Source organism: Aegilops tauschii, chromosome 5 (assembly GCF_002575655.3).
Source record: "Aegilops tauschii subsp. strangulata cultivar AL8/78 chromosome 5, Aet v6.0, whole genome shotgun sequence".
In the NCBI taxonomy this organism is placed as follows: domain Eukaryota; kingdom Viridiplantae; phylum Streptophyta; class Magnoliopsida; order Poales; family Poaceae; genus Aegilops; species Aegilops tauschii.
The window spans coordinates 381,276,696-381,348,784 of record NC_053039.3 but is presented as its reverse complement, the minus strand read 5'-3'; the positions used below and the strand labels follow the sequence as shown (position 1 = coordinate 381,348,784).

Genomic DNA, 72,089 nt, shown 5'->3' with positions numbered 1-72,089 from the left:
GTCCCCATCCCGGCCGACGCCGACGCCGAGACTCTGGAGGCACGCCGCCTCGCCCTCATCACGGAGGGAAAGAAGATAGCCTCCATTAGACGCCTCACCGAGGCTCACCAGCGCGAAGTCGACCGCGCCGCCTTTGGTACGCCGCCTCATGGCGGGCCGAGCCGAGCCGGCCTCGTCAAGAAGCGCGGCGCGGCCATCGCCAGCATGCTGGGAGCGGACCGCCCAGTCTACGCCACCCCTCTCGAGAATCTGCGAGCCGCTCAGGGGGCTGCAGAAGAGCTGAATGGGCTGGGGGCTAATGAGCTCCCCTACATGACAAGGCGCGTCCAGCAGCTGATCGACGCGGCCGCAGAACGGCATGAAGCCGGCGCCCGCGCTGAGAGTCCTCCCCCATGCCGAGAACACGCCGCGACATCCCGGTCGCCGACTGCGAGCGGTGCCCGCGCAAGGAAAGACAAGGAGCCGACTGCTAGCCGCAGCCGGACTCGAATCACCATCGAGCGTGACGCAGAAGGCCGCCCTCGAGCGGTGGAGCGTCAAGGCAATCCGCCTCCTCCCCTGCCTCGTGGAGAGAGATATCCCACCCCGCCGCCTGTCACGCACCCGACTCTCGGTGGCCGACTAGGCCACTGCGAAGGAGTCGGCGAGAACGACGCCCGCCACCGGATCGACCGCCTAGCGCGATCCCTGGCGCTAGAAAAAGAAGACGATGTCGGCCTGCCCTGCTTTGGCCCCCGCATCCACGATGAGCCCTTCCCCAAAGGGTTCTCGGTCCCCAGAGACACGCCCAAGTACAACGGCTCAGTGAAGCCGGAAGATTGGCTCATCGACTACTCTACCGCTGTCAGCATAGCGAACGGCAACAGGCGCGTAGCCGTGAAGTACGTCCCTCTTATGCTTCAAGGCACGACACGCACCTGGCTGAATAACCTCAAGCCCTACAGCGTCAACAATTGGCTGGACTTCACGGAAGTCTTCGTCCGCAACTTCACCAGCACGTATAAGCGGCCTCCAAAGCCCCGCCAGCTCTCCTTGTGCGTCCAAGGGCCCAGCGAATCGACTCGCGACTACCTCACGCGGTGGGCCGAGCTCCGCAACTCCTGCGAGGGGGTGCACGAGGTTCAAGCCATCGAATACTTCACCGCCGGGTGCCAAGAGGGCACCCTCCTCAAGCACCGACTCCTCTGCGACGAGCCGGCTACCCTCGACGAGCTGCTGGTCATAGCAGACAAGTACGCCACGGCCGACTCCTCGATGAAGACCGAGCTCCGAGTGGACGCCTCTGGGAAGGTGCTCGCTCCGGCTCCCAAGACGCCGGCTGGTGACTCCAACCGACGCCCCTACCAGAACGACCACAAGCGCAAGGCCCCTATGCCGCCTTCCACCAGTCGGCGGGTGGCCACTGTCGAAGACGAGCAGCCCGAAGAGCGGCCCACTCCCAAGAAGAAGGGCGGTAGGCCGGCTTGGCAGCCGGCCTTCTCCTACGAGCAGACTCTTGATGCACCCTGCAAGTTTCACAGCGGCGCAAAGCCGTCCAACCACACGACCCGGAAGTGTCACTGGCTCACGCGGATCTCCAAGGGCGAGGGGCTGGTGCCGCCTCCAGCCCCCCAGCAGCCGGCTGCTCGACCAGCAGTCGGAGCCATTCAAGATGAGTTCCCAGATGAGCACGCCGCCTACGTCGTCTTCACGAGCCAGGTCGAAGACAAGCGCAGCCGGCGCCGACAGCACCAAGAGGTCAACGCGGTCGCCTCCAGCAACCCTGAGTTCATGCATTGGTCTGAAAGGCCTATCAGCTGGAGCCGGGCCGACCACCCAGAGGTGATGCCGTCTCCTGGCTCCTACGCATTGGTGTTGGACGTCACCCTCGCGACGGAGAGGCGAGCTGCCCGATTCTCCCGTGTGCTAATTGATGGCGGAAGCAGTATCAACATATTGTACCGCGACACCATGGAGAAGTTGAACCTCAAGGCCAAGCAGCTCATGCCAAGCCGGACCGTCTTCCATGGCATCGTACCCGGCATGTCCTGTTCCCCAATCGGCAAGATTAAGATGGATGTTCTCTTCGGAGACAAGGATCACTTTCGCCGAGAAGCGATCTGGTTTGAGGTAGTGGACCTAGAGAGCCCTTACCACGCCTTGCTTGGCCGACCTGCCCTGGCCAAGTTCATGGATGTGCCCCACTACGCCTACCTCAAGATGAAGATGCCGAGCTCGAAGGGGATCATCACTGTAACCGGCGACTATAAGAAGTCCATCGAGTGCGCTGCAGCCAGCAGCCGGCTGGCCGAGTCCCTCGTGGTTGCGGAAGAGAAGAAGATGCTGGAGCGAGTTGTGGCCATGGCCGGCAAGCAGCCGGCCCTGTCCCCCAACCCCAAGGAATATGATGTGCATGGCTCCTTCCAGCCGGCCAAGGAGACGAAGAAGATACCTCTGGACCCGGAGAACTCAGAGAGGTTTGCTGTCATTGGAGCAAACCTGGACAGTAAATAGGAAGGCAAGCTCGTCAACTTCCTCCGTGAGAATCGAGACATCTTTGCATGGTCCCCAAAGGACATGCCGGGTGTTCCGAAGGATTTCGCCGAGCACAAGCTACACGTCCGAGCGGACGCGAAGCCAGTCAAGCAGCCTCTCCGCTGACTGTCAGAGGAGAAGAGAAGAATCGTAGGAGAAGAGATAGCCCGGCTCCTTGCCGCCGGCTTTATTATGGAAGTGTTTTTCCCAGAGTGGCTTGCCAACCCAGTCTTGGTGTTGAAGAAGAACAACAAATGGCATATGTGTATAGACTACACTAGCCTCAACAAAGCCTGCCCCAAAGATCCGTTTGCCCTACCACGGATTGATCAAGTGATAGACTCCACAGCCGGATGCGAGCTGTTGAGTTTCTTGGATGCCTACTCAAGATACCACCAGATCAAGTTGGACCCAGCTGACCGCCTGAAGACCGCCTTCATCACACCCTTCAGAGCTTTCTGTTACCTGACTATGACATTCGGCCTGAGGAATGCCGGTGCCACTTTTCAGTGTTGCATGCAGAAATGCCTCCTCAAGCAACTCGGCAGAAATGCCCACGTCTACGTAGACGATATTGTGGTGAAGACGAAGAAGCGCGGTACCCTGCTGGAAGACCTCAAAGAAACATTTGCCAACTTGTGCCGATTCCAGATCAAGCTCAACCCCGAGAAATGTGTGTTCGGAGTACCAGCCGGCCAGCTTCTAGGCTTTTTGGTCTCCGAACGCCGCATTGAGTGCAACCATGTGAAGATCAAGGCCATTGAGAGAATGGAGATTCCCACCAAGTTGCGAGACGTGCAGAAGTTCACCGGGTGCCTGGCCTCCCTAAACCGCTTCATCAGTCGGCTAGGAGAAAAGGCTCTCCCCCTGTACCGACTCATGAAGAAGTCCACTCACTTCGAGTGGAACAACCAAGCAGACCAAGCCTTCCATGAGTTGAAGAAGATGCTGACCACTCCACCTGTCCTGGCGGCGCCGACTGAGAAGGAGCCCATGCTCCTCTACATTGCCGCGACTAGCCGAGTGGTCAGCACAGTCATCGTGGTCCAGCGCCCAGAAGAAGGCCGAGCCCAGTTAGCCCAGAGGCCGGTATATTATTTAAGCGAAGTACTGTCCACCTCAAAGCAAAACTACCCGCACTACCAGAAGATGTGCTATGGAGTGTACTTCTCCGCCAAGAAGCTGAAGCCCTACTTTATAGAGCATCCCATCATGGTCGTACGCACCGCCCCGCTTGCCGAGATCATAGGCAGCCGGGATGCATCCGGCCGGGTGGCTAAATGGGCCATTGCGCTGGCGCCTTACACAATCTTCTACCAGCCCCGCACCGCCATCAAGTCTCAAGCATTGGCCGACTTCCTTGTCGACTGGGCCGAGACCCAGTACCTACCGCCGGCTCCCGACTCCACTCATTGGCGGATGCACTTCGACGGGTCCAAGATGCGCACTGGCTTGGGAGCCGGCATCGTCCTCACCTCTCCCAAAGGTGACAAGCTCAAATACACGCTGCAAATCCATTTTGCCGCCTCCAACAATGTGGCTGAGTACGAGGCGCTCATACACGGGCTTCGGCTAGCCAAAGAGCTCGGCATACGCCGGATCCTGTGTTACGGCGACTCAGACTTGGTGGTCCAGCAATCATCTGGCGACTGGGATGCCAAGGATGCAAACATGGCGAGCTATCGATTCCTCGTCCAGCAGATCAGTGGATACTTTGAAGGGTGCGAGTTCCTTCACGTGCCACGGGCCAACAACGACCAAGCAGATGCCCTGCCACGGATCGACTCCACCCGCAGGCTATACCAACCGGTGTCTCTCCCCAGCGCCTCCTCAAGCCGTCTATCAAGCCGTCTCCAGAATCGGACTCTATCTTCGTACCGCCCGCCCCTGATGCAGCCGGATCTGACTGGAGGAACCCAGCAGGCGGCTCGGGGACCTCGACAAGCGGCCCGGGGACTGCCGTAGTCGCACCCGGCTCGGGGACTTCAGAACCCGGCCCGGGGACTGCAGCAGTCGGCTCGGGGACTGCAGCGACACAAGAAGCGGTGGCCGACTCCAACTCTCCACCACCCAACCCACCCACCCGGGTCACAGTGGCCGTACTGACAGTAGAAGAAGTCACAGCTCCATCATGGGCCCAGCCCATCCTCAACTTCCTAGTCAACATAGAGCTACCGACTGATGAGATCTCGGCAAGACTAGTGCAACGCCGAGCCGGAGCATATGCAATAATAAATAGAGAACTTGTCAAGCGTAGCGTCACTGGAGTCTTCCAGCGCTGTGTCGAGCCAGAGAAGGGCATAGCAATCCTCAAGGATATCCACCAAGGCGAATGCGGCCACCACGCAGCCTCAAGATCACTTGTCGCCAAAGCTTTCCGCCATGGTTTCTTCTGGCCGACTGCTTTGGAAGATGCCAAAGAATTAGTCAAATGCTGCAAGGGATGCCAAGTCTTCAATTCTAAGCAACACCTGCCGGCTTCTGCACTCAAGACCATCCCCCCACCTGGCCCTTTGCCGTTTGGGGGCTGGACATGGTGGGCCCATTCAAGACAGCCCGCGGCGGCATGACACATCTACTTGTTGCCGTGGAAAAATTTACCAAGTGGATCGAAGCGAAGCCGATCAAGAAGCTGAACGGGCCAACTGCCGTGACATTCATCGCCGACATCACTACTCGGTATGGTGTGCCACACAGCATCATCGCCGACAAAGGCACAAATTTTGCCAAGGGAGCACTGGCACGTTTCTGCGCGACACAGGGCATCCGACTGGACTTAGCGTCCGTTGCCGACCCGCAGTCAAACGGCCAGGTCGAGCGAGCAAACGGCCTCATCCTCTCCGGCATCAAGCCCCGACTGGTCGTACCACTGGAGCGTTCGGCCGGCTGCTGGCTCGATGAGCTGCCGGCTGTCCTCTGGAGTCTGCGTACTACCCCAAACAAGTCAACCGGCTTCACTCTGTTCTTCCTTATATATGGTGCCGAGGCCGTCATCCCAACTGACATCGAGTTTGACTCGCCTCGGGTCACCATGTACACGGAGGCGGAGGAAAAGGAAGCACAAGAAGACGGCGTCGACCTGCTGGAAGAAGGCCGGCTGTTAGCACTCATCCGGTCCGCCATCTACCAGCAGGGTTTGCGCCGTTACCACAACCGGAAGGTCAAGCCAAGATCCTTCCAAGAGAGCGACCTTGTGCTCCGGTTGATCCAGCGAACAGCCGGCCAGCACAAGCTCTCGGCCCCTTGGGAAGGCCCTTTCATCGTCAGCAAGGCACTAGGCAATGACTCCTACTACCTGATCGACGCACAGAAGCTAAGAGCACGCAAGAGGGATGATTCCGGCAAGGAGTCGGAACGACCATGGAACGCAAACCTCCTGAGAAGATTTTACAGTTGAAAGCAGTATGTATCATGCTACCTTTTTTGTATTAAGTACGAGACAAACGGGCCCCCCGAGGCGCACTCGGGGACTGCCCTCCTTTATCTATGAATGACGAGTGTCGTATTCATGAATGTATTATTACATTTGATTTTCTATCTGGCACCGGGTTCGACTAGTCGGCCCGGGGACTGGCCGCCTTAAGTTATATTAAAAGTTCTACCTGAAGTCAGACAAGTAGTGTGCCAGCACCCTAGCCCTCTCTTGTTGAAAGTCGCAGCTCGAAGAACCGACTGTCCGACTAGCAAGAGCCAAAGGCAAAAAGGATGCCCACACGAAAAACGGCTAAGGACTAACGAACTTATATAACGCAAGCCGGCCTCCAGCCACGCCTACCGACTGACCAAACAGCCGGCTGGCCGGCTTCCGAGTCACTTCGCTACAATCCAACAAAGCTAGAGTACTTGCCCTCCCAACCGGCCAAGCACTTCTTCAGCCACAGACTACAGAGCAGTTGTCCGGCTGGGAAGGCGGCAACCAAGGGAGGGCGGCAAAGGAAACAGCCGAAGGATAAAAAGCAAAGAACAAGGGAAAGCCAAACGCATGCATAATTATATTTACACATAAAGCCTTCAACAGGTCGACAGTCAATATAGTTCGAATACACCCCCAGTGGGTGGAATTGTGCAAACTTAACAAAATACTGTTTCAAGAGTAATAAAACAGGAAAGTAGAGGCAGCAAATTAGACTAAGGGCGCAGCAGGGGAGCCAAGCTGGTCGGTGGAGATGGCGGCGCCGGCTGGAGGAGTGGCCGGCTGGCGAGTCTCGGCTTGATCATCGCCAGCTGCAGGCGGTGCGCCCGCGCGTGCCTTGTTGCTGGAGGCACGGTCAAGCTGAGGCTGACCGGCCGCTCCACCATCTGGCGTGGCATCTTCACCCTCCTCCTCCTCCTCGCCCTCGTCGCTAGAGTCGATCTCCTCCGCCGAGTCCTTGCCGTCTGCCGGGTTCAGCCCGAACCACTCCTCCGGCTGGGCAACGCCGTTGTCGTCCACCTCAGGAGTGAAGGCGCTGGTGTCGGTGTAGTCGGCGATCGCCGAGGCTCGCCGGATGATAGCCGGCCGCACAGGCTCCAGCTCCGTGTCGGCCTCCTGCCGCCAGGTGGCCAGCTGGTCCAAACTCAGCTTGGGATACCAGGCCTTGACGAACTCCAGCGCTCGCCTGGCGCTGGACCGAGCCGCAGAAGCCTTCCAGGCCTCGAAGCGGCCGGCCGCCACCTCCAGCCAGTCGGCAGTCCGACTGGGGGTGCGGGGAATCACCTCACCAGGCCAGAGAGCGGCCAACACCTGCGCCCCAACACGCTGAAGCCGGCGGAGCATGCGGTGAGCCGGCTGGAGGCGGGCTTGAATCGCCAAGAGCTGTTCTCCAGCGACCGGCGAGCGTTCGGCGCGATCTTGGCGCCAGCCTGCCTTTGTGACGCGCCCCCACGGAAGAAACCAAGATCAAAAAAGCAAAAACAGGAAGACTAACCCGAATGGCCGCTCGCGTCGTAAGGAACTCGTCATTGTATTTCCTCAGCGCCGCAGCCTGGGACTGAAGCCGGTTCCGGACTTCCTGCGCCGCCATGTTCACCACGGCCGTCCCTCCACCCGGCGTCCACCCCAAGCTGGCGCTGGCCGCCTCCACGTCCCGAGCCGACGAGCCGGAGCCCGCGGCCTTCTGCGGGTCCGAAGTGGCCTTCCCCGTGCGCTAGCGCGATGGCGACTGGACCACCAGGTCCTTCCTCGCAGCCGGCTCGCCCCTAGTCGGTTGCGCCGGCGGCACATTACGCCGGCTGCCTTGGGCTGCCCCAGTCGGCGAGGCCGGTGCCGCCTCCCTCTCCGGGACGACGACGTCGTCCTCCCTCTCCAACCTTGGCAGGTCGCTGTCGGCTTCCTCCGGCGGGGGCTCCGGGACCTCGGGCGCCGCGACACGCAGAGGGGTGACAAGCAAGGCCCCCTCCGCTATCGCCGCGGCCGCAGCCTCCGCTTGGGCCTTGGCCGCCGCGTCAGCACGCGCCTTCGCCAACTCCTCCTCCTCCTGTGCCGCCTTGGCGGCAGCCGCCCTCTGCTCCTCCGCCTCCCGCTCCTCCCGCGCCTCCCGCGCATTTCACTCCGTCGCCGCCTGAAGCTCGGCGCGGGGGTCCACACGGCAGGTGTGTTGGGGAACGTAGTAATTTCAAAAAAAATTCTACGCACACGCAAGATCATGGTGATGCATAGCAACGAGAGGGGAGAGTGTTGTCCACGTACCCTCATAGACCGAAAGCGAAAGCGTTAATACAACGCGGTTGATGTAGTCATACGTCTTCACGATCCGACCGATCAAGTACCGAACGCACGGCACCTCCGAGTTCAGCACACGTTCAGCTCGATGACGTCCCCCGAACTCCGATCCAGCCGAGTGTTGAGGGAGAGTTTCGTCAGCACGACGGCGTGGTGATGATGATGATGTTCTACCGACGCAGGGCTTCGCCTAAGCACCGCTACGATATTATCGAGGTGTAATATGGTGGAGGGGGGCACCGCACACGGCTAAAAGATCGTAGATCAATTGTGTGTCAAGAGGTGCCCCCCTGCCCCTGTATATAAAGGAGCAAGGGGGAGGCCGCCGGCCTAGGAGCTAGAGGCGTGCCAGGAGGAGTCCTACTCCTACTCCTACCGGGAGTAGGACTCCCCCCTTTTCCATGTTGGACTAGGAGTGGAAGGGGGAAGAGGTGGAGGGGAGGAAGGAAGGGGGGGCGCCGGTCCCCTCTCCTTGTCCTATTCGGACTGGGGAGGAAGGGGCGCGTGGCCCTGCCCTGGCCTCCTCTCCTCTCTTCCACCTAGGCCCAATAAGGCCCATTAAGTTACCAGGGGGTTCCGGTAACCTCCTGGTACTCCGGAAAAATCCCGATTTCACCCGGAACACTTCTGATGTCCAAACATAGGCTTCCAATATATTAATCTTTATGTCTCGACCATTTCGAGACTCCTCGTCATGTCCGTGATCACATCCGGGACTCCGAACAACCTTCGGTACATCAAAACATATAAACTCCTAATATAACTGTCATCGTAACGTTAAGCGTGCGGAACCTACGGGTTCGAGAACTATGTAGACATGACTGAGACACCTCTCTGGTCAATAACCAATAGCGGAACCTGGATGCTCATATTGGTTCCTACATATTCTACGAAGATCTTTATCAGTCAGACCGCATAACAACATACGTTGTTCCCTTTGTCAACGGTATGTTACTTGCCCGAGATTCGATCGTCGGTATCTCGATACCTAGTTCAATCTCGTTACCGGCAAGTCTCTTTACTCGTTCCGTAATACATCATCCCGCAACTAACTCATTAGTTACAATGCTTGCAAGGTTTATAGTGATGTGCATTACCGAGTGGGCCCAGAGATACCTCTCCGACAATCGGAGTGACAAATCCTAATCTCGAAATACGCCAACCCAACATGTACCTTTGGAGACACCTGTAGAGCACCTTTATAATCACCCAGTTACGTTGTGACGTTTGGTAGCACACAAAGTGTTCCTCCGGTAAACGGGAGTTGCATAATCTCATAGTCATAGGAACATGTATAAGTCATGAAGAAAGCAATAGCAACAAACTAAACGATCGAGTGCTAAGCTAACGGAATGGGTCAAGTCAATCACGTCATTCTCCTAATGAAGTGATCCCGTTAATCAAATGACAACTCATGTCTATGGCTAGGAAACATAACCATCTTTGATTGACGAGCTAGTCAAGTAGAGGCATACTAGTGACACTCTGTTTGTCTATGTATTCACACATGTATTATGTTTCCGGTTAATACAATTCTAGCATGAATAATAAACATTTATCATGATATAAGGAAATAAATAATAACTTTAATATTGCCTCTAGGGCATATTTCCTTCAGTCTCCCACTTGCACTAGAGTCAATAATCTAGATTACATAGTAATGATTCTTACACCCATGGAGTCTTGGTGCTGATCATGTTTTGCTTGTGGAAGAGGCTTAGTCAACGGGTCTGCAACATTCAGATCTGTATGTATCTTGCAAATTTCTATGTCTCCCACCTGGACTAAATCCCGGATGGAATTGAAGCGTCTTTTGATGTGCGTGGTTCTCTTGTGAAATCTGGATTCCTTTGCTAAGGCAATTGCACCAGTATTGTCACAAAAGATTTTCATTGGTCCCGATGCACTAGGTATGACACCTAGATCAGATATGAACTCCTTCATCCAGACTCCATCATTTGTTGCTTCCGAAGCAGCTATGTACTCCGCTTCACACGTAGATCCCGCCACGACACTTTGCTTAGAACTGCACCAACTGACAGCTCCACCATTCAATGTAATCACGTATCCGGTTTGCAATTTAGAATCGTCCGGATCAGTGTCAAAGCTTGCATCAACGTAACCATTTACGATGAGCTCTTTGTCACCTCCATAAACGAGAAACATATACTTAGTCCTTTTCAGGTATTTTAGGATGTTCTTGACCGCTGTCCAGTGATCCACTCCTGGATTACTTTGGTACCTCCCTGCTAAACTTATAGCAAGGCACACATCAGGTCTGGTACACAACATTGCATACATGATAGAGCCTATGGCTGAAGCATAGGGAACATCTTTCATCTTCTCTCTATCTTTTGCAGTGGTCGGGCATTGAGTCTTACTCAATCTCACACCTTGTAGTACAGGCAGGAACCCTTTATTTGCTTGATTCATTTTGAACTTCTTCAAAACTTTGTCAAGGTATGTGCTTTGTGAAAGTCCAATTAAGTGTCTTGATCTATCTCTATAGATCTTGATGCCCAATATATATGCAGCTTCACCGAGGTCTTTCATTGAAAAACTCTTATTCAAGTATCCCTTTATGCTATCCAGAAATTCTATATCATTTCCAATCAGTAATATGTCATCCACATATAATATCAGAAATGCTACTGAGCTCCCACTCACTTTCTTGTAAATACAGGCTTCTCCAAAAGTCTGTATAAAACCAAATGCTTTGATCACACTATCAAAGCGTTTATTCCAACTCCGAGAGGCTTGCACCAGTCCATAAATGGATCGCTGGAGCTTGCACACTTTGTTAGCTCCCTTTGGATCGACAAAACCTTCCGGTTGCATCATATACAACTCTTCTTCCAGAAATCCATTCAGGAATCCATTTTTGACATCCATTTGCCAAATTTCATAATCATAAAATGCGGCAATTGCTAACATGATTCGGACAGACTTAAGCATCGCTACGGGTGAGAAGGTCTCATCGTAGTCAATCCCTTGAACTTGTCGAAAACCTTTCGCAACAAGTCGAGCTTTATAGACAGTAACATTACCGTCAGCGTCAGTCTTCTTCTTAAAGATCCATTTATTTTCAATGGCTTGCCGATCATCGGGCAAGTCAACCAAAGTCCATACTTTTTTCTCATACATGGATCCCATCTCGGATTTCATGGCCTCAAGCCATTTTGCGGAATCTGGGCTCACCATTGCTTCTTCATAGTTCGTAGGTTCGTCATGGTCTAGTAACATAACCTCCAGAATAGGATTACCGTACCACTCTGGTGCGGATCTTGATCTGGTTGACCTACGAGGTTCAGTAATAACTTGATCTGAAGTTTCATGATCATTATTATTAACTTCCCCACTAATTGGTGTAGGTGTCGCAGAAACTGATTTCTGTGATGATCTACTTTCCAATAAGGGAGCAGGTATAGTTACCTCATCAAGTTCTACTTTCCTCCCACTCACTTCTTTCGAGAGAAACTCCTTCTCTAGAAAGGATCCATTCTTAGCAACGAATGCCTTGCCTTCGGATCTGTGATAGAAGGTGTACCCAACAGTCTCCTTTGGGTAACCTATGAAGACACATTTCTCCGATTTAGGTTCGAGCTTATCAGGTTGAAGTTTCTTCACATAAGCATCGCAACCCCAAACTTTAAGAAACGACAACTTTGGTTTCTTGCCAAACCATAGTTCATAAGGCGTCGTCTCAACGGATTTCGATGGTGCCCTATTTAGAGTGAATGCAGCCGTCTCTAAAGCATAACCCCAAAACGATAGCGGTAAATCAGTAAGAGACATCATAGATCGCACCATATCTAGTAAAGTACGATTGCGACGTTTGGACACACCAATACGCTGTGGTGTTCCGGGTGGCGTGAGTTGCGAAACTATTCCGCATTGTTTCAAATGAAGACCAAACTCATAACTCAAATATTCTCCTCCACGATCAGATCGTAGAAATTTTATTTTCTTGTTACGATGATTTTCCACTTCACTCTGAAATTCTTTGAACTTTTCAAATGTTTCAGACTTATGTTTCATTAAGTAGATATACCCATATCTGCTCAAATCATCTGTGAAGGTGAGAAAATAACGATATCCGCCACGAGCCTCAATATTCATCGAAACACATACATCTGTATGTATGATTTCCAATAAATCTGTTGCTCTCTCCATAGTTCCGGAGAACTGTGTTTTAGTCATCTTGCCCATGAGGCACGGTTCGCAAGTACCAAGTGATTCATAATCAAGTGATTCCAAAAGTCTATCAGTATGGAGTTTCTTCATGCGCTTTACACCGATATGACCTAAACGGCAGTGCCACAAATAAGTTGCACTATCATTATCAACTCTGCATCTTTTGGCTTCAATATTATGAATATGTGTATCACTACTATCGAGATTCAACAAGAATAGACCACTCTTCAAGGGTGCATGACCATAAAAGATATTACTCATATAAATAGAACAACCATTATTCTCTGATTTAAATGAATAACCGTCTCGCATTAAACAAGATCCAGATATAATGTTCATGCTCAACGCTGGCACCAAATAACAATTATTTAGGTCTAATACTAATCCCGAAGGTAGATGTAGAGGTAGCGTGCCGACCGCGATCACATCGACTTTGGAACCATTTCCCACGCGCATCGTCACCTCGTCCTTAGCCAATCTTCGCTTAATCCGTAGCCCCTGTTTCGAGTTGCAAATATTAGCAACAGAACCAGTATCAAATACCCAGGTGCTACTACGAGCATTAGTAAGGTACACATCAATAACATGTATATCACATATACCTTTGTTAACCTTGCCATCCTTCTTATCCGCCAAATACTTGGGGCAGTTCCGCTTCCAGTGACCAGTCTGCTTGCAGTAGAAGCACTCAGTTTCAGGCTTAGGTCCAGACTTGGGTTTCTTCTCCTGAACAGCAACTTGCTTGCTGTTCTTCGTTAAGTTCCCCTTCTTCTTCCCTTTGCCCTTTTTCTTGAAACTAGTGGTCTTATTGACCATCAACACTTGATGCTCCTTTTTGATTTCTACCTCCGCTGCCTTTAGCATTGCGAAGAGCTCGGGAATTGTCTTATTCATTCCTTGCATGTTATAGTTCATCACAAAGCTCTTGTAGCTTGGTGGCAGTGATTGAAGAATTCTATCAATGACGCTATCATCCGGAAGATTAACTCCCAGTTGAATCAAGTGATTATTATACCCAGACATTTTGAGTATATGCTCACTGACAGAACTATTCTCTTCCATCTTGCAGCTGTAGAACTTATTGGAGACTTCATATCTCTCAATCCGGGCATTTGCTTGAAATATTAACTTCAACTCCTGGAACATCTCATATGCTCCATGACGTTCAAAACGTCGTTGAAGACCTCGGTTCTAAGCCGTAAAGCATGGCACACTGAACTATCGAGTAGTCATCAGCTTTGCTCTGCCAGGCGTTCATAACTTCTAGCGTTGCTCTTGCAACAGGCCTGGCACCCAGCGGTGCTTCCAGGACGTAATTCTTCTGTGCAGCAATGAGGATAATCCTCAAGTTACGGACCCAGTCCGTGTAATTGCTACCATCATCTTTCAACTTTGCTTTCTCAAGGAACGGATTAAAATTCAACGGAACAACAGCACGGGCCATCTATCTACAATTAACATAGACAAGCAAGATACTATCAGGTACTAAGTTCATGATAAATTTAAGTTCTATTAATCATATTACTTAAGAACTCCCACTTAGATAGACATCCCTCTAATCATCTACGTGATTACGTGATCCAAATCAACTAAACCATGTCCGATCATCACGTGAGATGGAGTAGTTTCAATGGTGAACATCACTATGTTGATCATATCTACTATATGATTCACGCTCGACCTTTCGGTCTCCGTGTTCCGAGGCCATATCTGCATATGCTAGGCTCGTCAAGTTTAACCTGAGTATTCCGCGTGTGCAACTGTTTTGCACCCGTTGTATTTGAACGTAGAGCCTATCACACCTGATCATCACGTGGTGTCTCAGCACGAAGAACTTTCGCAACGATGCATACTCAGGGAGAACACTTGTATCTTGAAATTTTAGTGAGAGATCATCTTCTAATGCTACCATCAATCAAAGCAAGATAAGATGCATAAAAGATAAACATCACATGCAATCAATATAAGTGATATGATATGGCCATCATCATCTTGTGCTTGTGATCTCCATCTCCGAAGCACCGTCATGATCACCATCGTCACCGGCGCGACACCTTGATCTCCATCATAGCATCGTTTTTGTCTCGCCAACTATTGCTTTTACGACTATCGCTACCGCTTAGTGATAAAGTAAAACAATTACATGGCGATTGCATTTCATACAATAAAGCGACAACCATATGGCTCCTGCCAGTTGCCGATAACTTGGTTACAAAACATGATCATCTCATACAATAAAATATAGCATCATGTCTTGACCATATCACATCACAACATGCCCTGCAAAAACAAGTTAGACGTCCTCTACTTTGTTGTTGCAAGTTTTACGTGGCTGCTATGGGCTTAGCAAGAACCGTTCTTACCTACGCATCAAAACCACAACGATAGTTTGTCAAGTTGGTGCTGTTTTAACCTTCGCAAGGACCGGGCATAGCCACACTCGGTTCAACTAAAGTGAGAGAGACAGACACCCGCCAGTCACCTTTAAGCAACGAGTGCTCGCAACGGTGAAACCAGTCTCGCGTAAGCGTACGCGTAATGTCGGTCCGGGCCGCTTCATCTCACAATACCGCTGAACCAAAGTATGACATGCTGGTAAGAAGTATGACTTATATCGCCCACAACTCACTTGTGTTCTACTCGTGCATAGCATCAATGCATAAAACCAGGCTCGGATGCCACTGTTGGGGAACATAGTAATTTGAAAAAAATTCTACGCACACGCAAGATCATGGTGATGCATAGCAACGAGAGGGGAGAGTGTTGTCCACGTACCCTCGTAGACCAAAAGCGGAAGCGTTAATACAACGCGGTTGATGTAGTCGTACGTCTTCACGATCCGACCGATCAAGTACCGAACGCACGGCACCTCCGAGTTCAGCACACGTTCAGCTCGATGACGTCCCTTGAAGTCCGATCCAGCCGAGTGTTGAGGGAGAGTTTCGTCAGCACGACGGCGTGGTGACGATGATGATGTTCTACCGACGCAGGGCTTCGCCTAAGCACCGCTACGATATTATCGAGGTGTAATATGGTGGAGGGGGGCACCGCACACGGCTAAAAGATCGTAGATCAATTGTGTGTCAAGAGGTGCCCCCCTGCCCCCGTATATAAAGGAGCAAGGGGGAGGCCGCCGGCCTAGGAGGTAGAGGCGTGCCAGGAGGAGTCCTACTCCTACCGGGAGTAGGACTCCCCCCCTTTTCCATGATGCACTAGGAGTGGAAGGGGGAAGATGTGGAGGGGAGGAAGGAAGGGGGCGCCGCCCCCTCTCCTTGTCCTATTCGGACTGGGGGGAAGGGGCGTGCGGCCCTGCCTTGGCCTCCTCTCCTCTCTTCCACCTAGGCCCAATAAGGCCCATTAAGTTACCGGCGGGTTCCGGTAACCTCCCGATACTCCGGAAAAATCCCGATTTCACCCGAAACACTTCCGATGTCCAAACATAGGCTTCCAATATATTAATCTTTATGTCTCGACCATTTCGAGACTCCTCGTCATGTCCGTGATCACATCCGGGACTCCGAACAACCTTCGGTACATCAAAACATATAAACTCATAATATAACTGTCATCGTAACGTTAAGCGTGCGGACCCTACGGGTTCGAGAACTATGTAGACATGACCGAGACACCTCTCTGGTCAATAACCAATAGCAGAACCTGGATGCTCATATTGGTTCCTACATATTCTACGAAGATCTTTATCGATCAGACCGCATAACAACATACGTTGTTCCCTTTGTCAACGGTATGTTACTTGCCCGAGATTCGATCGTCGGTATCTCGATACCTAGTTCAATCTCGTTACCGGCAAGTCTCTTTACTCGTTCCGTAATACATCATCCCGCAACTAACTCATTAGCTACAATGCTTGCAAGGCTTATAGTGATGTGCATTACCGAGTGGGCCCAAAGATACCTCTCCGACAATCGGAGTGACAAATCCTAATCTCAAAATACGCCAACCCAACATGTACCTTTGGAGACACTTGTAGAGCACCTTTATAATCACCCAGTTACGTTGTGACGTTTGGTAGCACACAAAGTGTTCCTCCGGTAAACGGGAGTTGCATAATCTCATAGTCATAGGAACATGTATAAGTCATGAAGAAAGCAATAGCAACAAACTAAACGATCGAGTGCTAAGCTAACGGAATGGGTCAAGTCAATCACGTCATTCTCCTAATGAAGTGATCCCGTTAATCAAATGACAACTCATGTCTATGGCTAGGAAACATAACCATCTTTGATTAACGAGCTAGTCAAGTAGAGGCATACTAGTGACACTCTGTTTGTCTATGTATTCACACATGTATTATGTTTCCGGATAATACAATTCTAGCATGAATAATAAACATTTATCATGATATAAGGAAATAAATATTAACTTTATTATTGCCTCTAGGGCATATTTCCTTCAGGGTGCTCCCGGATCCTCCTGGTGATCCAACCACAGAGGCGGCAGCAACCCGTTCAAGAGAAAGCGGAGCCCTGATTTTTGAGAAAGGACAAGGATTCAGAAATCATCTAGAAAAGAAGAAAGAATATGCAAAGGAATATACACTTACGCCGACACCGTCTGCGGCTGCTTCACCGCCTTGCGGAAGCGGGCCGCCTTCGCGGCCGCCTCATCCCGCCTGGTCGTCGCCGCCCCGCCCTTGGGCTTCTTCGGCCGACTGCCGAACAAGCCCGACGCGGCCCGGCGCTTCTGCCCACCGCCCCGAGCAGGCGGCGCGGCGGAGGAACCCACGCCATGGCCGGACGCCGGCTGGCGGCACGGGACGATTTCCGCCTCGTCGTCATCCGGCCAGTCGACGAAGCTGACTCCAAGCCCGGAGTCGCCTGCTTCGCCGCCACCCGCCTCGGTGTTTTCTTCCATGGCGGCCGCCCCCAATTCGTGGTCCTCCAGGTCATGCTCCGCCCGGTCGGGGAAAAATTGGCGCTCCGCCCCCGACTCGGCTGCAGGTCGAAGGAGAGGGCTCTTCCAAGACGTGCTGACTGGTCAGAGTCGGCCAAGAAAAACTCGGCGACAATACTAAGAGAAGAAAGGGTAAAGAGAGCATACCGTAGGTGGAGGATGTGCACGGGAGTATGGCTCCTTGCCAAACCGCCACTCTGCGGAGAGCTTGCAGTTCGCAAGATAATTCACCATATGAGCCACCTCGTCGTGCGGCATATCCTTGGTGCACATCCGACTCGGATCGAGTTGGCCGCTCATCTGACAGATCAGGTGAGGGCGGCTTTGAAGCAGAAGCACCCGGCACGCGACGAAGGCGGCCAGCAAGTCGGACCCAGTCAGGCCCTCCGACTGGATCATCACTCGGAGTCCTGTCACGACCGGATTTTCGGGGTATAATTTCCCAGAAAACGGCCTTTGTGCTCACCAGCCCCAGGATTACTGTTAGCTGATGAGGCACCAACTTGATACAAGAATTCCAAGCGAGGTACAAAAATATGTAGTACAAGACCATTGTGGCCTAGGAGTACAACATTTGGTTCCTAGTGGTTGAGGGCGGAAACGGTTTGGTACATCTGCGTCTATGGGACTCCATTTCCCACAAGAACAGCTGACCAGGATAACTCCTATCTTCGCGAGGCTGCTATCGTCAATACGTAGGTTCCGAGGTTGTCACCGCGATGCTTATCTCCATGCGCGAAAAATCTGGCCAAGACAATAGCCAGGGACAAGCCAGTGAGTACGTTTGAATGTACTCGCAAACATTAAGAACACGGGTATAATATAACAGGAGATAATCATACTCCGAAACATTTATGATGATAAGTCTGCCATGAAGTGAACAAAAATCTGTGATGCACGCGTGGAGAAAATATGGACGTGTAATACGGAAGTAAAAGAAATGCACTGAGCGAGTGTCTAAAATGACTCCTCGAAAGGTTGCAAATAAATTAACGATGCCGCAGTCGGGCGTCTGAGCGACACCACATAAAGGGCTTATAAAAGGTAAATAAACAACAAGCATGCCGCAGTCGGGCGTCTGAGCGATACCACAGAAAGGGCTTATAAAAGAATAACCACAGTGAATATCCAGGGGGTAGAACCATCCCAGGGATACTCAATAAAATACATAATGCAAATGGTTAGTCCATAATAATAATAAGATTAAAACATGATCCTCAGATGTCACAGGTCATAAACAAAAATCTAGTCTAGCCGTTTCTCCATCCGAAGACCGTCACTGAGTTCTAGCTAAATCGTCCTCCATCCGAATACCGTTACTATGATCCAGTTAGCCGTGTCTCCATCCGAAAACCGTCATTTGATTTTAGTTAAATCGTTCTCCATCCGAATACCGTTACTAGATTTCCACTCAGACTGTGGTCCTTACCCATGAACATGGCTATCCAACAGGATATATCCTCTGCAGAGGGAGTACTATTTTCCCCACGAGTAACGGATTTATTTAGTCCATCGGGACTAATTCCGCCTACGGCCTTTTAATTGAAAACACGCCTGACCTGCACACACCAGCTTAACTCACCGATGTCTGGAATCACCCACGACACCTGCCAAGCAAAACTCTAAGTGGGGAGGCTACAACCTCGACGTAGCATGGGATCAAATTTATATTCGCGCGCTCTAAGGGGTGCCCCCCCTCTCGGTCCCAACCGGAAACACCCATGCCCCCGGACCAAGTGGCATGCCTACCGGAGGCCTCCGGTATCTTCCACTATGGCCTCTCTGTACGGTGTGTGCTTTGGTAAGGGGTTGACAACTTACTGAACCATACCCTGTCTGCGACAGGGACAAGTGGTAGTACCAACAAATAAGGAAGTTACTGATCAAGACTCGATCTACGATCGACTCAGGTGGTCCAAGTATTCTCCAACAATATTACCATTAACAGATAAACTCACCACTCATCAAGCCTTTCCATGCTATACCGGACATACTCGTCTCAACGAGGAACTAGGGACAAGCTCGTGTCCACCCAAGACCACGACTTTCCCGGCTTCCTTCCGGCATACATGAGAAGCTCGCGAGGGTGAACACCATCACCAGCATATCCATTAATAATAGCAAGAATATCTCCAATATGCACTTACGCGAATGATTTTTATCGTCACATAAAATAATGGATGCTCCAAGTCAAATGGTGCTGTAACCATATCAAAACACCGCACAAAATATTATGCCAGAGTTCAGAAATGCTTGCCTTCAAGAGTATGCAAGGGATGCACTCTTTGGAAGCTTTCCCTTTTCTCCAAAATCCTATTTTGAGAAATATTCAAACAACACATATTTCAAACACAGTACAAAAGGTTGTCTCAAATATTTTTGAAATAAATCTTAAAATAAACTAGGTGAAATTTGAGAGAGGTAGGAAAAAGAATCAACTCATTTGGAGTTTTATTTTAAAAGTTATAGCTGGTCAAAGTCTGGTCAAAACTCTGTTTTTAATAAAACCAGAAAAAGGAAAACGCTTCGAGGGGAATACACTTTCGGGGTAGGGGAGACGTACTCCGTGGTTATACGCTTTCACTTAAACAGAGGAGACGGCGCGCGGGTCACTGACAGTGGGTCCAGAGGGCCCACTGGTCAGACCGGCCAGACCGAGGCGGTCCTCTTGGTGGTCGCTGGGTCGTCGGGGTGGAAGAAATCGCCGGCGGCGAGCTCCGCGGCAGAGGGGGCTACGGTGGTGAAGTGGTTTTTGGGCTCCGGTGGTCTCCGATCGAGGTTGGGTAGTTGGGCAGCTCCGCAAGGACCAGGGGAAGCTACTGGTGGCGTTGGTTGGGCGAGGGAGTGACTGGCTGCGACGTATCGCACCGGAGCTTGGCGGCGGCCGCACTGGCCGAAGACGAGGAAGATGGCCACTACGGGTCGATCCACTGCTTGGGGAGCGCTAGGAGGAAAGTCTGAGGTTGCCTGAGGTCTTGAACGAGCTCGGGGATCCCTTAAGTAGGCGCTCGAGGTTGGACCGCGGCGGCTGAGGATAAGATCGCCGCGACAGCCGTGCTGTAGCTGCAGGGCGACGTGGCAGCGACGAGCGCGTGCCGACGAGCTTCGGGATAAGACTGAGCTGTTCATGGGGGCAGCTGGCGCGCTGGTGTGGTTTGGGCGGCGCCGACCATGGCAGAGGCTTGCTGCCGACGCCGGCGTGCCGCCAAAACCACTGCTAGCGGTGCTGCAGGGCGCCAGGGGTGGCGTGGGGAGTGGGCGAGGCTAGTGCGCTGCTCAGCAGGTGAGCAGGGGCCAGGGACGGGTCGCGTCGAGTGCGGCAGTGCGGCGCGGCGGCTCAGTGCGCGCGCGTGCAAAACGTGCGCTCTGGGCGCGCCCAGAGCACGCATGGAACCTGCTCGACGAAATGCCAGGGCGGTCTAGAGCGCGAGGGTGGGGCTGGCAATTAACAGGACTAGGATAGAGACAGCTAGGAGTTCAGTGGACAAGGTTGTTGGGTCATTGGAGCAAGTTCACAGTGCAAACTAGGAAACATGCCCAAAACTGACTGTGCACACCAAGTGCTCGACAGAATGCCAAGTGCACTTAGGCAACTCTTGGAGTGGCCAAAATCTCCAGATCAGGGTCTCTTTAGGTGTGGATGATGAAGGCAAGATCATATGGGCAAAACCAGAAACTTGTTAGTGCAAGTTTTGCAAAACTCCAGTTTTGGACAGAAAGAAAAAGGGTTTATTGCATGCACTTAAAGACCTCCAATGAGTCCACTCTCCTGGACTTAAGGGTTTTGAAGGGAGGGCTACAAGTAGGAAAAAGGGTCATGGGCACCAGAGCAAACTAAAATAGGGTTGCAGTTCAAATCACCAAACTGGACCAGAATGAAAAAGAGGTTGTTTTACTCAAATTTTTCAAAGAACATCACTGGGTTTTTGCATGAAGATGAATCGTATGCATCCACTGACATCTCCAAACACTTCGAAGAATTTTTAAAGAAATATTTAAATGGGTTGTAGTGCAAAAGTGCCTACTGGACCAGATTGGCAAAGTTGGTGTAGAGCTCAAAATCTCCAATGGCCAAAAGGTATTTTTGCATAAAAGTGATGTGGAAACATCACATGACATCCCCAAATTTTGGCGGAAATTTTAAGGGCATTTATCAAATGGTTGGAGTGCAAAACAGGCTCCAAATTCAAAGAAATCATTTTTTGAGGGAATAAAGCTCTGAGAAAACAAATCTTGCAATTAAACCCACTGTTAAAGAATTGTTTTATAAAGAGGGCATATAAGTCCAACAATACTCTTTGAAAGTTTTTCCACTAGAGGTAAAAAAAATCCAAAATAACAAAAGGGTAAATCCTGACAAATGGAAAAGTTTTATTTCCTGGCAAAATTTTTAATAAATAAAACAAGGTCAAAATTTTGGGGTGTCACAAGTCGGGCGACGGCCGCGGCTCCAGCCTGCGACAGCGTCACGGCCCGATAGGACCACTGGGGCCGCCTCCCAGCCGGCGGGCCGGCTACGTAAGCCGGCAAGTTGACGTAGTCGCCTTGCGGGGCGACGTTCCTCATGTAGAAATACGACTTCTGCCAGAGCTTCACCGACTGGATCAGTGTGATGACGGGGAAGGGGTTGTCGGCCGCTGGCCTCCGCATCGCGATGAAGGCGCCGCTCTGAGCCGGCACGCCCTGCATGCGGGTGCCGAGCTTAGATTGGAAGAACTCCCCCCAGAGCTCGAGGGTGGGGAGAACGCCAAGAAAGCCTTCGCACAGGGTGACGAAGGCGGACAGCAGCACCACCGTGTTCGGAGTGAGGTGGTGCGGCTGGAGTTGATAGAAGTCGAGGAAGGAGCGGAAGAAAGCGCTCGCCGGCAGGCTGAGGCCGCGCAGGAAGTGCGAGCGGAAGACTACCCGCTCGCCTTCCTCCGGCGCCAGCGTGATCTCCTTCTCCGGCGCGAGATGGACCCGCACCTGGTTATTGCCGGGCAACCGCCGCGTCTTGTGGAGGAACTCGATGTGGTCTATATGGACGAGGGAGCCATCCCAGTCCCCGCCGTACTGCATGGTGGCGAGAAGCTAACGAGGAAGAGTGCGGCGGCGGAGAAAGCACGGCCCTGCGGCGGCGAAGCTGCGGGGCGGAGTGAAGATTGGTGGGACGGCGCGGCAGCGAGGCGCTGCTGCGAGGGAAAACAGGAGGAAGAAGATGGCGGAGAAGAGAGGGGCGTGCGAGCGTTTGCCGCTGCCCCTCCTCCCCCTACTTATAGCCTCATGCGGCGAAGCCGAGGAGGCGAGGCGTGGGGAGGAACGTGGGATTAACTACGCCCACTCCCCCACGTCCGGCGATTATTACGCCCTAACGGCGTGCGGAAACCGCCGCCGGAAGACGTGCGGACAGCTCTGGGTCACATAGGATCCGCGCCTGGGCCTAGGCATAGGAGTGGTGGGCCCTCGGCCTGCGGCGACGTCCTGTCGCGCGCGTGGGTTGGCAGGCTTTTTTCAGCCGGGTGATGCCACATGGTTCGCAGGCGGTGAGCGACCGGCCCGCAGCCCGGCGCACGCGCCAACAGACTCCCGCCTTCCGACTTTCGAAATTTCGCCAAGACGGCGTGCCCAACCGAAGCCGGCTCCTAGCTGCTAGCTCGTCAAGATAAGAAGCTGGCTGAGCTTCTCGACCTCCTCTTAGCCTCGAAGCCCAACCAGCTTCGGGGACTACTGTCGGAGTAAATGGCCACTGGTAGCCTAACTGACTCCCCCTGGCTCTTCGAAAAATTATCAGGCCATTCGAGCCTTCAAGCATACAGAGCGCAGGGCCGCCTTCCCCCGGCCGGCTATCCCCAGGGCCGACTACCAGAAGGCGACCCGGCCTCAGAAACCTTCCCCAAGAAAGCTACGAGATGGCCGACTCCAGGAAGCCGGCCCCAAGAGGACCGACTCCCAGAAGCCGGCCATGAAGAGAGCCGACTCCCAGAAGCCGGCCAAGACTACACCCACCAAGACTGCATCCACATAACGGTGATAAGACGGGGCGTGGCCGCAGTACAGCCCACTACCCCCCAATCCCGAAGCAGGCATGGCCACAGGGCGCCGTACGGGCCAGCCATCTCCTGTCCGGCGCGGCACTGTAGCCATGTTGACCACGATGTCACCCACGACAGGCGCCAGTACGGCCCGTGGGCGGCGGGTCCCTTTAGCCAGAGAGACACTCGAAGGCGGCTAGCCTCCCCTAGTCGGCCAGGGGCGTAGCCGGCTTCCAATAGCCGGCTACCTCCCTCCCTCGAAACATGTGCCTCATTAAGGAGACAAGACAAGGTAAGGCTACAGTGAGAGCCCGCAAGGCGGCGGCACTATAGCCACGCTTACCTCGACAAAGCCCTCGTCATATGAGGCAAGGCAATAGTAACCAGCCGCCGACAAGGCCCCCAAGCGGTGGGGCCGGCCTGTCGGCCAAGAGGCCGGCAGCCGGTGGGACCCACCAGTCGGCGGGCCCCAATGGCCGGCGGAGAAGCCGGCGAGCATAGACACTGACGACTGGGACCTGCGCCTAGCCGGATTACCATTGTACCCCTGGGGGGTAGGCCTATATAAACCCCCCGGGACACCCATGCAAAGGGTTGATCTCATAGAGTTTCACACACCACATAGAGAGAAAAGGAGAGCTAGCCTTGCCCTTCTTCTTCCTCTAGCTAAACAGCTCAAGGAGCACTTGTAGCTACTTGTACTGATCTAGTGATCATGCGGAGACCCCGCAGAGCAGGAGTAGGGGTGTTATCTCCACGGAGAGCCCCGAACCTGGGTAAGATCCGCCGGCGTTCATGTCTTCGCCTTATCCCGTTTCCAGGCACCGACGATGTCTTACTGGCTCCCACAATGATAAGCCACCCGTTGGCATATGTCGCACCTACCACCCGACACTAGACCAACTTCTTGATTCAGATTTTGGACGGTCTCTTACTGCAGTTACAATTCTGCATACTTGTCCTAGTAAGCTCACAAGTAATGATTGATTCACTACATCTATGCTTGCCTTGTCATATTTGTTGTCAATATTATTTTAGGGTGGACCAACCTGTTTCAAAATACTGGAACCGCAGACATGAGTGACTAGTATTTATCTATGTGATCTCTTCCATCATGTGTGGGCAACGAACACTGCATTGTATAGAAAGAAAGTGTCATTTCCACCTTTTACATAGACTACGATCTTTTACATGGAATACAATCTTCCTACTTGCTTTGTGTCACACTACCAGCACTCCACCCTTGAAGCTAAACATTATGCCACTCATAATTCCTTAGTTTATTTGTTCAAATACGAATTTGATATGATTCTAATGTTCCTACTTTAGTTTTGAAATGTGTGGCTGCCTGTTATAGAGACATAAGAGGTTTGTATTTCTGTGTGTGGTCTGGTCAGCACGGTTGAGGGTGAACTTTGCATATGCAGGGGTTTATAGGGAGACACTCTTTGAGTTGAATCCGCAATGCATTCCATAGATAATTAATCTAACTACTTTTTATGTTTTCATGAATCTCAGATACTGAACAGCATCATAATGATTATGATCTTGCGCGCACGAAAATAATAAAGCAGAACAATGCCATGGCTGTCAAACTTGGCATTAAGGGACTGAAATCAAGTCTGGATGCAATGCAATGCAAACGCTCTCCACCTACAGATTCATGCTTAGAATATGATCCTAACAGTGATTCTGAGCGAGAGGGAGACCTAAGTCAATGTAGCTCCCTAGTGGAGGAGTCAGAGGCAGATGCCCTATCTTATTCACCCATCAAGGTGCTTGCTCTAACTTTCCAAGGTTATATTGGTCACACATATCTTGCAACTGATGCTTTGCATTGCTTCTACTTTGTTGCACTACCATTAGCTTAGTTTACACATCGTGTATGTGGATACGCCCTGCCTATCCATTTGCAGTACATATTACATCTGTCATCACACCATATTTATCCATTCAAATGATATTCTTGTGTATCAGATGTTCAAAAGGAAGAGGGCGATTGTTGATCGCGGAGGAGCACGAGCAAAGTATTTCGAAAAGGTAGTGACACCTGATAAATCAAATATCCCATTAGGTGTAGTTGCAATATCACCTGACCCACAAAACACGGCCCCAACTCTAGCAGACTCTAGCCCTACTACACTAGTCATCTCTGATGCCCCAACTCAGCAGACCCCAACTGCAGCAAACAATATGATGATGCCAGTTGACATAACACCAGCTCTATGATGCAAAACCCCCATTCCAACAAAGAGGTTGCCAAATCTTTTTTTCCGAACGAGAGAGAGCCCCAATTGCAGCAAATAGGACCCCTCTTCCATTTCTTCCCAATTTAGAAGACGAAGCTTATATTGTTGTCAGGAACTTTGTGCGCATCTTTCCTTCATGGAAAGATTATACCACAGACACAGAACAATTTCCTGTCTTCCTCCGCAACTTATGTGTAAGTAATGTACTAATGTTATTCAAGGTAATTACTGCATATGTTTCTGCTGACAAAAGACACAAGATTTCATTATTTTAAATAGGCGAGAACCAAACAGGATTGTCAAGACGAGCAAGGGCTGGTTGCGCTTTTCAAGCACTCGTTGATGAAGTATCGTTCCTACCTGAGGCAAGCGCACTTCGATGGCAAGCCTCTAAACGAAATTTCTGTAAAGTCTCCGGTGCTACATTTATTAGACACTGACTGGAATAATCTTGTTACACATTGGTCTCATCTGCAGCGTAAGGTACTGTCTATGATATCACATCACAATTTGAACTACATTTCTGCATGTGCCTTAACGTCTCACTTCTACGAAAACTATTTGCAGAAGAACATTCATTCTCAAGGGACCACAAAATCTCGCAACTATACTACACACTGCATTGCTCTTGTGAGTACCTCTTGCCCTGTATGACCATACTTACTTTCATAGCTGGTTGATTATGTAGCATCACTGCACAAGTTAGCTTCGTTATTGTCCATTTGGTGGACATCATAAGATCCGTATGGACTCTTACATAAATTTAGAATCAACCCAATGCTTTTGAAGAGGTTTAGCTCTGCCGTCCTCATGTAAGGATTGAACATCGCCTATCACTGTACTTACATTAACAGCTACTCCCTCCGTCCCATAATAAAAGAGCATTTTGTACAGTACACCAGTGTTCAAAACACTCTTATATTATGGAAAGAGGGATTGGTTCATTGTGTAGCATTCTGCATCTTATCTCCCTCGCCCACCATTTACTAAAAGATATCAGATCTATATTTAATCTTACCAAAAAGTTGAATACACAGACAATGCCAGTGCAGAAGTGTAGCCCATTGCTCTTGTCAGTACATTTTGTCATGTAACGCTTGTACTTCCAGGGATTGGTAGTTGATTATGTAGCATCAATTTGCATCTCATCTTCATTATCCTCTATCCCTTCCAGTATTATCATATCTATAATTACTCTCTAGAAAATGTAGAGTACATCCAATGCTTGTGCAGAAGATTCTGTGCTGAAATTCTTGAATTATCCTTCCCTTGACATGGAGAAGGGCATTATAAACCCGGTGTTAACTATTAATGTAAGCTAGTCCTTCTAAAGCCTTTATCCTCAACTGCTGTTTAATTTGCTCATACTCCCTATCATTAATTGTTGTTTAGTTTGCTGTTTCTATCAAAATGCATGTTCGCAACAACCGTAAGTTCCAAGTTTTACTTGTAAAACCAAATTCCTTATTCATACCATGAACATTACTCAAAACTCCTTATATGTATGCTTGTTTTTGTGGATCTATAATCCAGTGTGTGGTGAAGCAGCCTATGTTTGCACCTTGTCATCCCCTGTTTTATCTTACTGATGTGGCTGATGATATGAACAACATGCCATGCACATTAACCAAAATAGATAAAATGATTGTCTTTGCCCTTCATCTATGCTTGTTATGTTGACATGGTAATACAGTAGTGTGGTGAAGCTCTCCGCATTATGAACAATGTCAAATTATGCTATTGATATTTTGAACTTACTCTTTATTTTCTAATTTGAAATTGGATGGAATTGACAGCACAGTTATCATCTTTGTTTATACAAGTGTGAAGCCTGTCATCTCTCTGCTTGTTTCAGGGTGATATGCCTGATGGCATGCACAAGTCTGCTGAAGGCTGTGAGACAAACCCAACATATATTGCAACAAAGGCAAAACATCTTGAAGGTAGCGAGACAACCCCAAAGTCTTGTCTTGATGCAGTGTTCAAGTTACTTGAGACTAGCAATCAGACAAGCTCACAGAATTCATTGTCTGAATCAGTTCGACTTCTTCAATCCCAAGTTCTAGCAGAAAGGCATTCTGCAACTCAACTTCGACTTGAAGTCCCATCTCTAAGAAAGATTGCGGAGAACACCAATAAGAACCTCATTGCTAAACAGCTACACCTGGAAGCTATGACCGACATGCTAGGCCGGTCTCACAGCCTTGCTCAGCAGCTTGCGCAGCAATTCCCGCGCAAGGCTAACCTTTCTTGAACTGTCTTGGAAGTGGTCTTGGTTCAGTATTATTTTGTCACGCCGCAATGGTGCCCAGTTTTTGTAATCTGCTTCTTCGTTGCGCTTTATGATCACTGGTGGCGAACTTCGATGCCAAGTGGATGTAATATACCATAAATCCTTTATTGTATAGTGTAGGTTTATCTAAGTTACTATGGCGTAATTTCTTTATTGAATAGAGTAGGTTTGTTCTTAATTCCTACTACTTACTGCCTTCATTCGCTATCTGAAAAAAATCTAATGTAGTTGGCCGGGCCGAAACATTCGCCTCTAATGGGCCTACTTTTTAGCGGTCCACAATTGGGTCGGCGTGCAACTTTCTTGGGCCTGAAAGGACATTGGGGCCTTCACACTTTGCGCCAGGCGCACAACTTCCACGGACCTATGTTTTGGGCCCATGTAGCTTTGGGCCATTAACAGGATGAATATTCTGCTGGCCTGTTACGGCCCAGAAGAAACCATGGGCCTTTAGCAGGCCGAAATGCATGTTGGGCCTCAATTTTCACTAGTCGTCGACGGGCCTTCAGTAGGCTAAAATGTAGACCGGGCCTTTTTTGGCCCAGTTATATGATGGGCTATTACAAGGCTGAAACATATCTCGGGCCTTAGTTGGCCCACTGATATCATGGGCCTTTAAGAGGCCGAAAGCTTAGTACAGGCATCAATGGGCCAAATTATACGACAGGCCTTTAACAGGCCCAACGTCACGTTGGGCTGAACTGTTGCCACCTTTATCACGAGCCGTTAGAGGGCCGGATCTTGCATCGGACCATATATGGCCCATGGGCAGCACGAGCCATTCCCAGGCCGAAAGACACACCGGGCTCAAATGGGCCCATGTCTACATCGAGCTTCTAATAGGCCGAAATGTCACCGGGCCGTAATTGGGCCCAAATATTTGGCGAACAATTAACGGGTCAGTTCTGGCTTCGGGCCATGTTTAAACATGTCGTTATTGGCCTGGCCCACTAGTACCTGAGTAAATACTACGGGCCTTTGACTGGGCTGACCTTTTTAACCTATATGGGCCTCTGTTGGGCCCTGCCATGTGTCGACGAATCATTGGCGCCTTTTGTCAGATGAGTGGATGACATCTATCCCAACGGTGAGCCGACACGAGGTTCCTCTGGCCATTGAGAATTTTACACGTGGAAAATCCCCATTGGTCCGGGTTGTTAACGGGTTATCGGATCCAAACCGGAACCCGATAGCTTAACGGCGACCCGTTACGGTGGATGCCACGTGTCGGTCACCCTTGACGAAAGCACTTATGTGACGCACGATTTATCATCATGGAAGTGGACACTTCTATGATGATAATTTTGGTAATGTCATGGAACACTTCTACGACAACACAGGTATGACTATCTTGATTCTGTCATAAAATTGTCATGGATGTACATGGATGACAGAAAACGTGACCTACTGTGAGAAACACGTATCATCACGGAAGTGTATTTTTTGTAGTGCCTCCTTGCAATAAAAGCCCCCAAGTTATATTGCTTATCACCTAACACAACACACTTGAGGATACTAAGATCTGGAAAGCAAAGGTGGCAGTGATCATGTTTACGGTTAATGCATCTACCTATAAAGAGGGCAAAGTAATGTATGGCAAGAATGTGAATGCTCCCTATGGTAGCTTGTGTGATATTTCTAGTTTCTCCCATAGTGATACCAGCAAGGAAATCATTGTATTCGGCTTTGTGTGGCTCACTAAGAAGGCCCCACTGTGGGATTTTGCAAGCAGTATTAAAATCCTCAAGGTCCATGGTATATGATTCATCATAAAGATCAAATAAAACAGTATGGGTATTGCGCTTAGATGAAAATTCAAACCTCCGCACAAAGGAATCGGTGGGGTAATAGCATTGTTGGCACTTATCTGATACGAAGTCCTCAAGATCAGCATTACGTACATGAACCATAAATTCATTTGACGGCCATTCACAAGGCCGAACTTGAGCTTCCCTTGGTGGTTCGAGGTTCGGCTCACGTTCGCGAACCTCTCTATTTCTACATAAATAGATCTTGTCTACATCATGTCATTGTTCTTATTTCATTACTCCATTTCTCCATGAACTTAATACACTAGATGTATGCTGGATAGCGGTCAATGTGTGGAGTAATAGTAGTAGATGCGGGCAGGTGTCGGTCTACTAATCTTGGATGTGATGCCTATATAATGATCATTGCCTGCATATTGTCATGATTATTTGAAGTTTTATCAATTGCCCAACAGTAATTTGTTTACCCACCGTATGCTATTTTTCTCGAGAGGAGCCACTAGTGAAATTACGGCCCCCGGGTCTCTTATTTATTATATTTGCCTTCGCGGTCTATTTTTATTTGCTTTTATTTTCATATCTATTAATAAAAAATACAAAAATACCTTGCTGCAATTTTTATTTATTTATTTTATCTCGCGTTCCCGCGAGATCTATTTATCCAATCTACTACAAATTTATCTATCTTTTTACCCGTGAGGGATTGACAACCCCTCTCTTACGTCGGGTTGCAAGTATTTGTTCTTTGTGTGCAGGAGCTATTTACGTGGTGTTGCGTGGTTCTCCTACTGGTTCGATAATCTTGGTCTCATCACTGAGGGAAATACCTACCGTTGTTGTGCTGCATCATCCCTTCCTCTTTGGGGAAATACCGACGTAGTTCAAGCAAACATCAAAAGGAATTTCTGGCACCATTGCCGGGGAGACATCATCAACGTATACCAGGTTCCTAATCACAAATCTCATCTCCTTGCAATTTACATTATTTGCCATTTGCCTCCCATTTTCCTCTCCCCCACTTCCCAAAAATTTGCCGCTTTATTCACCCTCTTTTTCGTTTGCCGTTTTCTTGCCGGATCTGTTTTTGAGTGCAATCTTGTTGCGTAGTCACAATGACTCAAGAGAACACCAAGTTATGTGATTTCTTCAATACCAACAACAATGATTTTATTAGCACTCCGATTTCTCCTTCCGCCACTAGTGCGGGGTCTTGTGATATTAATACCGCATTGCTGAATCTTGTTATGAAAGATCAATTTTCCGGTACTCCGAATGAGGATGTCGCGTCCCATCTTAACACATTCGTGGAATTATGCGATATGAAAAATAAAAAAGATGTGGACAACGATGTTGTGAAGTTGAAATTATTTCTGTATTCTTTGCGAGATCGTACAAAAATTTGTTTTTCTTCTTTTCCTCGCAATAGTATGGATTCTTGGGATAAGTGCAAGGATGCTTTTATTACTAAGTATTTTCCGCCCGTGGAAATTATTTCCCTTAGAACTCAGATCATGAGTTTCAAGCAACTTGAACATGAGCATTTTGCACAATCTTGGGAAAGGATGAAATTGATGCTAAGGAATTGCCCAACTCATGGGTTAAAGCTTTGGATGATCATACAAATTTTTTATGCGGGGTTGAATTTTTTTTCTCGTAATCTTTTAGATTCCGGCGCGGGTGGTGCTTTTATGGAAATTACTTTGGGTGAAGCCAAAAATTTGCTTGATAATATTATGGCAAATTATTCACAATGGCATACCGAAAGAGCTCCTACTAGTAGAAAAGTTAATTCGGTTGAAGAAATTTCTTCCTTGAGTGAAAAAGTTGATGCTCTTATGAAATTGGTTGCTAATAAAAGTGCTCCTATTGATTTTAATGATGTGCCTTTGTCCACTTTGATTGAGCAAAATAGTGTTTCCATAGATGTGAATTTTATCTTGCAAAACAATTTCAATAACAATGCTTATAGAGGTAATTTTAATCCTAGGCCTTTTTCTAGTAATTCCTCTAATAAATATGGTAATCCTTCTTATAATAATAGGAAAACCTCTGATCTTGAGAATAATATGAAAGAATTTATCAATACTCAAAAAGTTTTCAATGCTACAATAGAAGAAAAGCTGAATAAGATTGATGATGTGTCTAGAAGTATTGATAGAATTTCTCATGATGTAGAAAATCTCAAGATGAAAATTTTTGTGCCTAAGGTTGAGGAATCAATTAAGGCTCTTTATGTTTCTATGGATGAAAGTAAGAGAAGAACCAGTATGCTTAGAGCTAGAAGAGAATTTTTAGAAAAAGCATTTTCTAGTGATTGCTTTCATAAAAGTGATGAAGATCTTAAAATGATTGGTGTTTCTTATATTGATTCCTTTTTTAGTAAAATTAATATTGATGAAAAATGGACTAAAGAAGAGTCAACTTTAGTTAGAAGGTGTCCCGATAATTCGGAGGGTGAAAATCTTGTTGAGAAAATTCATAAAAGTGGGTTTGAAGAGGTGAAAACTTTAACTAGTGATGTGTCCACTCTTTTGGATTACAAAGACTTTAATTACGATAGTTGCTCTTTCATTTATTGTATTTCTTTGTCGCAATCCATGACAAATTTACCCCATGCTTATGAAGAAAATAAAGCTTTTACTAAAATATTGTTGATGCTATGATGAAAGCTTTAGAAGAAAAATCGGAATTAGAAGTTTCAATTCCTAGAAAATTACATGATGAATGGGAACCTACTATCAAAGTCAAAATTAAAAATTATTAGTGTTTTGCTTTATTTGACTTGGGTGCTAGTGTTTCTACAATTCTGAAATCTCTATGTGATGTGCTTGGTCTTATCGATATTGAAGAATGTTCTCTAAATTTGAACTTGGCAGATTCTATTATTAAAAAGCCTATGGGAAGAATTAATGATGTTCTTATTCTTGCAAATAGGAATTATGTGCCCATAGATTTTATTGTCCTTGATATTGATTGCAATCCATCTTGTCCAATTATTATTGGTAGAACGTTTTTACGTACTATTGGTGTCGTGATTGATATGAAAGAAGGCAATATTAAATTTCAATTTCCACTAAGGAAGGGTATGGAACACTTCCCTAGAACAATAATTAGGTCACCATATGAATCAATCATGAGGGCATCATATGGATCTAGAAACAAATATGACAATCCTTAGATCCTTGCGTTATGCCTAGCTAGGGGCGTAAAACGACAACACTTGTTGGGAGGCAACCCAATGAATAAAATTTATTTTTTACTTTTGCTTTCTGTTCTTGAGTGTTTGCACAATTATTCTACTGTTATGATTGTGTTTTTGTGTTTTAGTTAGTGTTTGTGCCAAGCAAAGCCTTTGGGATCATGTTGGGTGATGGTTGATTTGATCTTGCTGAAAAACAGAAACATTTGTGCTCAGGAAAATAATTCTCATTTTTAACAGAGGCGTGATAAAATACCAATTCTGTATGCAGAAGATTAATATACCAATTGCTCACGTGTTCCTAATTTTTCAGAATTTTTGGAGTTACGTAAGTATTCGAAATATCCAGATTGCTACAGACTATTCTGTTTTTGAGAGATTCTGTTTTCTTTGCGTTGTGTGCTTGTTTTGATGATTCTATGGTTATCTTTGAAGAGTTTTTGCCATAGAAAAAGTTGAAATACAGTAGATATAATGCAAAAATAAAATATGAATGGGTTTGCAACAGTACTTATAGTAGTGATTTGCTTTCTTATACTAACGGATCTCACAAAGGTTTTGTTGAATTTTGTGTGATTGAAATTTTCAAGTTTTGGATGACATTACGATGGATGAAGGAATAAGGAGTAAGAAGAGCCTAAACTTGGGGATGCCCATGGCATCCCAAGCTATTATCCAAAGAGAAGCAAGCAACTAAGCTTGGGGATGCCCGAGTGGCATCCCCTCTTTCTTCTAACAACCATCAGTATTTTACTCTGAACTATATTTTTATTCGTCACATATTATGAGTTTTGCTTGGAGCATATTGTATGATATGAGTCTTGCTTATTTTGCCTTTTATTTTAAGTCATGAATCCTTCTTGGACACACCTATTTGGGAGAGGCAAAATTATGCTATGACTTGTTAGAATTGTTCTCTATGGTTCACTTAAATCTTTATTAGCTATGGAATTGTTCTAGTGCTTCACTTGTATCTTTTTGAGCACGGTGTGCTTTGTTATTTTTCAAGAAATGCTCTCATGCTTCACTTAGATTTATTTGAGAGTTAGTAAATTTTTTAAGAAATTATCTCTTGCTTCACTTAGATTATTTTGAGAGAAGAATAATATGATTGCTCATGTTCTTCACTTATATTTGTTTGAGCTTATTAAAAGCAACATATGAAACTAGTCCCAAAGTGATAGATATCCAAGGAGGATATAATAAAAAAATTCATGAAGATTATTGAACAAAATAAACTTGATTCTTTGTAATAGTTTTGAGATATGATGATATGATATGTGAGTCATGTTGATGAGTACTTATGCTTTAGTAAGAATATTGGTGTTAAGGTTTGTGATTCCCTATGCAAGCACGAAAGTCAATAGTTATGCAATGAAATTGCATCCTACTTGTGGTCCATTATTCGGTGTTAGTTATGCTTAATGCTCGCTTATGAGATTTTTCGTTTCTTGGTTGGATGCTTCTCAATCTTTTGCTAGCCTTCATTTGCACTAAGTATGATCACTACTTGTGCATCCAAAATCCTTTGGGCTTATTCCATCTGTGCCCCCAATTCCTTAGTTGTGCTCAGTTTTCCCCACGCTTCAAACTTTTGCTCACTTTTCCCCACTCCCTTAGCTGAGACTCTCACAAATGTTCATAACAGACGTTTGTCGTCTTGGCCGTTAACTGACTTGTGGGGCCACGTTGGACTCTGTTGACTGTGGTTGTGGCTTCACTGGTTGGGCCGTGTTTGTGTTCATAGGACGGGCCCGTTAGTTTGTTGGTAATAAATTAAAAAAGCCTTCTATCGATAGATGCAGCCTGCTATGCATGCCTGGCTTTGGCATCGATGTAGCCTGCTATGCATGCGAACACCGCCACGCATGCATCTAGTGACCTAGACCTAAACGCATGCATGCACGCCGACACACACGCATCGATCTGTGTCGCACGGTTGCCGGTGGATTCAGTCGCTCTGCAGCGTCGTTTCACGCGTCGCAGGCATACGTGCCGGTGGCAGAAGGGGCAGGCTGCACGCACGCTCGCGTCCATATGTCGAGGCATCAGTTCATGCCGCACGGCTGCCGCTCGATTCAGTTGTGGGAGGCAGGCAGCCGCCAATGCAGAGCACGCAGAAGGGGGAGGCATGCAGCCGCCAACGCAGAGCACGCAAAGCACGTTCACATTGATTCACGTTCACACATTGATGATCGCATCGGTTCACGCACGCACTGAGTCACGATCTATGCCGTTTGCGCGTGTACCCACTTCGTCTCCCCCGGCTATTTAAACTGCCCTTCATTGCCTCTTCTTCTACAGATCCATCTGCGCCTCCCACTTCTCTTCTTCCCCCAAAAGCCAAAGCCGTTCCACTCAGCGAAGCGTTCAAGATGCAGTACAATGGGCCGATGTTCCAAGAGCCGCCCACCGTGACGGAATGGCGCTACCCCACCAACGTCGTCGTCGAGGCATCGCTCCGCGTGTGGGCGTTCTCACGCTGTAGGGGTAGCACTGAGCTTGCACGGGGGTTCCTCCGTGCGGGCTTCCACCACCTCCCGGCGGGCTCGCCGCCCATGTTCAACCTCGTGGAGCAGCGTCCCCACGCCAACGCTCCAGTGGTAGGGCTCGTCGTCCACTTGACCAACAGGTTCGATGCCTACTACCTACTCGGCAAGGTGTATTGGTGTGGGTGCGAGTTCATCGCATTCACCACCTATAACATCTTCACCGACTTCGAGAGCATCTTCCCCGCTCGCAACCGCATGCATAGCCTCCCGTACTACCTCGGCGACAACGGCCTTGAGGAGGAGCAGTATTGAAGCCGGCGGCGAAGAAGACGGTGAAGCCGGCGGTTAAGGTGAAGACATCGGTGAAGACATGGCGGTGTTGCCCTAGCTACCCTATCTACTATGTAGTGTGAGTTTGGTGTGTGTGTTGCCCGGCCTAGCTACCCTATCTATGTAAGGTTAATTATTATTATCTATCGGTGTCGTGTTATATGTAAGAACTTATGTTGCCCTAGCAACCCTATCTAAGTTAAGTTGTGTGTGTTATATTAATGCTTTGTTATGTTTGTATTTTGTTTGTCCCAAGTTTAGACACGGCTAATTGGCGTGGGAAAAATTAACCAAACTAACTAAAAATGATGTGTTTATAGATGCCTTCTAAAAATAAGAACATATTGTACATTTGTACACGGCTTTGGTTTGAGAGCTCTGTATTTTTTAGGTATTCCAAGAATACTTTGGTTTTCAGAAATATTGAAGTATCAAATACTTTGAGATGTTTGGCTTTAGTCAAAAGTGTAGTTTTATATACTTTAATATGTAGAAAACTACACTATGTTTGAAGTATATAAAAAAGAGGGTTGGACCTCTTTTTCCAATCATGAAGTATTGGTTCGCTAGGCATAATAATACTGCGGTTTGCAAATACTTTGATTCTAAAAAATGAAGGGACCCATAAAGGAAAGCAAAAAAAATCCTCAATGAGATAGAAGAGATTGGGCAATCAAATTAATGAAAAAAGCAATCAGAAACAAAAAAGAACAAAGCAATCATTCCTAAACAAAAAAAGAAACATCGCTTGTTTCTGGGCCTCATTTATCCTTTGTGGGCCTATTGCAGCTTGATTCTCTTTGGGCCCGCGAACTAGGTTTTTTTCTAGCAGAACTGACGAACTCGAGGACAAAAGTTTAGCAAGTGCGAGAGAGAAGAGATGAACTTGATGTATATCCCTTGTGATGCTCAAGTACTGCTTACTGTCATCTGACGAGCTAGGGTATGATCCAACACTCGAGGTTATTAGCTAACAAAATAATCCTATCACTGAACTGGTAGTTGTCTTCTGCCGAAACTGAAAGTGTCGAAACTTAACAGTAAATTGCATACATTCAGAGATCGAAAGTTGCACTAAACAGAGTTGCATTTGAGATAAACAGACTTGGATTGCTAAATAGTGGCAACAACAGTAGACAAACATCTCTAACGAGAGATGGCCATCAAGTAAAAAATTCCTAGAGCAAGTATTCCTAAAGCTATCAGATTGGATTGGTTCTTCAACTCAATCAGCTGCTTGAAGTTCTTGTTCATCTTCTTCAATTCCGTCTTCAGTTCAACATCTACCACCGTCGGGTATTCCAGACATGCTGCTGCTGCTGGAGCGGCACTGTCATGGGGCAGATTGAACTCGCGGATTGCATTCCCCCTCGAATCCAGCAAGCCCAACCCTTGAAGCCTCTGGATGTAATCATCCATCCACTCGAAATGGTGGCATTTCTTCACGATCTGAAAATGAAATCATGTAATCTAAATCCAAATCTGACAGATTTTTTGAGAAATTAGAGATAAAGGATGCGAGGAAAACTCAGATCTAACCTGCCCCTCCAGCTTGCTCTCACATTTGACGAACTCGCGCCCAAAGTTCCCATTCTTCTACTCCTTCGAAGTCAACCGCTTCAGTGGCGCAGTCCGTGGGCAGTCAGTGCATCGAGTCATCGGCACTGGACCATACACCGGCCATGTGGAACGGGGGGCTGACGAGGAGGTCGACATATCGCCCGAGAGGAAGAAATAGAGGAATTGCTCGAGAGGAAGAAGAACGAGAAGATGGGGAAAGAAACAGAGGAATTGCTAGATCTACTCGATGTCTTTGTCTGTTAGATGGAGAAGAGGAGAAGGGGAAGCTATATTGACGATTTGCCACATTGTATTTTGCAGTTTGAATATTTGAACCAACTCTTAACACTGACATGTGGTGGTCATGTGCAAAAAATACAATTTCATATGTAAAGTGGGGCAGATCGTAAAAACCCGAGAAGGACAGTGCAGTAGCCAATCAGGATGCATCACGCGGATCGCGCATGCCTGCCCCACATCTGACGGGTGGTGTTTGGCGCTTGGTAGGATCCGACGACGGACGTTCGACGCTAGGGTTTGGAGCATTTCTGCGGGGTTATGAGCGAGTCAACGGGGTTATTAGGGTTTGACCAGATTTCAAATGGCCATAACTAAATTAGAAAAAATCGCAAAAATATAAAACAAACGTAGTTCGTCCGTTTATGAGACCTAGTTACCATAAAAATATATAAACTCGCTATAGGGGCGTTTTTTTGAAAAATCATTTTTTAAGTGATCTGTCGAAATCAAGTTCAAATGTTTTTAAAAAATTCAAAAAAAATCAAAATGTTGTAATTCTTGCGCACATAGCCGTCATATGTGACAAGGTTATGAGAAAAAATATAAACTTGGTGTAGGTCATTTTCATGAAAAAAGGCTTCACACAAATGAGCTATCACCTATGAACATGTTCAGAGTTCGTAGAATAGGGAGAGAGGGTTTAGGGTTTGAAAAAAATCAAAAAAATCAGAAAAATCTCCATAGCTTCATTTTCGAGTGAATAAGAAGGATCTGAACTTACTTTTTCTTTTTCATATCTAAAACGTGTTATTTGACGGTTTTGAATTAAAAGCATATTTTTTCAAAAAAAATGTAGTAATATGAATATTAATCAATAAATAGTGAGACTTCGTTTTTACCATATATATATGGAACAAGTGTTAATAAAAATATATATGCCTCATTTAGGCAAGGTCAAAAAAACTTGATTTCAAATAGGGCTGTTTACCCTAGCTTTCGAGCTCGTTTCTAGCACATTTCTCATTCGGACTGTTCACCTACGAATATTGGACTTCAAATGCTCGATCAAATACACCACATAGAGCAATGAACCTCCAATGTTCAACTTCAACTTTGGCTCGAATCCAAATTTTGGCCCAAATTAAAATATTGATTTAAATTCAAATTTTGATGGAAATTTGAATTCTGACTCAAATAAGAAACCAAAGTAGAAGCAACATTATTACAACTGATAAGTTTTCACAGTAGCTCAAATCTACCAAGTTTTAAGATGCCAACATCTTAATACAAATCTACCAAGTTTTAAGCGATCGGCTCGCCCTCAAATTGACAACACAAACATTTCCCAACAACTTAATTCAAATTTTCGACTTGCTCCTTGTGTTTGCAGCTGGCTTCATCGTCTTGCTCCTGGTTTCCCTAGTTGAGATGCTCTTTTCTTTTAGACTCTTGTTCCTTTTGATCTTGGGCTTTACTTGGGGTTTTCCCTGTGGAGGTGCTGATGGAGTAGTTCCACTTGCCGAGCACTTGACGACCATTTGACGGTCATATATGGGATCAATAATCTTTAAAGGCACAATTGGAAAATTTACCCCCTCCTCTTCCTCTCTTATAGCTTCAAAACCATCAAAGGCCATGGTTTCAAAATCTTCTACTTCTTCATCTCTTGGCCTTTTCTCCCTAGAGCTGGTAAATAAAATTATAAGCCATAGGCAAAAAAGACAACAAATGCAAACAAAAGGGTAGCTGCATTCTACAAAGGGTGCAAACACATACCAAGATGCTTCATTTGCTGCTGCATTCTCCACTGCTTCATTTGCTGCTGCATTCTCCACTGCATCTTCAGTCTCCATTGCTGCTGCATTCTCCTCAGCATTGGCTGATTTCCATCTTTCCTCCTCTCCAAATGATGCATCCACTGCATTGGTACAAAGCCTAGCAATATGCCCCAGAACTCCACATTTTTTGCAAGCACGCTTCTTTGGTAGACGACCCTCCTCACCTGCTCTAATCCTCTGGTTCCTTGGTCTTCCTGGTGGTCTAGTAATGACAGGAGCGTGGAGTTTGAACCCTGGATCTACTATGTTCCATTGATCTTTCCCCAATAGTGCAGGCACATTGTCAGCATAAGCAGCCATAAATTTGGCAACAGAGAAATACTCAGAGCAATATTGATCAACTTCACCATCTGCACCCCCGATAACGGTCATCAGATGTAGGGCATGTATGCATGGCTTCCCACAGATCTGCCATTGCCTACAAGTACATTCTCTAGTACTTAGGTTCACAGGATACCTCCATACCCTATTTTTAGTGTTAGTATAGGTAACCTCTCCCTCATATGTACCAGATCGAATACATTTCATCTTCAGTCCTCTTGCCTTCAAGTGCAATGCCTTAATCAGTGATGGGAGCATTTGATGACCAACATATTGTGTTTCTGCAATTCTTTTGCGAAGAGCCATCTTTATCATGATCATTTGCCTCATCTTGTCAAATGCTTGCCACAACAAGAGCCCTTTCACTGACTTGAACTTTGAATTGAAGCATTCTGCAAGGTTACTGGTCACATAATCTACTTTGCAGATTTCGTTGAATTTGCTTCTTGACCACACCTTACCATGATGTGCATCCATGTACTCCTTCACAAGAGGATTTTGAGCATACAACACTCTCAAATGGTGTTCATGCTTCCTTTTGCTGCATGTGTATGATGCTGGCCATAAGTTCTCATCATAAACTTTACCTTTGAACTTCTTTTTGAAATTATGCGCTAGGTGTCGCATACATTCCCTATGCTCCACTCCAGGGAATACAATTTCCACTGCACTCTCTAAACCCTTGCAAGCATCTGTGTGTATAGCTAAACCTGGGGGTGTGCCTATAATGTTGCGCAACTGCTGCTGAAACCAGACCCAACTTTCCTCAGACTCTGCCTCCACCACACCAAATGCAACTGGGAATAGCCAGTTGTGTCCATCAACTGCAGAAGCTGCTACTAGCTGTCCTCTCCATCTTCTAGTCAAATGTGTAGCATCTACAGCCAAATAGGGCCTGCAACCATCTAGAAACCCCTGCCAGCAAGCCTTGAAACAAACAAAAGCCCTTCTGAAGCACTCCTTCTGAAATGACTTCCCTTTTCTTTTGAATGGAACTGTATGCTTGTCAATCTCTACAACACTCCCTGGACTTGCCATCTCCACTTCAGCTTTGAAAGTGTAAAGCAGCTGAAAACTGTCATTCCATTGACCATTAATTCTGTCAAGAGCCTTTTCCCTAGCATTGAAAATTCTCATGTAAGGAATTTCTATCTTGTACTTCTCAAAAAGCTTCCCATGGAGTGTTGTTGGACCAAGTCCAGGTTCTTCTCTCAGCCAATCCAATATAGCATCTGCCACCCACCTAGTTTTTGCTAGCTTGGTTTTGGCCTTCCCCCTCCCCCTCCAGGTGGACAGGTGTGCTTGTGTGGGTTTTTATTTATCTAAAACAAAATAAAAGGGTAAAAAAACAGTTAAGAAACCTTACTCAACGATCTGAAACTAAATTACTAACTGAACTTGGATTACCTGAATATATTTGCTCTTTCTCATACGAGATGCATGCAACTTCCACCTACACCTAGGATATGGACAAAATACTGTGAACCTTGCTGGCTCACTCCTTTTAATCTTATAGGTGTTTTTAGATATAATGCACCATGTTGTCACTGCATTACGACAGTCCACCATTGATTGGAAAATGGTACCTACACTAAGCTCAGGTTTTTCCCTGTTCCACTCAATTGTTGGCATGTCATCACCATCGTATTCATCCTCGATTAAGTTGTCCATGTTCTCCACCTTCTCTTCATCGTCAGTGTCATCAAACCTAGCTTGGCTGATGGGCTCCTCCATATATTCGTCATCCACTGCTTGCTGACTGGCTACATCGACCAGTTCAGGAAACATCATCTCGTCTTCATCATCATTTGTAGGCACTGCCTCGTCAGGTTCTGCATCTTCTTCTACACCAACTGCAGAAGGTACACGAGAAGCAGCAGCTGAATCGGAACCAGAATTGGCAGCAGGCATGTTGTGGCTCCATGAACCACTTGCTTTACTTGGTGTCGACCTACAAGGAGTGCCGGGGTGCTGGCTATTAGCACAGACATATGATGTCTGAACTCCCTTCCCCTTCGCCCGTTCTGCGCGTGGCTGAAGCACATCGATTTGGAGTTTACCGAATCGGTAGCCAGCAATCCCAGCAAAAAGCAACGGCATATGATCGTCGCAAGTTAGTGGGAGAAATCTTTGCTCGTCACTGCTGAAGTAATTCAGTTCAACAGCATCGGCATCACTCCAGGGATAGGTGTTTCGGAGCTCAGCTCGCAAATCTTTGAAAGATATGCTGGTTTCTACCACTTTGGGATAGAAAAACGATGAAATCAAATGCGGTTTAGTACCACGCAGCACACTAGTTTCCATTCTAATCGCCAGCCGGAAAGCCAGCGCGGGATCAATCCTATTTTGTTGACGGAAACAAAGGCTTCAGTTAGCCGGGTAAAATCAAGAACAAATTCGAACGATTCAAGCAAACAGAAGTCAAATACGGCCTACAATACGACTTAGAACGTCAATTCAAGAGGAAACAATGCTTACCCAGGTTTAATCCATGAATTATCTGCCGCGGATTCGACCCAATCCTCTCCACAGTCGACTGCATTCCGGCCGTCCTCACTCAACATCGCTATGTAATCCCAGATGGGGAGGTGGGCTATATCTGGCGGAGACGCGGCGTCACCGATGAACTGAATAGGGGCATAGGGTGGAGGAAACAACTGCGGTGGACGCGGCACGACGCCGGCGGAGGGGGCGGGGCGGCGCGGTGCAGTGCGGCCTGTCTAGATCTGTTTCAGATTCAGACAAGCTGCCCAATACGTGTCTCCTTGCGGTCCCACCCGTCAGCAAGCAACAGTCAGACGAAGACTTGGCCCCACTCGTCAGCAATGGACGGTCAAGACGGCAAACGCCCGCTATGAGCATTTGTGAGAGTTTCAGCTAAGGAAGAGGGGAAAAGTGAGCAAACGTTTGGAGCGTGGGGAAAAGTGAGCACAACTAAGGAACCAGGGGCACTAATTTAAATATCCCTCAAGGAAATGACTACAGATGACATCATATCCACCTTCCAACTATTTGAAGAGTCAAAGGTAAATGCCACAAAACATCTTGCCATGCATGGTACTCCAACATCAAAGATCAATCTTGCATTGAAGGCCAAGCATGTATGTGAAGATGAGCAAAGTGAAGAAAAAGAAGATGATGATGATGATGAAGATGGTGATGAGATTGGATCCGATGAGGGCCCTTCATATGAAGACATGGCTCTCTTTGTCAATAAGTTTAGCGCGGAAAAAATCAAGGGAAGATTTCAAAAGAAGAAAGTAAGAAAATGCTACAACTGTGAAGAAACCAACCACTTCTCCAACGAGTTCCCTTATGAGAAGAGAGAGGATAAACCAAGGTTTCCCAAGACCTTTCCCAAGAAGAAGTTGCCAAATCCTTTGAACTCCAAGCTCAAGAAGAGAGATGGGAAAACAATGGTTGCTCAAGAAGAATCCGATCCGGATGATGTTAGTGGTGTTGCCGGAGTTGCTCAAGATTCTCAAAACACGTTGAGGCTAGTCAACAAGAGTGGTGATGTTGTCACCTACAACTACATGAAGGATTACAAGGGCAACGCTCACAAGTGCCTCATGGCAAAGGCCATGGTAGAAGATGGAGAGGACCAACACTCTCCTGACAAGGTCAAGGTAACCCCACGATCAAACCCTCCTATTTTCACTCCTCCTAGTCCTAGTGATGAGTATCTTGATGCGGAGGATAGTTATGAGGATGATGATATAGATGATCCTACGCTTGCTAAACTAAATAAGTTCATGTGCTCCCTTAAAGGAAAGAAGCTCACTATGTTTCGTATGCTTATGGAGATGGCGAGTAAGCACACCATCTCCATTAAGGAACTCGAAACCCTCGTCACTGAGGAAAAGGAAAAATATGAAATCCTTGAGCGGAAAGTACAATATGAGGAAGCACGAAATGATGAACTATGCTTAAAAATTTGTGCGAACATTGATGTTCATACTAAAGATCTTGCCTCCTTGAAAAAGGCTATTGACTCGTGCGAAGAGTTGATGAATGATAAAAGTAAGCTTGTGAAGTCTCATGCTTCTCTCTCTAAGGATTGTGAGCTCCTATCTGTGTCCCTCAAGACTAAGGAAGAAGAGCTCACCCTTCTTACAAAGAGTTTTGAGACACTCAAGCTTACTTATCTTGAAACTCTAGCCAAGGCTTACTCTTCTCCTATTATCAATGTTGATGCTTGTACTACTAACTCTAGTAGTGATCTAGCATCTATTCTTGAGGAAAATCGCTTTCTCAAGGCTCAAATCGAGAAAGGGATCATGATGTGTGCTCAAGGGCAAAAGAACCTTAATGAGGTATTGAGCCAACACAATGAGGTGTTTGCCAAAGAGGGACTCGGGTTTGACACTAGCACAACAAGAAGAAGACATCCTCTCAAAAGTGCACCACTCCTCTAAAAGAAACTTTTGTACGACAAGGGCACAAGGAGAAAGGTAAGGTTGTTAGTGGGAGGGCCACGAGGGGCATGCCCACTCTCAACAAGCCAAAAGAATTCATGCCTCCATCCTATGTACTTCGTAAGGCTAAGGATGGAGAGGTTTATGCAAAGTTTGTTGGTCCTCGAAATGCATTCCGGTTTTATGCTATTTGGGTCCCTAAGACCCTTGTGACTAACGTGAGAGGTCCCATTGCAAATGGGTGCCTCTAACTAAGTCATAATTGTGTGTAGGTTGCTTTCTCCGGTGGAGTAAAATGGGTGATTGACAGTGGATGTACCAATCATATGACCGGAGATAGCAAGTTGCTCTACGAATTCATGGAAGCTATTCAACCATTTATGAGCAATATGTTTGGTGGAGGATCAAAAGGACAGGTACTCGGGTTGGGCAAGGTGGCTATCACAAATGACATGTCTCTTGCAAATGTCATGCTTGTCCAATCCCTTAAATACCATTTGCTCTATGTTCGCCAATTGGCTTCTGTTGGTTATGATACACTCTTTGGACTAACGGATGTGAATGTCTTTAAGAGAGATACTCTCTAAGTGGCCTTTGTTGGAGAGTTGGATGGCAACCTTTACACGATTGATTTCTCGAAAGAGAGCACATTCCATGCAACTTGTCTAATGGCCAAGGCCGACAAGGGGTGGCTATGGCATCGACGGCTAGCCCATGTCGGCATGAGAAATCTTCAAGATCTCTTAAAGGGTAATCACATCCTTGGACTAACAAATGTCTCTTTTGAGAAAGATCGTGTGTGTAGTGCATGCATAGCCGGGAAGCAACATCAATCAAAGCACCCACCCAAGAATATTGTGTCTACTTCAAGGCCTTTGGAGCTCCTTCATATGGATCTTTTTGGGCCTCCTTCATGGGATAGTCTTGGTAGGAAAAAGTATGGACTTGTTATTGTTGATGATTACTCAAGATATACATGGGTCTTCTTTCTCAAGTCCAAGGACGATATGAAGATCACCTTCATTGATTTTGCCAAGCAAGCACAACGCAAGTTTGACAAAGAAATCTTGGCAATAAGAAGTGATAATGGCTCCGAGTTCAAGAACTACACCTTGGAAGAATTTCTTAGTGATGAAGGGATTGAGCATCAATATTCAGCTCCATACACCCCCAACAAAATGGTGTAGCAGAGAGGAAGAATCGCACACTTGTGGAGATGGCAAGGTCCATGTTGGATGAATACAAGTCGCCACATAGTTTTTGGGCCGAGGCTGTCAACACTGCATGCCATGCATCAAACCGGCTCTTTCTCCGCACTATATTGGAAAAGACTCCATATGAGCTTCTAACTGGGAACAAGCAAAATTTCAAGTACTTTCGGGTATTTGGGTGCAGATGTTTCATTCTCAACAAAAGAGAACGGTTAGGAAAATTTCAATCCAAAACCATTGAGGGCATATTTGTTGGCTATGGATCAAACTCTCACGCCTATAGAGTCTACAACAAATCCAATAGATGTGTTGTAGAAACTTGTGACGTGGTGTTTGATGAATTTAATGGCTCCCATGGGGAGCAAGTTGATCTAAGTGATGTAGGTGAAGAAGATTCTTCTCAATATATCTTGACCATGGGTGTTGGTGCACTTCTTCCAATGGAACAAGAACCTCATGATGATGATGAAGAAGATGGAAGCTTCATGCATCATCAAACTACTTCAACACCCATACCACCTCAAGCTCCTATTGTTCAACCAATACCCGTAGACCAAGTACAAGATGATGATCAAGTTCCTCTTCATGATAAACATCAAGAACAAGATCATCACCAAGGGCAAGAACAAGAAAGTGCAATCATTGACAATGAACCTCAACAAATGGAAGATGGAGAAGAAGACCTTCCACCACACATCAATGATCCTTATGTTGAGGATGTGGATGATGGACATGAAGTTGAACCTCGCGAAACCTTAACCTCCATCATGCCTCGAGTGGCCGGTCGTGTTGATGTCGACAAAATTCTCACCGGCATATCGGAAGGTAGAGTCACTCGTAAACAATTGACAAACTTTTGTGCTCACTTCTCGTTTGTGTCTAGTGTTGAGCCTCTCAAGGTACAAGAGGCATTAATGGACAACGATTGGCTCGTTGCTATGCAAGAAGACTTGAACAGTTTTGAACGCAACCAAGTGTGGTCATTAGTCAAGAGGCCTACTACCGAGCACAACATCGTTGGAACAAAATGGATTTTCAAGAACAAGCAAGATGAAAATGGTGTAATCATCTGTAACAAGGCAAGGTTAGTGGCACAAGGGTACTCACAAGTTGAAGGTTTGGACTTTGGTGAGACCTTTGCTCCCGTTGCCCGTCTTGAATCCATTCGCATCTTACTTGCTTATGCTGCTTTCAATGGCTTTACTTTACATCAAATGGATGTGAAGAGTGCTTTCCTTAACGGTCCTCTACAAGAAGAAGTATATGTATCACAACCACCTGGGTTCATTGATCCCGATCACAAAGACTATGTGTATAAACTTCACAAGGCCTTTATGGCCTCAAACAAGCACCTCATGCTTGGTATGATCATCTTAATAAGTTTTTACTCGATGATGGTTTTGTGAGAGGGGTGATCGATCCCACTACTTTTACTAAGAGGGATAAGGGTGATTTGATCTTATGCCAAATCTATGTAGATGATATCATTTTTGGTTCTCCTAATATTCATTTGTGCAAGAAGTTTGCGGCTTCCATGACCAAGAATTTTGAAATGTCACTCAATGCGGATTTGAAGTTCTTCCTCGGATTTCAAATTCAACAATTTCAAGAAGGAATTTTCTTGTCTCAAGCAAAATACCTCAAGGATATCCTAGAGAAGTTTGGCATGTCTGATGCTAGTCCATGTAAGACACCCATGCCAACAAAAATTGTACTCACTGAAGACACAAACGGTATCCCTTTCGACCCATCTAAATACCGCTCTATGATTGGTTCATTGCTTTATCTTTGTGCATCTAGACCAGAAATCATGTTTAGTGTATGCATGTGTGCTAGATTTCAAGCTTCCCCTAGGGAAAGTCATCATAAGGCGGTTAAGCATATTCTTAGATACCTTGTTCACACACCAAAGTTGGGTCTATGGTACCCCAAGGATGCTAAGTTTGATCTCATTGGGTACACGGATGCGGATTGGGCCGGAGACAAAGTGGATCGTAAGTCCACCTCCGGTGCATGTCAGTTTCTTGGACGCTCCTTGGTAAGTTGGTCCTCAAAGAAACAAAATTGTATTGCCCTCTCTACCGCAGAAGCAGAATACATTGCAACCGCCAGTTGTGCAACTCAATTACTATGGATGAGGCAAACTTTGAAGGATTACGGTATCACCTATAGACATGTGCCTCTTCTATGTGATAATGAAAGTGCCATCAATATTGCCAAGAACCCCAAAGATCATACCCGCACCAAGCATATTGATATTAGGTATCACTTCTTGAGAGATATGTGGAGAAGGGTGATATTGACATTGCTCATGTTGGCACAGATAAGCAACTTGCAGATATTTTCACCAAGCCACTGGACGAAGCAAGGTTTTTTGTCAACTTAGGCGTGAACTTGGTATCTTGGAGCTTGACAATATTATGTGAAATCTAGTACCCATTCATGCATAAACTTAATGTCTTGTCTTGATGTAGGCATATATTTAGGGGGAGACATTCAATTCATGAATATTCTCACCCTACATAATGCATAAATAGAACAAACACTCTCAAAGCTACCATGTTATTCTAACTACGGTGCTTTACAATGATGGAGTAGTGATTATGCACCCAAAGTTCAAATTCTTGCGGTGCCATGACACATATACTCAAACATGGGTTTGATCAGTGTGATCTAGTGTTGTTATTGTTGTTTTTAGCCTAGAATACTCACTTCGTGACATTAGGCTAATTCTTCTTACCCCATACTAAAAACCATCATTGGTACCTTACTCATGGGTTAGATCATCATTGTCATCATCTCCTCTCTTTGTCATTGGCAAATATACTCCTATTGTCTGTGTCAGACAAATTCCTGTGTGTCGGTCGTCTGGTGGTATCCGGACGACCGTAAAATCCCTTCTGTTGCCCTACTCCGGACGTCCGGTCTATCCGGTCGTCCGTTAATTCTATTTTTCTGGCCCAGGCACCGAACGTCCGTAGGACTCCGGTCGTCCGTAAAAAGTATTATGTTGCCCTCAGTCCGGACATTCGGCCTATCCGGTCTTCCGATAAAAAAATTTCTGGCCCAGGCTTCGGACGTCCGTAGAACCCCGGTCGTCCGTAAAAAGCCTTCTGTTACACTCAGTCCGGACGTCCGGTCTATCCGGTCGTCCGTTAGTTTTTTCCCTGGCCCAGGCTTCGGACGTCCGTAGAACCCCAGTCGTCCGGGCTTGTCTCGGGCCCATATATATAGCGCGGGATGCGGTTCGAGTCATTTTTACCCTAATCTCTTCGCTCCCCTCCTCAGCTCCCCACTGCCGCCGCCCCTGCCCCGCGGCCGCTCGCCGCCCGGGCCTCTCGCTGTCGCCGCACCGCTAGGGTCGCCCCAGTCCTCTCCGGTCGTCGTTTTCCTCCGCGTTCTTCACTCCGAGGTAGCACCTATCTCTTCTTCCCTCATCCATTGATGCTTCGATCTATGGTGGGGGTTGCTGATTTGGGTCTTCCTCGTCCTCTAGGTCGAGATGCCCAAGACCAAGCACTCCACACGCAAGCAGGTCACCGGTGGGCCGTCTCGTATATCTCATCGTGGTGGCTCCGATGACTCCCAGGAGAGGGCTCGTCCTCGGAAGCGTGCCGCCCATCCTCACAGCTCTTCTAGCAACTCCTCTTCGGAGGACTCCGACTTTGAGGATGAACTCGATGATTTGGAGCAGCCCGAGTTTGTTGTTGTTCGCACCTCCGCTCCCAAGCCAAGAACTCATCATCCCACCTTCAAGCCTCCACCTCCTCCGGTGCAACCTCACGGTGATGCTCGTCATATCTCGCTTGAACCTCCTTTACCACTCGGCCGCAACGTTAAGCGGTTCAACGCAGTTCCCATTGCTTCATATCTTAAGTTGCGTCGAGATGTAGATCAATTTACGGTTGCTTGTGACTCTCAGGACACTCGCTTTTGCACTAATGTCCAAGCTGATATTTTTACCATTGTCATCATTCCTAAGGGTATTTCTCTGCATGTGTGCATTGATTTAGAGCATATTCATACTCATCTGGAGAAATATTACGGGGCTATTGAGCTCATTGAATCCTCCAATCTTGCTGCCCCATTTGCATTTCAACATGACTTTAACCAAGCCACCATTCATCAATTCTATGCCACATGTTTCTTCGGTCCAAATAAAACAGTTACTTGGATGACCTCCGGCACAAAGCTCTCGGCTTCCTATTCTCAATTTGTTGCTGCCCTTGGTTTTCCTGACATCGGGTTCAAAATTCACAATGATGACCCCGAACATAGACCCAAGGGCACTGATGCATGTGCTGATCTTATCAAACCCATAGAAGAATTGACTGATGAGGAGAAACATAAGGGTTTTAACCAAGTCTCCATTTGGCGCGCTCATTTCTTCATTATCTATCAATGTGTCATTCGCACCCTTTATCCTAAGATGGGTGACAAGGGGTCCTACAGTAGCTACTGCATCGATCTCATGCATCGCCTCTATGCATCTCCGAAAGGGAAGATCAATGTGCCTCATTTTCTATGGCATGAGATTCGCCTCGCTTCTTTCCAGCACAAGCGGGCCTTTCCTCATGTTCCCTTTCTTCAGGCATTTATTGAAAGTGTGGCTCTGTTTCCTATTGTCCGCACCCATTTGCATGAGCGATGGTTCATTCCCGCACACATGGCCGATGACTATGTTCCCAAGGATTCTTCCTCTTCTGCTCATCCGCGCCGCACTGTTGCTAGCATTCCTTGTTCTGCTCCCTCCGAATCTGCACCTTTGGTCGCATTGCTCGCTTTCTTGGGAAGGCCCACTCTGCCTTGATGAAGGCTGTTACTTTTAACTGCTCCCAAAATCACAATGTTGTCACGCGCCTTATCACCTCAAAAAATGCTCTGAAGGCTCATCTGAGAGACTCCGGAGTGTTCGATGTGAGTGATGATGACCGTTTTCCTGATGAGCCCCCTTCTGACTTTGGCTTTCCTTCGGGTCCTGAGTGGTCTGATTCCTTTGACGAGGCCAGTGGTACTGGTGCTCATGATGATGATGATGAGGCAGGGTTCTGATGATGATGATGATGTTCTGGTTGCTCCTCTTGGCCCCCTTTTGGGTACTTGCTGCCAAGGGGGAGTAGTGGTATCCATTGAGTACTGTAATATGTGATATTAACTTGTATTGCACTATGATATGTATTGTACCATGAACCTTGTTATGATCATTGTTACCATGAACCTTGTTATGATCATTGTTACTTTAGGATCTATGATGTGAGTGATGAATCTATTTGAATGTTATCATGTGCAACTTGTGATTTGAATGTGTTGGTATCACACTGAGGGGGAGCTCCTCTCATGCTTATTTTTCTTTGTGCACATTGTTAAGGGGAGCTCCGCAACAAATCCCTTCGATACTCAAAGTTTTTTTTATTTTAAGAAGTACATGTATGTTGTCATCAACTACCAAAAAGGGGGAGACAGAAAGTGCAATCATGCCCTTAATCTTATTTTGATGTTGATGACAACATGCATGTATGGGACTAATCATGTTTATCAAGTATATCTCAGGTTTATGTCTCAAATGCCGTGTGTGGATAATGACTAGGGACAAATGCATATTACTCAAGATCGGAGATACAAGACAATAGCGTTGGCTTTGTTTACGGTTTGTTCTTGAGTATAGGGATCCCGCACTATTAAGAGGGGATCGTTGGATCTAGTGAAAGACTTGCTCAAAACCCACCAACTCTAGCTTTTCACCGGACCTCCGGTACTCTACGGACGTCCGATCCCTCTCAGTTGTCCGGACGTCCGGCTCACCACGGTCGACCGGTGTTTCTTCAACAGAACGATATTCACGGATGTCCATGCTTCTCCGGACGTCCAGTCGCCGGATGTCCGTTCTCCTCCGGAGGTCCGACACTTCCTCTACAGAACACTTTTTACGGATTTTCGGTCATCTACGGACGTCCATTGGCTGTGTGCTGGTTCATGGCTTGGGGTTCTCCAGCGTCCGGACGACCGATGTCTGTCAGACGTCCGGACCTATCTGTGCCACCGGACGGCCGATCCTGTCCGGATGTCCGACGTCTCCTGTGCACTTAATTTGCTCAAACAGTTACTTTTCACTTCCACTATATATAGCCTTCTCCTCCCCACGGGATAAGGTTGACCCTTCACTTTGAGCTTGCCAAGAACACTTTTCACTCTCTCTCTCAATCCTCTACACCAAATCCTAGATCCCCAAGTGATTTGGGAACATTTGAGAGAAGTTCTCCAATCAAGTGATAGATCCACTCCTTCCCCTTCTTTGCACCAAAGGAATTCGTGATTTGAGCAAGTCTTGAGCTTTTCCCCATCGTTCTTGTTACTCTTGGAGGTTGGAGACTCCTAGGCGGTAGGAGTCTTTCGGAGAGGAATTGACCTTTGTGATTACCCTCGAAAAAGTTTGTGAGGGTTTGAAGACCACCCCAAGGTCTACCACTAGTGGTTGAGAAATGCCTCCGTGGTGTTGTCTCAAAGGGAGAATAGGGTGAGCCTTCGTGGCGTTGGTGTGCCTTCGTGGTAACATCCATCTCTCTAACGGTGACGTAGCTTCCCTCCAAGGAAGTGAACATCGGCATACATCCACGTCTCCCGGAGTTGCGGTTATTCCTAACCCTGACTCTCTACTTGTGGTTACTTGTCTCTTAGCACTTACTTATATCATATTGTGCTTGCTTACTTACATACTTGTGTTACTTGCTTAGCACTTAGTACTACACTTGCAATTGTTTGGCTCACCTTCATATTCCGCATTATTGCCTAAAATTGCTAAGTAATAATTAAAATTTGTAATTGTACCTATTCACCCCCCTAGGTCCATCTCGATCCTTTCACCCGCCCCCTCCCCTTACCAAAAGCCACATTTCCCCTGTTTCTGCCTTCTTTTCCAAGTTGAAACCTTCACTCCTTGCTTGCAGCGCCGCCGCCTCCTCGCCGGCAACCATCCTTCACGCTGCTCGGCCTCGCCTATCCAGGCAGGTAATCCACACCCGACCCCCATCCTCCTCCTCCTTCCACATCCCACATGCCCCGACCGCCGGCGCGAGCACGACACCTTCCACCCAAATCACCGACCCTTCCACCAAATAAGCGCCGGCCTAAGCCATGGTGCACGCAGTATAGCCAGGACCTCAAGGAGCATTTCGCAGCGGAGAAGCAAATCGCGGCCGCACGCGCGGATGAGGTCGCGATGGCTGCCATTCGTGTCGACCCCCAGATCCTGAAGGAGCACCTTGAAGGAAATATGCCCTAGAGGCAATAATAAAGTTATTATTTATTTCCTCATATCATGATAAATGTTTATTATTCATGCTAGAATTATATTAACTAGAAACATAATACATGTGTGAATACATAGACAAACATAGTGTCACTAGTATGCCTCTACTTGACTAGCTCGTTGATCAAAGATGGTTGAGTTTCCTAGCCATAGACATGAGTTGTCATTTGATTAACGGGATCACATCATTAGAAGAATGATGTGATTGACTTGACCCATTTCGTTAGCTTAACACTTGATCGTTTTAGTTTACTGCTATTGCTTTCTTCATGACTTATACATGTTCCTATGACTATGAGATTATGCAACTCCCGATTACCGGAGGAACACTTTGTGTGCTACCAAACGTCACAATGTAACTGGGTGATTATAAAGGTGCTCTACAGGTGTCTCCGATGGTACTTGTTGGGTTGGCATAGATCGAGATTAGGATTTGTCACTCCGATTGTCGGAGAGGTATCTCTGGGCCCTCTCGGTAATGCACATCACTATAAGCCTTGCAAGCAATGTAACTAATGAGTTAGTTGCGGGATAATGCATTACGGAACGAATAAAGAGACTTGCCAGTAACGAGATTGAGCTAGGTATTGAGATACCGACGATCGAATCTCGGGCAAGTAACATACCGATGACAAAGGGAACAACGTATGTTGTTATGCGGTTTGACCGATAAAGATCTTCGTAGAATATGTAGGAACCAATATGAGCATCCAGGTTCCGCTATTGGTTATTGACCAGAGACGTGTCTCGGTCATGTCTACATAGTTCTCGAACCCGTAGGGTCCGCACGCTTAACGTTCGGTGACGATCTGTATTATGAGTTTATGTGTTTTGATGTACCGATGGTAGTTCAGAGTCGCGGATATGATCACGGACATGACGAGGAGTCTCAAAATGGTCGAGACATGAAGATTGATATATTGGACGACTATACTCGGACATCGGAAGTGTTCCGGAGAAGTTTCGGATATAACCGGAGTACCGGGGGTTACCGGAACCCCCCCCCCCCCGGAAGCTATTGGGCCTCATGGGCCTTAGTGGAGAAGAGAGAGGGAAGCCAGGAGGTGGCGCGCGGCCCCCCTTGCCCCAATCCGAATTGGACAAGGGAAAGGGGCGGCGGCCCCCCTCTCCTTCCTTCTCTCGACCTCCTCCTTCCCCCTTCTAATTCTTGGAATAGGAAGGGGCAAACCTACTTGCAGTAGGATTGCCCCGCCTTGGGTGCGCCTCCTCCTTGGCCGGCCCTCTCCTCCTCCCCCCTTTATATACGGGGGAGGGGGGCACCCCATAGACACAACAATTGATCATTGATCTCTTAGCCGTGTGCGGTGCCCCCCTCCACCATATTCCACCTCGGTAATATCATAGCGGTGCTTAGGCGAAGCCCTGCATCGGTAACTTCATCAACACCGTCATCACACCGTCGTGCTGACGGAACTCTCCCGCAAAGCTCTCCTGGATCGGAGTTCGTGGGACGTCATCGAGCTAAACGTGTGCTGAACTCGGAGGTGCCGTGCGTTCGGTACTTGGATTGGTCGGATCGTGAAGACGTACCACTACATCAACCACGTTGTCATAACGCTTCCGCTATCGGTCTACGAGGGTATGTAGACACACTCTTCCCTCTCGCTGCTATGCATCACCATGATCTTGCGTGTGCGTGGGAATTTTATTAAAATTACTACGTTCCCCAACAGCGGCATCCGAGCCAGGTTTATGCGTAGATGTTATATGCACGTGTTGAACACAAGTGAGTTGTGGGGGATACAAGAATACTGCTTACCAACATGTCATACTTTGGTTCGGCGGTATTGTTGGATGAAGCGGCCCGGACCGATATTACGCGTACGCTCACGCGAGACTGGTTCTACTGACGTGCTTTGCACACAGGTGGCTGGTGGGTGTCAGTTTCTCTAACTTTAGTTGAACCGAGTGTGACTACGCCCGGTCCTTGTTGAAGGTTAAAATAACACTAACTTGACGAAATATCGTTGTGGTTTTGATGCGTAGGTAAGAACGGTTCTTGCACAGCCCGTAGCAGCCACGTAAAACTTGCAACAACAAAGTAGAGGACGTCTAACTTGTTTTTGCAGGGCATGTTGTGATGTGATATGGTCAAGACATGATGCTAAATTTTATTGTATGAGATAATCATGTTTTGTAACGGAGTTATCGGCAACTGGCAGGAGCCATATGGTTGTCGCTTTATTGTATGCAATGCAATCGCCCTGTAATTGCTTTACTTTATCACTAAGCGGTAGCGATAGTCGTAGAAGCAATAGTTGGCGAGACGACAATGATGCAGATCAAGGTGTCGCGCCGGTGACGATGGTGATCATGACGGTGCTTTGGAGATGGAGATCAAAGGCACAAGATGATGATGGCCATATCATATCACTTATATTGATTGCATGTGATGTTTATCCTTTATGCATCTTATTCTGCTTTGATTGACGGTAGCATTATAAGATGATCTCTCACTAAATTTCAAGGTAAAAAGTGTTCTCCCTGAGTATGCACCGTTGCCAAATTTCGTCGTGCCGAGACACCACGTGATGATCGGGTGTGATAAGCTCAACGTTCATCTACAATGGGTGTAAGACAATTTTACACGCGCAGAATACTCGGGTTAAACTTGACGAGCCTAGCATATGCAGATATGGCCTCGGAACATTGAGACCGAAAGGTCGAGCGTGAATCATATAGTAGATATGATCAACATAGTGATGTTCACCATTGAAAACTACTCCATCTCACGTGATGATCGGTTATGGTTTAGTTGATATGGATCACGTGATCACTTAGATGATTAGAGGGATGTCTATCTAAGTGGGAGTTCTTAAGTAATATGATTAATTGAACTTAAATTTATCATGAACTTAGTACCTGATAGTATTTTGCTTGTCTATGTTATTGTAGATAGATGGCCCGTGCTGTTGTTTTGTTGAATTTTAATGCGTTCCTTGAGAAAGCAAAGTTGAAAGATGATGGCAGCAATTACACTGACTGGGTCCGTAACTTGAGGATTATCCTCATTGCTGCACAGAAGAATTATGTCCTGGAAGCACCGCTGGGTGCCAGGCCTGCTGCAGATGCAACTGACGACGTTAAGAACGTCTGGCAGAGCAAAGCTGGTGACTACTCGATAGTTCAGTGTGCCATGCTTTACGGCTTAGAACCGGGACTTCAATGACGTTTTGAACGTCATGGAGCATATGAGATGTTCCAGGAGTTGAAGTTAATATTTCAAGCAAATTCTCGGATTGAGAGATATGAAGTCTCCAATAAGTTCTACAGCTGCAAGATGGAGGAGAATAGTTCTGTCAGTGAACATATACTCAAAATGTCTGGGTATAACAATCACTTGATTCAGCTGGGAGTTAATCTTTCGGATGATAGTGTCATTGACAGAATTCTTCAATCACTGCCACCAAGCAACAAGAGCTTTGTGATGAACTATAATATGCAAGGGATGGATAAGACAATTCCTGAGCTCTTCGCGATGCTAAAGGCTGCGGAGGTAGAAATCAAGAAGGAGCATCAAGTGTTGATGGTCAACAAGACCACCAGTTTCAAGAAAAAGGGTAAAGGGAAGAAGAAAGGGAACTTCAAGAAGAACGGCAAACAAGTTGCTGCTCAGGAGAAGAAACCCAAATCTGGACCTAAGCCTGAGACTGAGTGCTTCTACTGCAAACAGACTGGTCACTGGAAGCGGAACTGCCCCAAGTATTTGGCGGATAAGAAGGATGGCAAGGTGAACAAAGGTATATGTGATATACATGTTATTGATGTGTACCTTACTAGAGCTCGCAGTAGCACCTGGGTATTTGATACTGGTTCTGTTGCTAATATTTGCAACTCGAAACAGGGACTACGGATTGAGCGAAGATTGGCTAAGGACAAGGTGACGATGCGGGTGGGAAATGGTTCCAAAGTCGATGTGATCGCCGTCGGCACGCTACCTCTACATCTACCTTCGGGATTAGTTTTAGACCTGAATAATTGTTATTTGGTGCCAGCGTTAAGCATGAACATTATATCTGGATCTTGTTTGATGCGAGACGGTTATTCATTTAAATCTGAGAATAATGGTTGTTCTATTTATATGAGTAATATCTTTTATGGTCATGCACCCTTGAAGAGTGGTCTATTTGTATTGAATCTCGATAGTAGTGATACACATATTCATAATGTTATAGCCAAAAGATGCAGAGTTGATAATGATAGTGCAACTTATTTGTGGCACTACCGTTTAGGTCATATTGGTGTAAAGCGCATGAAGAAACTCCATACTGATGGACTTTTGGAATCACTTGATTATGAATCACTTGGTACTTGCAAACCATGCCTCATGGGCAAGATGACTAAAACGCCATTCTCCGGAACAATGGAGCGAGCAACAGATTTATTGGAAATCATACATACTGATGTATGTGGTCCGATGAATATTGAGGCTCGCGGCGGGTATCGTTATTTTCTCACCTTCATAGATGATTTGAGCAGATATGGGTATATCTACTTAATGAGACGTAAGCCTGGAACATTTGAAAAGTTCAAAGAATTTCAGAGTGAAGTGGAAAATCATCGTAACAAGAAAATAAAGTTTCTACGATCTGATCGGGGAGGAGAATATTTGAGTTACGAGTTTGGTTTACATTTGAAACAATTCGGAATAATTTCGCAACTCACGCCACCCGAAACACCACAGCGTAATGGTGTGTCCGAACGTCGTAATCGTACTTTACTAGATATGGTGCGATCTATGATGTCTCTTACTGATTTACCGCTATCATTTTGGGGTTATGCTTTAGAGACGGCCGCATTCACGTTAAATAGGGCACCATCGAAATCCGTTGAGACGACGCCTTATAAACTATGGTTTGGTAAGAAACCAAAGTTGTCGTTTCTTAAAGTTTGGGGCTGCGATGCATATGTGAAAAAGCATCAACTTGATAAGCTCGAACCCAAATCGGAAAATGTGTCTTCATAGGATACCCAAAGGAAACTATTGGGTACACCTTCTATCACAGATCTGAAGGCAAGATTGTTGGGGATCGTAGCAGAAATTTAAAATTTTCTACGCATCACCAAGATCCATCTATGGATTTTACTAGCAATGAGAAGGAAGGAGTGCATCTACATACCCTTGTAGCTCGCGAGCGGAAGCGTTCAAGTGAACGGGGTTGATGGAGTCGTACTCGTCGTGATCCAAATCACCGATGACCGAGCGCCGAACGGACGGCACCTCCGCGTTCAACACACGTACGGAGCAGCGACGTCTCCTCCTTCTTGATCCAGCAAGGGGGAAGGAGAGGTTGATGGAGATCCAGCAGCACGACGGCGTGGTGGTGGAAGTAGCGGGGATCCCGGCAGGGCTTCGCCAAGCGCAAGCGGGAGGGAGAGGTGTCACGGGAGGGAGAGGGAGGCGCCAGGGGCTGTGGTGCGGCTGCCCTCCCTCCCCCCACTATTTATAGGGGCCCTGGGGGGGCGCCGGCCCCCTGGAGATCCCATCTGAGGGGGGGGGCGACGGCCAAGGGGGTGGCTTGCCCCCCAAGCCAAGTGGGGCGCCCCCACCCCCAGGGTTTCCAACCCTAGGCGCAGGGGAGGCCCAAGGGGGGCGCACCAGCCCACCAGTGGCTGGTTCCCCTCCCCAGTTCATCCCATGGGGCCCTCCGGGATAGGTGGCCCCACCCGGTGGACCCCCGGGACCCTTCCGGTGGTCCCGGTACAATACCGATAACCCCCGAAACTTTCCCGGTGGCCGAAACTGGACTTCCTATATATAATTCTTCACCTCTGGACCATTCCGGAACTCCTCGTGACGTCCGGGATCTCATCCGGGACTCCGAACAACTTTTGGGTTTCCGCATACTAATATCTCTACAACCCTAGCGTCACCGAACCTTAAGTGTGTAGACCCTACGGGTTCGGGAGACATGCAGACATGACCGAGACGACTATCCGGTCAATAACCAACAGCAGGATCTGGATACCCATGTTGGCTCCCACATGTTCCACGATGATCTCATCGGATGAACCATGATGTCGAGGATTCAATCAATCCCGTATACAATTCCCTTTGTCAATCGGTACGTTACTTGCCCGAGATTCGATCATCGGTATCCCAATACCTTGTTCAATCTCGTTACCGGCAAGTCACTTTACTCGTACCGTAATGCATGATCCCGTGACCATACACTTGGTCACATTGAGCTCATTATGATGATGCATTACCGAGTGGGCCCAGAGATACCTCTCCGTCATACGGAGTGACAAATCCCAGTCTCGATCCGTGCCAACCCAACAGACACTTTCGGAGATACCCGTAGTGCACCTTTATAGTCACCTAGTTACGTTGTGACGTTTGGTACACCCAAAGCATTCCTACGGCATCCGGGAGTTGCATGATCTCATGGTCTAAGGAAATGATACTTGACATTGGAAAAGCTCTAGCAAACGAACTACACGATCTTTTGTGCTATGCTTAAGATTGGGTCTTGTCCATCACATCATTCTCCTAATGATGTGATCCCGTTATCAATGACATCCAATGTCCATAGTCAGGAAACCATGACTATCTGTTGATCAACGAGCTAGTCAACTAGAGGCTTACTAGGGACACGTTGTGGTCTATGTATTCACACATGTATTACGATTTCCGGATAACACAATTATAGCATGAACAATAGACAATCATGAACAAGGAAATATAATAATAACCATTTTATTATTGCCTCTAGGGCATATTTCCAACAAAGATATTTGTTGCTAAGAATGGATCCTTTCTAGAGACGGAGTTTCTCTCGAAAGAAGTGAGTTGGAGGAAAGTAGAACTTGATGAGGTAACTGTACCTGCTCCCTTATTGGAAAGTAGTTCAGCACAGAAACCGGTTCCTGTGACACCTACACCAATTAGTGAGGAAGCTAATGATATTGATCATGAAACTTCAGATCAAGTTACTACCGAACCTCGTAGGTCAACCAGAGTAAGATCCGCACCAGAGTGGTACGGTAATCCTATTCTGGAGGTCATGTTACTTGACCAAGGCGAACCTACGAACTATGAAGAAGCGATGGTGAGCCCAGATTCCGCAAAATGGCTTGAGGCCATGAAATTTGAGATGGGATCCATGTATGAGAACAAAGTGTGGACTTTGGTTGACTTGCCCGATGATCGGCAAGCCATAGAGAATAAATGGATGTTCAAGAAGAATACTGACGCTGACGGTAATGTTACTGTCTATAAAGCTCGACTTGTTGCAAAAGGTTTTCGACAAGTTCAAGGGGTTGACTACGATGAGACTTTGTCACCCGTAGCGATGCTTAAGTCTGTCTGAATCATGTTAGCAATTGCCGCATTTTATGATTATGAAATTTGGCAAATGGATGTCAAAACTGCATTCCTGAATGGATTTCTGGAAGAAGAGTTGTATATGATGCAACCAGAAGGTTTTGTTGATCCAAAGGGTGCTAACAACGTGTGCAAGCTCCAGCGATCCATTTATGGACTGGTGCAAGCCTCTCGGAGTTGGAATAAACGTTTTGATAGTGTGATCAAAGCATATGGTTTTATACAGACTTTTGGAGAAGCCTGTATTTACAAGAAAGTGAGTGGGAGCTCTGTAGCATTTCTAATATTATATGTGGATGACATATTATTGATTGCAAATGATATAGAATTTCTAGATAGCATAAAAGGATACTTGAATAAGAGTTTTTCAATGAAAGACCTCGGTGAAGCTGCTTATATATTGGGCATCAAGATCTATAGAGATAGATCAAGACGCTTAATTGGACTTTCACAAAGCACATACCTTGATAAAGTTTTGAAAAAGTTCAAAATGGATCAAGCAAAGAAAGGGTTCTTGCCTGTGTTACAAGGTGTGAAGTTGAGTCAGACTCAATGCCCGACCAATGCAGAAGATAGAGAGAAAATGAAAAGTATTCCCTATGCTTCAGCCATAGGCTCTATCATGTATGCAATGCTGTGTACCAGACCTGATGTGTACCTTGCTATTAGTTTAGCAGGGAGGTACCAAAGTAATCCAGGAGTGGATCACTGGACAGCGGTCAAGAACATCCTGAAATACCTGAAAAGGACTAAGGATATGTTTCTCGTTTATGGAGGTGACAAAGAGCTCGTCATAAATGGTTACGTCGATGCAAGCTTTGACACTGATCTGGACGATTCAAAATCGCAAACCGGATACGTGTTTATATTAAACGGTGGAGCTATCAGTTGGTGCAGTTCTAAACAAAGCATCGTGGCGGGATCTACGTGTGAAGCGGAGTACATAGCTGCTTCGGAAGCAGCAAATGAAGGAGTCTGGATGATGGAGTTCATATCCGATCTAGGTGTCATACCTAGTGCATCGGGTCCAATGAAAATCTTTTGTGACAATACTGGTGCAATTGCCTTGGCAAAGGAATCCAGATTTCGCAAGAGAACCAAGCACATCAAGAGATGCTTTAATTCCATCCGGGATCAAGTCCAGGTGGGAGACATAGAAATTTGCAAGATACATACGGATCTGAATGTTGCAGACCCGTTGACTAAGCCTCTTCCACGAGCAAAACATGATCAGCACCAAGACTCCATGGGTGTTAGAATCATTACTGTGTAATCTAGATTATTGACTCTAGTGCAAGTGGGAGACTGAAGGAAATATGCCCTAGAGGCAATAATAAAGTTATTATTTATTTCCTCATATCATGATAAATGTTTATTATTCATGCTAGAATTGTATTAACCGGAAACATAATACATGTGTGAATACATAGACAAACATAGTGTCACTAGTTTGCCTCTACTTGACTAGCTCGTTGATCAAAGATGGTTGAGTTTCCTAGCCATAGACATGAGTTGTCATTTGATTAACGGGATCACATCATTAGAAGAATGATGTGATTTACTTGACCCATTCCGTTAGCTTAGCACTTGATCGTTTTAGTTTACTACTATTGCTTTCTTCATGACTTATACATGTTCCTATGACTATGAGATTATGCAACTCCCGATTACCGGAGGAACACTTTGTGTGCTACCAAACTTCACAACATAACTGGGTGATTATAAAGGTGCTCTATAGGTGTCTCCGATGGTACTTGTTGGGTTGGCATAGATCAAGATTAGAATTTGTCACTCCGATTGTCGGAGAGGTATCTCTGGGCCATCTCGGTAATGCAGATCACTATAAGCCTTGCAAGCAATGTAACTAATGAGTTAGTTGCGGGATAATGCATTACGGAATGAATAAAGAGACTTGCCGGTAACGAGATTGAGCTAGGTATTGAGATACCGACGATCGAATCTCGGGCAAGTAACATACCGATGACAAAGGGAACAACGTATGTTGTTATGCGGTTTGACCGATAAAGATCTTCGTAGAATATGTAGGAACCAATATGAGCATCCAGGTTCCGCTATTGGTTATTGACCGGAGACGTGTCTCGGTCATGTCTACATAGTTCTCGAACCCGTAGGGTCCGCACGCTTAACATTCGGTGACGATCGGTATTATGAGTTTATGTGTTTTGATGTACCGAAGGTAGTTCAGAGTCGCGGATATGATCACGGACATGACGAGGAGTCTTGAAATGGTCGAGACATGAAGATTGATATATTGGACGACTATATTCGGACATCGGAAGTGTTCCGGAGAAGTTTCGGATATAATCGGAGTACCGGGGGTTACCGGAACCCCCCCCCCCCCCGGAAGCTATTGGGCCTCATGGGCCTTAGTGGAGAAGAGAGAGGGCAGCCAGGAGGTGGCGCGCGGCCCCCCTTGCCCCAATCCGAATTGGACAAGGGGAAGGGGCGGCACCCCCTCTCCTTCCTTCTCTCCACCTCCTCCTTCCCCCTTCTCCTTCTTGGAATAGGAAAGGGGGGCAAACCTACTTGGAGTAGGATTGCCCCCCCTTGGGCGCGCCTCCTACTTGGTCGGCCCTCTCCTCCTCCCCCTTTATATACGGGGGAGGGGGGCACCCCATAGACACAACAATTGATCATTGATCTCTTAGCCGTGTGCGGTGCCCCCCTCCACCATATTCCACCTCGGTAATATCGTAGCGGTGCTTAGGCGAAGCCCTGCGTCGGTAACTTCATCAACACCGTCATCACGCCGTCGTGCTGACGGAACTCTCCCGCAAAGCTCTCCTGGATCGGAGTTCGTGGGACGTCATCGAGCTGAACGTGTGCTGAACTCGGAGGTGCCGTGCGTTCGGTACTTGGATCGGTCGGATCGTGAAGACGTACGACTACATCAACCGCGTTGTCATAACGCTTCTGCTATCGGTCTATGAGGGTACGTAGACACACTCTCCCCTCTCGTTGCTATGCATCACCATGATCTTGCGTGTGCGTAGGAATTTTTTTAAAATTACTACGTTCCCCAACACACCTTGCCATTTGCTAGCTACACCGGTTAAGCATGCTCCGTTTACCCATTGTGTGTGCTGCTCCTGCCTTTCCTTCACAAATTCTAGTGAATTGTGCTATCTAATTTTACCATGCAATCTGTTGCTCTAGTGTATATGTTCTATATGTCGTGTAGTGTGGTGCTCACTTATTAACTGTTTTGTTAATTAGTTGTCGTCTTCAGTTAACTGTTTGGTTCAATTTTGCAAATGTGATGTTCAATTCTTCAGGCTGCAATTTTGTATTGTCTTCCATGTGAGAAATAAATCGAATTTATCTTTACAAAATACATGAGAAACGAATACAATTGCTATATTTCCAAGTTGTCAAGCATGCTTGGTTTGGTTAGACATTGTGCAATGTGGTGCTCAGTTAACGTTTGGTTCATTTGTGTTGTGGTGTTTAGTTAACTGTTTGGTTCAATTCTGCAATGCGATGTTCAATAGTTGTGGGTGCATTCTGTTATTGTATACCATGTGAGGAATAAATTGAATTTGGCTGTAGTAAATACATGAGAAACAAATACAATTGCTACAATTGGTTGTAGTTAACTATTTGGTTAACTGTCTGATCTTCTATTAGGAGTATGTTATATTGTGCAATGTGGTTCTCAGTTAATGTTGGTTCATTTGTTGTGGTGTTTAGTTAACTGCTTGGTTCAATTCTGCAAGGCGATGTCCAATTGTCGTGGGTAGAATTTTGTATTGTTGTGCATGTGAGGAATAAATCGAATTTGGCTGCACTTAATTCATGAGAAACATATACAAGTGCTATATTTCCTAGTTCTTAGTCATGCTTGGTTTGGATAAATGGGTTTCCGCGTGGCTTAAATTAATCTGATGAATCTGCAATGTGCTTATTTTTCATCAACATATTTTACTGATAGCATGCGAACCCTTACTTAACCTGATGACTAACTACCTTATATGTGTTGCAGGGAAATAATGGGAAGCACTGAGGTTTACAATCGAGGTTAGAACGTGCATGGTCCGTTGTCTAATAGCACATTATTGTGCAATTGCAGAAACCATCCTAATATTTGGGTTTTTAACAATTTGGTCTTGCACATGTAGGTCTTGCTGTCAGAGGTTTTGACCCACTGTTCGACCCTTTTTGCATATGGGGAAATAAGTTGTCCATGAATATCAGTCAAGTCAAGAAACTCAAAAAGATTGTTAGGATAAAGAAATTAGCGACTGATACGTCTCCAACGTAACTAATTTTTATGATTGTTCCATGCTATTATATTATCCATCTTGGATGTTTTATATGCATTTATATGCTATTTTATATGATTTTTGGGACTAACCTATTAACCTAGAGCCCAGTGCCAGTTTCTATTTTTTCATTGTTTTTGAGTTTCACAAAAAAGGAATACCAAATGGAGTCCAATTGACCTGCCAATTTTTGTGGATTTTTTATGGACCAAAAGAAGCCCACGAAGTAAAAGAGTTGGGCCAGAAGAGTCCCGAGCCATCCACGAGGGTGGAGGGTGCTCCCTACCCCCTGGGCTCGCCCCCCCTATCTTGTGGATGACTCGGAGACCCCCCTGACGTGAGACCGACGCCAAAAATTCCTATAAATACAGAAACCCACGAAAAGAAACCTAGATCGGGAGTTTCGCCGCCGCAAGCCTCTGTAGCCACCGAAAACCAATCTAGACCCGTTCTGTCACCCTGCCGGAGGGGGGGGATCCCTCTCCGGTGGCCATCTTCATCATCCCGGTGCTCTCCATGACGAGGAGGGAGTAGTTCACCCTCGGGGCTGAGGGTATGTACCAGTGGCTATGTGTTTGATATCTCTCACTCTCGTGTTCTTGATTCGGAACGATCTTGATGTATCGCGAGCTTTGCTATTATAGTTGGATCTTATGATATTTCTCCCCCTCTACTCTCTTATAATGGATTGAGTTTTCCCTTTGAAGTTATCTTATCGGATTGAGTCTTTGAGGATTTGAGAACACTTGATGTATGTCTTGCATGTGCTTATCTATGGTGACAATGGGATATTCACGTGATCCACTTGATGTATGTTTTGGTGATCAACTTGCGAGTTCCGTGACCTCGTGAACTTATGCATAGGGGTTGGCACATGTTTTCGTCTTGACTCTCCGGTAGAAACTTTGGGGCACTCTTTGAAGTTCTTTGTGTTGGTTGAATAGATGAATCTGAGATTGTGTGATGCATATCGTATAATCATACCCACGGATACTTGAGGTGACATTGGAGTATCTAGGTGACATTAGGGTTTTGGTTGATTTGTGTCTTAAAGTGTTATTCTAGTATGAACTCTAGGATAGATTGAACGGAAAGAATAGCATCGTGTTATTTTACTACAGACTCTTGAATAGATCGATCAGAAAGGATAACTTTGAGGTGGTTTCGTACCCTACAATAATCTCTTCGTTTGTTCTCCGCTATTAGTGACTTTGGAGTGACTCTTTGTTGCATGTTGAGGGATAGTTATATGATCCAATTATGTTATTATTGTTGAGAGAACTTGCACTAGTGAAAGTATGAACCCTAGGCCTTGTTTCAACGCATTGCAATACCGTTTTAGCTCACTTTTATCATTAGTTACCTTGCTATTTTTATATTTTCAGATTACAAAAACCTTTATCTACCATCCATATTGCACTTGTATCACCATCTCTTCGCCGAACTAGTGCACCTATACAATTTACCATTGTATTGGGTGTGTTGGGGACACAAGAGACTCTTTGTTATTTGGTTGCAGGGTTGTTTGAGAGAGACCATCTTCATCCTACGCCTTCCACGGATTGATAAACCTTAGGTCATCCACTTGAGGGCAATTTGCTACTGTCTTACAAACCTCTGCACTTGGAGGCCCAACAACGTCTACAAGAAGAAGGTTGTGTAGTAGACATCAGTGATAAAAAACAACAAGATCTTTGTGTGCACAATGAAGAAGACATCAGTTTATTACAGGATGGTACTAACTATTATACCTTGCCTTTTTTATTCCTTTGTCCCATTTTCAATATACAGAAGATATTTATGCACATCCTTGTTTTCAGGCCTTTCCAAAGCAGTTCAGTGATGATTACCTTTCAAACCACCTGTATGGTCAGGAGGCGAGAAAGGTATTCATACAACACCCATGGTTCAATATTGAAATGTTCTTGAAGAGGACGAAGGATGGACGGTCAATCATCCATAGGCACTGGCCTAAAGTTACAAAGACCTTCAACATCAATGAAGGCTCAATATTCGCCTTCTGCTTCAGCAGTTTTCCAGATGAGATACATCTGTCTATGTACCGTCTATGATGCTAATTTTGAAAGGTTATAGATGTTGCATGTGAAACTTGGTCCTGGTGTAGTTGTGTAATGGGGTAGCTGAGTGCTGAAGTTATATGATGTTGTACTCTGATGTATTTCAATTATGAAAATGAAATATATTGTGTGCTTAATATTAAATGTCAATTAGATTAATAAATAGATTATGAATAATCGGATAATTAGCCTGCTAATGGCGAATTAGCCTGCTAATTGGGTTTTGCTATTGCAAACGGTTGTTGAAAAAAAAATACCGTGGGCGATGACCTCAGGTAACGCACACAATTTCTAGGAATAAACCGTGTTGGATCAATGAACAATCACACACGACTTTTTCTTGAAAACTGTTTGCGTTAGACCACCTTGCGCAAACGTTTACCACATAAAAACTGTGTGTGATGAAGAGCCTTTGCCACACCGTTTCTTCTACGGACCGTGTGTGATACATTCAATAACGCAAACATTTTAATGCAAAAAAATGTTTGCGATGTACCTGTGAACGGAAACGTTTTCCTTGAAGCGACTGTGTGGGATGTACATACGAACGAAAACGTTTGGCGGGGACTGACTGTGTGGGATGTACTTGCGACCGGGAACAATTTTGCCGTATAATTGTATTTTTTAGCTCTACTATACGTATTTCCGTATTTGAGCGCTCGCCGGTCGCACACGATCACATTTTGCCGAGCGTGCGTGCCAGGAGGGCATATCCCCGACGGTTTCTGGGTCGTGTGGGAAGGACCCCCTATCGCCCACACTCACTTGGCGACGATTCCAAATGTCGTCGCGGAAAGGGGTTAAAAATCGTTTGTTTAGGAGCTCGCTGTACTAGTGTTTATTCCTGGATTTATTTCAGGATTTCCGGCGATGCACATTTAGTGGGAGGAGACGTTCCCGTCGACGACGAGGCGCCTACGGTGACTTCGTAAACCTCAAGATGATATGCTTGCTTAGTCTATCGGAGTGCTCATAGGGGTATGGTGTGCGTGCGTACGTTCATATGGGTGGGTGTATGCGCGTGTATATAAGCGCTTGTGTCTGCACTGATGTTAAAAAAAAGCTAAAGTGATTTTCTTGAGGGGGATGCAACAAAATAGGCCTGGAGAGCCCATTGAGGAGGATGCACCAAGAATTCCGGCCCATCTAATAAGCGTAATGGCCCAAACTGCATACGGCCTCCTCGTAGACAAGTTTGCTGTACGCACAACCCTAACGCCTTCTTTGGATTGGAGGACTTTCATAGGATTTTCACGGGATATCAATCCTCAGGATTGTTTCCTATGGAATGCATTTGGATCACAGGATTGGGTCACTAAAATTCCTCAGGATTGGGCCGTCAAAGTGCTGATTCCAGAGGAATTTACGCATGAGGTCCGACCTCTTGAAAAATTCCATAGGATTGGCTGTGTCATGGCAATCAAATCCTTCATTTTTTCTATTCCTTTGTTTTGCAAATCCTGTGATCCAAAGAAGCCGTAAATCGATCGGGCTTGGTCTCTGGACGCCGCCGCCCACCCCCACCCCGTATGGCCTCCCTTGTAGACAGATTGCTGTACGCACAACCCTAAATCTATCGGTTTTGGTCTCTCTCGCCGCCGGATCGCCGGTCCCCAACCCCCACGGCCGCCTCCGTCAGTAAGGCATCGCCATGTCTGCCGCTCCAGAAGCTCCTCCTTCCGAAGGTCCTCCATCGTTCATCGCCATGTCTGCCGCTCCGGAAGCTCCTCCTTCCGAAGGTCCTTCATCGTCGGTAAGGCATCTCACCCTACAAATTCCTTTCGATTTGTCCTCACAGAGATCCCCCTAATTTGCTAATCTATTTCCAGGTCGCCATATCCACCTCCCCCTTCCCCAACTGGATACTGCTGGAGAGCTTTGTCTTCCGCAGGGACGACAAGAAGTCTTTTCCGGACGACACAAAGGCACCCATCAGGGCGTCCGGCATCACCTCCTGGAACGCTCCCTTCCGGATTGCCTTCTCCCTTGCCAAGCCCCCGCTCGCTTCCCGCCTCTATGCAAAGTTGCGACGCTTTCCAGATCCTAGTCAAGAGACGCCTTTAGCCATAGTGGCGACCCACTTCAATCTACTGCTGCTTCGCGTAGGTACCAAAATCCCTGCACGAGGGCTAGTGCAGGACTTCTTTATCTGCAATGCCTATGAACCTTCCACGCTCAAAGCTTTGCCTCCTTGTAGAGAGCCCTACACAGATTATAGCCGCAGCAGCGGTGACAACCTACCTCGTGGTCGACCCCTCCAGAAGGAGGAGCGACGCCTGCTTGAGGTTCAATCAATGGGGCTCTTGTGCGGAGGCGGGGAGAAGTTTGCGGTGGCAGAGCTCTGCGTTTTCAAGACCATCCACTTAAAATCATATGCTGACATTTGTTTGCTATGCTCTCCCACATCAGCCGCCCCTGTCCTTGGCGGCAATTGGAACTCGTTCCGTGTACCAATCCTTGGCATTGACAGCAATGATCCATGGCACATTTGTTGCTGGGACACTGACACTGTCATTACTTTTAGGCACTGGCTGTGCTGGATCGATTATCATCGTGGTATTCTATTCTTTGACGTGTTCGGAGAGCCTGTCCCTACCGTCACATTCCTTGCTTTTCCTCTTGATGAGTATCCTTCCCCGCACAGTCTCAAAGAGGTCAAGCCATCCAGCCCTCTCAAATCCAGCCGGTTGTATCGTGGTGCGTCTGTCTTATTTGGTGGCAATATGATCAAATTTGTCAATGTCACCCGCCACGACGGCATTGGTTATGGAGAACTCAAACCTCGTTCAGGCTTCACCATCACCTGCCACACCCTCGAGTTAGGCGACACCCCAGTGATAGGCAATGCAAGGTGGAAGTTAGACTACAAGATTACTTCTGATGAGCTTTGGTCCGCCAATCCTCCTGAGCATCTTCCACACAACATTCTCATGTTCCCTCAAATAGACTTAGACATGCCACATCTAGTGCACTTTATCATCAGCGAGTTTGAATTCGTTATTAAGAAGATGTGGTTGGTGTCCATTGATATGAAAACTAAGGAGGTGAAATCATTTGCTCCGTACATCAGTGGGAAGGAAGGACTTGAAACAGACGACGCAGACTTGATCAGAGAAAGGTCTGACGCTCCCATGCCCTTCCTACCCTGTGATTTCTCCAGGTTTCTCCGTCTCTCAAGGTGCTAGCTGCTATCCACCACTTTGTACTTAATAGTTTTTTGCGGTTCATCATTTTAATCTTGTTGGTATTTCAATTACATGGAAAGCAGCCTCTTTCTCCAACCAGAACAATAATAATGTAGTGTTTTGTATTTATGTACTGCAGGTTGAGCAAGGATATGGAATGACTCACGGTGTACATTTAAGTTCAGCTACCATGGTAAAAATACTATCTACTTACTCTCTTGTATGCATCTGCTTACCTTTAGCTCTTGCTGATTCATTCCTATATTACTGAATGGACAAAATGGAATACATGCTTTTAGTGCTGTCCTCTTCATCACTTTATTCTATATGTTCATATTTTTGGCTATGTAATAGTGCCGCTTTCACTTTGTTATAGTAATATATTAATTAATTGAATCATTTAATATATTGTTACCATTTATCTTGTTTTGGCTGTTCAAGTGTTTTTAGGATTGAGCCACCCCAGTTGCGCAGTTACACTGAACTTAATATCGATAATAAACAATAACAGCTTGCTGTTCGATCTTTTGCTCTTTATGGACTGTCCACTATCTATACATGTAGTTCTTGATTGATTCATTGCTATATTACTGAATGGACAAAATGGAATACATGCTTTTAGTGTTGTCCTCTTCATCACTTTATTCTATATGTTCATGTTTTTGGCTATGTAATAGTGCCGCTTTCACTTTGTTATAGTAATATATTAATTAATTGAATCATTTAATATATTGTTACCATTTATCTTGTTTTGGCTGTTCAAGTGTTTTTAGGATTGAGCCGCCCCAGTTGCGCAGTTACACTAAACTTAATATCGATAATAAACAATAACAGCTTGCTGTTCGATCTTTTGCTCTTTATGGACTGTCCACTATCTATACATGTAGTTCTTGATTCATAACACAGCCTTCTGTTGCTACTAGCTTGCTGTGCTATTTTGAAGCAAACTCTAGGAACCACACTATTGTGATTGTTCTTGTAAAGCATAAAACAGGATGGTTCTCCAATTTCTATATCGGAGCAAATGTCTATTATCTACGAACCTTTTAGCACACATTTTTCTATTGGTAAAAGTTTTAGAAGGTATTTTGTTGAATCTTTGGGTCAATCAGCTTACATCTTTGTCTGTTTCCATTAGGATCTTTCTGTTCCATATAGTGCGTTTTTTTATGTCGTGTAACTGGATACCAGGCCAGTGAAAAGCCATTCTCCCTGCATGAGAATTTTATTAGGTAAACTACTGTAGCATTAGCCTCGTTGGCCTTCTCATGTCATTACCACGTCTTCCTCTTGTTGTCATTACCACGTGAAACTTGATCAAGTACATGATTACGCTTACATTAATATTTAGGGTGAAACTGTCTTCTCTATTAGTTTTCCCCACTCTAATGCCATTTCTATTTCTTGTTTGTTTATTTCGTTTTGAACTATTGTTGTGTACATTTTTAAATGGATTTTTAACTAGCAAACCCATCGCACTAGGTTTAGCAATTCATCTTATGTGTCAATACTGCTCGCAAGCAGCATAGTCAGATGTTCAGATGCTCCCAAAATTTGTAACTGCCTTCTGAGGTTGTGCCGTGTCGCTTTCTTACAGTAAGGGACTATTCTTCACCCCAGCCAGCTTGTGTGCCCACGCTCAAAACAACAAACCGAGAGAAACATAACTTTTGTGAGGTAATATTATAGCGTTGAAGGAGGAACCAGTCCCCACACTAAAAGCACCGTAAACAAAAAGAGTGTAAGGTAATCTTACAGTTTGCATGCCAGTCAATTATGTCCTGTAGGCGAGGAACCAGCCCTGGCGCATCTTTCTGTAATTTTATGGCTATTCAGGTAATCTTACAGTAGGCAGGTGTTCCTGGCTTTTTTGATATGTAAGGCTCCGTTCCTATATTTCAGGTATTTTTCGTTAGATCTATTAGTAATATTTTTTATTGGACTGAGTACATAGGGTCTCTAGCAAAAATAATTATGGTAATTGATTTAAGTAACATAGGTCAGTATCGCAATTCTGTAGGAGGCAATTTTGACAACTGTAAGAAACATAGATCCCTAATTCTATTCTGTACACAAGGAAATTTTCTTTTTCTGAGGAAACAGCAGGAGCTCTGCCTTTGCATTAAGAAGAAGAGAATTTACCAGTTTATAAGGAAAACTGGCCGAAAACCGAGTACACAAGGAATTTTTGGTAACCCCAGAACAACAAAGCGGTCTAATAAATAGATTCCATGCAGTGGTTCTGGGGAATACGTCACGTAACAAAAACCATCCTTAAGTTACAAATAAAATTTGTTTGGACGAAATTAAACGCCACTTAGCACTAAGTAACCAGCATCATGAAAATTTCAGAAATCACTATTACAAAACTGAATACAACTGAGCTTGCACCGACTATTGCCGAACTTGATCTTTAAGTATCTTAATTTGCAGGTGGCCAGAGATTTTCCATCAACTTCATTTGTTCCTCAATCTCTCGAGCAACTGAAACATTCTTCTTAATAGTACCGTAGCCTTTAGGTTCACCTTTCTTCTCTGAATTTTGCTACTGGTTCTTACAAAAAGTGGGCCTGACATTTAAATTTAACATTACTCGTATCCACCACAAATATGAGGACATCTCTACCCCTCATAC

General features: G+C 46.3%; 2 protein-coding genes across 8 annotated transcripts in view; one reads left to right on the top strand and one right to left on the bottom strand.

The window, feature by feature from the left end:
• Positions 1-37,005: 37,005 nt before the first annotated feature.
• Positions 37,006-42,951, bottom strand: LOC141023440 (uncharacterized). The gene is made up of 2 exons (XM_073500447.1): positions 37,206-42,951; positions 37,006-37,115 (listed from the first exon to the last, which is right to left on the bottom strand). Exon 1 carries the CDS (start codon positions 40,760-40,762, stop codon positions 38,825-38,827), a length of 1,938 nt encoding a protein of 645 aa, XP_073356548.1. The 5' UTR covers positions 40,763-42,951; the 3' UTR covers positions 37,006-37,115; positions 37,206-38,824.
• A 24,823-nt stretch (positions 42,952-67,774) lies between these two features.
• The window catches only part of LOC109746518 (uncharacterized), an 11,584-nt gene continuing 7,269 nt past the window's right edge, over positions 67,775-72,089 (top strand). For 4 of the 7 annotated variants that reach the window (XM_040390510.3, XM_040390511.3, XM_040390509.3 and 1 more), the window contains exons 1-3: positions 67,775-68,022; positions 68,099-69,447; positions 69,594-69,647. In XM_040390510.3, coding sequence (XP_040246444.1) covers positions 67,921-68,022; positions 68,099-69,447; positions 69,594-69,615 — 1,473 coding nt within the window. In that variant the 5' untranslated portion in view covers positions 67,775-67,920 and the 3' untranslated portion in view covers positions 69,616-69,647. Of the gene's footprint in view, positions 68,023-68,098; positions 69,448-69,593; positions 69,876-71,051; positions 71,329-71,887 lie in introns of those variants that run through there. The other 3 variants (XM_040390513.3, XM_040390512.3, XM_020305644.4) reach the window with 3 other exon arrangements.

Bases quoted from the DNA above. Each gene is read 5' to 3' on its own strand.
- LOC141023440 (XM_073500447.1), bottom strand. From the start codon at position 40,762: ATGAGAATTTTCAATGCTAGGGAAAAGGCTCTTGACAGAATTAATGGT.